Source organism: Cucurbita maxima, unplaced genomic scaffold, assembly GCF_002738345.1.
Source record: "Cucurbita maxima cultivar Rimu unplaced genomic scaffold, Cmax_1.0 Cma_Scf00094, whole genome shotgun sequence".
Taxonomy (NCBI): domain Eukaryota; kingdom Viridiplantae; phylum Streptophyta; class Magnoliopsida; order Cucurbitales; family Cucurbitaceae; genus Cucurbita; species Cucurbita maxima.
The window spans coordinates 67,517-128,069 of record NW_019272110.1 but is presented as its reverse complement, the minus strand read 5'-3'; the positions used below and the strand labels follow the sequence as shown (position 1 = coordinate 128,069).

The following is a 60,553-nucleotide window of genomic DNA, read 5'->3' as shown; positions in this document are numbered from 1 at the left end:
TGACATGTTGTAATGACATGATATGGATTGATGTATGATATGCCCACATATGCTTAGTAACATTAAAATAGAAATGGATGTCACATTATGCCTTATACTATGAAATGCCATGATATGCTGTAACATGTACGACCTGCGATGAAATGTTTTGAGACAAGAAGATTTATAACATACGACCCCAAAGACATGTTTTAAAGGTTATGCTATAAATGAAATGAAAGGAACAAAAAAGGGGTTGTCTTACATGATGCTACGACGGTCGCTATTTCTTCTAGTGTCCGACAATAGCACCAGATACGCTAGTCTAACTAGTACGAGGCTCAGGAGGTGTGCGACCGCCTTATGGGTCTATATTCACGCATATGAGTTGTGTGTAGGTTAGTAAATATACGTTCGATGACCCGGACTCAAAAGCCGCCTAAGAGAATATGATTTTAAATGATAGGTCCAATTCATGTTGCAAATGTTTGCATTCCCTAACCCCAATAGTGGGGTCACTCTAATTTTATATTTCAGGTAAAAGCAAGACACCCCTGTATAGTTGGCGGCGACATCGCAAAAAGATCATGGAACATACATAGGATAGTTGCATTTATTTTCTGTAGACTTTAGGTTAGTATAGGTCATTGCTCTTTCAACATTTTCATTTGTTGTATTTTAATTTACTTCAAATATTTTCTTTGTCTTACTTTAAGACTCTGTTTTAAACATATGAGTCCATGGTATCGTCTTATGAAATTATTGTAAATGAATGTTTTATGAAATTAGGGGTGTTACAAACTAATTTTATTTGTAAATAATATTCGTCATTATATGAAAAACTCAGATTATTAGTGTAACCTTGAATAGTATATGATTAACAGGTGCCTTTACTAATAATTTGATCCAAATTGTTCATGTGATGTGAGTGATAGTATCATATACAAGCAGTTTGTATAAATTTGTACCACAAAATATTTAATCTTTCTTTATAATTCATTAAGGTGAGAACATTAGTAATTCATAGGATGATTATATGCGGACTTGATCTTAATTCAAAATGAATAATGAGAGTTTGTACTTTGAATTAATTTTAATAGACTACAAGTTAGTATAAGTTATCATAGTACATGCTTAGGATAATTTCGTATTTCTAATTTTAATAGACCATTAGTAGCATATATGTTGGTGTAGGGCATTTCATATACCTTTTATTTTCATTTTATTTCAATTTGTATTAGTTTATTTCAATGCATTAATTGAAGCATGCAAGACTAAGGTTAAAGTTATTATAAAGTTTCAATAAAGTTAATTCTGCATTAAATGTTCATGATATGTGTACGGTAAAGACCTTAGGTTAAGTAGAAAATTTAGGGTCCGTTACATTAGTCCTCTCTTCCATGTTGTTATCTACACCATACAGCCCCATGAGTCTCGACGGGGTAGTTGTCAACATCGTGCTCGTTGTGAGGTAACTCAAGAGTCATTTCTTCTTCTTTCTCGTTTTTTTTTTTCTGTATCATACTATTTTTCTTTGCAGGTGGATTTTGTGCGGTGCGGCTAAAGGTCGTTGGCGTGTTCTTAGTGTCAGGGGAAATGTGTAGGGTGAGGGTGCGAGAATTCTGGCGAGTCATCGGAATTCTAGCCCCCTTTTTTTGCGACCCTTCTTTTTTTATTTTTTATTTTTGGATCCTTACATGGAATGTTCCATTAATTTTTTTTTTTCTTTTTATTTAACATTTATAGTGTTAGATATGTTGCAATTTAGATATTAAAATTAAAGTACTTCAAAATAAAATCTAGATTCAAGTAGGGTCAGACATGATTAAATAGAAAAACCTAGGATGTATACATACAATTTTGTTTCCAAAAACCAGGAAAACTATGATTTAGTGGTATTCTTGTCAATGAAGTTGTATAGATATGTTGTTTGACATATTTAAAAGTGAAATAAGGAACAATTTTATTGAAATATTTCAAATATAGGTAGTACATTCATATCTAGAAATAAACTAGTTTTCTTCGATCAATCGTAGCAACAACAATGTTTTTCCTTATTAGAAGAATCATTAGAAATCTTTGGAAAACAAAATCCGGAGGAATCGAGTTTGAGACAATCGTCGTTACAGGAAACATCATCGTAAGTTTCAGAACATGGCCGACCAGTACAAAACATGAAGAAGTCTCCTTTGGCTGCCATGTGACCCATGATTAACATCGTTAAGAATAAATTTTAAGCAAAATTGAAAAAAAAATTATGAAATTAGAAGGGTTTTGGTATAAGAGCATACTTGATAGAAAAAAACATGCGAATATCATTAGCAGAAGAGTTGACGCGGTAAAAAGCTTTTGAGTTCTCATGCCTCTTAAAGTTGAATGCTTATACTTGTATGCAATTACAAGATCAAAATGGTGAGTTTTTAGATATCAAAAGTGTGCTTATTAATACTGTGTCCTTGCAACAATATCGGTAACATAAAATGCCATAAAGACAAAAACAAACACATTATAGAAAGCATATTCAAAATAGAAAATCATGGTTTATAAAAACAAACATATGCTGTTTATGTCTACTATTAGAGCAAAACATTGATGATTATAAAGGGTGCAACACCAAATAACAATCTTTTCTCTTTGTATACAAAAGTTTAGTTTGTATATAAAATTTTAAAACAGATAATAAGAAAATTTAGACATTGTGTTGAAGCAAATATCTTGGCAAAGAAAAAAAAAACATGACAAACGAATGGAAGTAGGAAGGAAAAACAAAACTCACCAACTACTATCGTCACATAACAAAACATTTTAATTTATTTGTGATTGAAATATTTTTTATTTTTTATTTTTTTGTTTTTTTCCCACCAAAGTGAGCGTTGCAATGTGCCCTAAATTCACCTTAGACCTTTTAGTGAACGGTGCAATATGATCGCATGTTTTTATCCACAAAAGTAAGATGTCTTGATAAGATAAGAAATCACTACAAGGAGAGTAAGATTCAGATTACCTTGTTGATCGAATATCTCAAGGCAAGAGCATTGTTTGAGATCTGAATCACTCCACAAGCAAGATCGATCATGTCTAGCTTGAATGATTCTTGTTGATCAAATATCTCAAGGCAAGAACACTTGCTTGAGATTCGAATCACTCCACAAGCAAGATTGATCATGTCGAGCTTGAATGATTCTACATGCAACCTAAACTACATAGAATTGCAAATAAACTTAGTCATTGGCTAAAGAAGAGCACAAATGTTTATTTTACTATATTTTCAAGTCTGCTTACAAATACAATATACATGGCTCTATATAGCTTCAAAATGAAACTACTAAAGGCATTCCAAGAGTTTGTTACATTCATACTTAATGACCATAATTAACCATTATGTAATTGTAACCCAAAATAAATAAAAACTCTTAAATACATTAATGAAATACAATAGCTCTAAATTGTAATCCACCCCAAATTTATCACATGAAACTTCATTCTTCTTCAATGTGGCATGAATTGAAATATCTTTTGATAATTTCAACAATATTTTCTTCACATCTTCATTGAAGCATATTGTATGATTCATGTTCCTTGTTTCATATCATTCTCCACTTCTTCAAGAGGATTCGTCCTCGAATCTATTTGTGAAACTTTGCTGCAAGAAATAAGTAGTGGAAATACAAAGGACCTCACAACACTCTCTCACGAGTATATTCTCAAAGAGTTTTTAGGCCACTCTTTTTACACTCGTTTACACAAATGAAACTCTCATTCTCACCTCTCAAAATTTTAAATAAAGCAAATATTGAATTTTGAACTTTGGGTAGATTAAAAACTAAAAAGATAAAAATAAATAAAAATCAAATTGAGAAGAAATGCAAAGGAAACATATATCCGATCTTGAGCCTGAAGCTCTGATACCAAATGATAAGATAAGGAACCACTACAAGGGGAGTAAGATTCGGATTACCTTGTTGATCGAATATCTCAAGGCAAGAACATTGTTTAAAATTCGAATCACTCCACAAGCAAGATCGATCATGTCTAGCTTGAATGATTCTTGTTGATCAAATATCTCAAACACTTGTTTGAGATTCGAATCACTCCACAAGCAAGATTGATCATGTCGAGCTTGAATGATTCTACATGCAACCTAAACTACATAGAATTGCAAAGAAACTTAGCCATTGGCTAAAGAAGAGCACAAATGCTTCTTTTTACTATATTTTTCAAGTCTCTTACACATACAACATACATGGCTTTATATAGCCTCAAAATGAAACTACTAAAGTCATTCCAAGAGTTGTAACATTCATACTTAATGGCCATAATTAACCATTATGTAATTGTAACCTATAGTAAATAAAGTCTTAAAATACATAAATGAAATACAATAACTCTAAATTGTAACCCACCCAAAATTTATAACAATCAAACTTCATTCTTCTTCAATGTGGCATGAATGAAACATCTTTTGATAATTTTGACAACCTTTTCTTCACATCTTCATTGAAGTATATTGTATGATTGATGTCTTTTGGTTCATATCATTCTCCACTTCTTCAAGAGGATTCGTCCTCGAATCTATTTGTGAAACTTTGCTGCAAAAAATAAGCTATGGAAATACAAAGGACCTCACAACACTCTCTCACGTGTATACACTCAAGGAATTTTAGGCCACCCTGTTTGCACTCATTTACACAAATGAATCTCTCATTCTCACCTCTCAAAATTTGAAATAGAGCAAAGATTGAATTTTGAATTCTAGGTCGATTAAAAACTAAAAAGATAAAAATAAATAAAAATCAAATTGAGAAGAAATGCAAAGGAAACATATATCCGATCTTGAGCCTGAAGCTCTGATACCAAATGATAAGATAAGGAACCACTACAAGGGGAGTAAGATTCGGATTACCTTGTTGATCGAATATCTCAAGGCAAGAACATTGTTTAAAATTCGAATCACTCCACAAGCAAGATCGATCATGTCTAGCTTGAATGATTCTTGTTGATCAAATATCTCAAACACTTGTTTGAGATTCGAATCACTCCACAAGCAAGATTGATCATGTCGAGCTTGAATGATTCTACATGCAACCTAAACTACATAGAATTGCAAATAAACTTAGTCATTGGCTAAAGAAAACACAAATGCTTCTTTTACTATATATTTTCCAAGTCTCTTACAAATACAACATACATGGCTTTATATAGCCTCAAAATGAAACTATTAAAGCATTTCAATAGTTGTAACATTCATACTTTATGGTCATAATTAGCCATTATGTAAATGTAACCAAAATTAAATAAAAAGTCTTAAAATACAATAACACTAAATTACTCTAAATTGTAACTCACCCAAAATTTATAACAATCAAACTTCATTCTTCTTCAATGTGGCATGAATGAAACATCTTTTGATAATTTTGACAACCTTTTCTTCACATCTTCATTCATTGAAGTATATTGTATGATTGATGTCTTTTGGTTCATATCATTCAAAATGATAAGATAAGGAATTACTACAAGGGGAGTAAGATTTGGATTACCTTGTTGATCGAATATCTCAAGACAAGAACACTTGCTTGAGATTCGAATCACTCCACAAGCAAGATCGATCATGTCTAACTTGAATGATTCTTGTTGATCAAATATCTCAAGGCAAGAACACTTGTTTGAGATTCGAATCACTCCACAAGCAAGATTGATCATGTCGAGCTTGAATGATTCTACATGCAACCTAAACTACATAGAATTGCAAAGAAACTTAGTCATTGACTAAAGAAAAGCACAAATGCTTCTTTTACTATATTTTCAAGTCTGCTTACAAATACAATATACATGACTTTATATAGCTTCAAAATGAAACTACTAAAGGCATTCCAAGAGTTGTTACATTCATACTTAATGACCATAATTAACCATTATGTAATTGTAACCTAAAGTAAATAAAAAGTCCTAAAAACTCTAAATTGTAACCCACCCAAAATTTATAACAATCAAACTTCACTCTTCTTCAATGTGGCATGCATTGAAACATCTTTTGATAATTTTGACAACTTTTTCTTCACATCGTCATTGAAGTATATTGTATGATTGATGTTTTTTGGTTCATATCATTCTCCACTTCTTCAAGAGGATTCGTCCTCGAATCGATTTGTGAAACTTTGCTGCAAAAAATAAGTTACGGAAATACGATGGACCTCACAACACTCTCTCACGAGTATACACTGAAGGAATTTTGGGCCACTCTTTTTAAACTCAGCTACACAAATGAAGCTCTCATTCTCACCTCTCAAAATTTGAAATAGAGCAAAGATTGAATTTTGAATTTTGAGTCGATTAAAAACTAAAAAGATAAAAATAAATAAAAATCAAATTGAGAAAAAAAAAATGCAAAGGAAACAGATATCCGATCTTGAGCCTGAAGCTCTGATACCAAATGATAAGATATGGAACCACTACAAGGAGAGTAAGATTCGGATTACCTTGTTGATCGAATATCTCAAGCCAAGAACATTGTTTGAGATTCGAATCACTCCACAAGCAAGATCGATCATGTCTAACTTGAATGATTCTTGTTGATCAAATATCTCAAGGCAAGAACACTTGTTTGAGATTCGAATCACTCCACAAGCAAGATTGATCATGTCGAGCTTGAATGATTCTACATGCAACCTAAACTACATAGAATTGCAAAGAAACTTAGTCATTGACTAAAGAAAAGCACAAATGCTTCTTTTACTATATTTTCAAGTCTGCTTACAAATACAATATACATGACTTTATATAGCTTCAAAATGAAACTACTAAAGGCATTCCAAGAGTTGTTACATTCATACTTAATGACCATAATTAACCATTATGTAATTGTAACCTAAAGTAAATAAAAACTCTTAAAATACATTAATGAAATACATTAACTCTAAATTGTAATCCACCCAAAATTTATCACATGAAACTTCATTCTTCTTCAATGTGGCATGAATTGAAATATCTTTGATAATTTCAACAATATTTTCTTTCACATCTTCATTGAAGCATATTGTATGATTGATGTTCATTGGTTCATATCATGTCTTGATCATGTTTTATGTAACACCCCAAAGTGAAGAGTGAAGGATGTCATGTTTATGTTTTGCATTGATCATGTGCCCTTTTTTGTCTTTCATGAGGAGTAATCTAGAGCCACATGGGAATCATGAATCGAGAACCTCCTAAGACCTCCAACGGTACATCATGTTCTTGACTCAGACTACGCTGCTTGGAACGTATGAAGACTTGAGCATACGTATGTACCATTTGGAGCATGAAGTCTTGGACATAGGTATTTAGATGTATCACAGGGCAAGCCCTAAATGTAGAATCATACTACATCGCTTAGAATGTAAGAAACCTTAGATGTAGGTTTTCGAACTGTATCATAGGGCAAGCCCTAGATGCAGGTTCATACTATGTCGCTTGGAACGCATGAAACCTTGGACGTAGGTTTAGATTGTGTTACTTGGAATGTATGAAGCCTTGGACATAGATTTTCAGGTTCATGACTAGTATGGTATATCCTAGGGGGAGTGTCTTGGAGAACTAACTAAGATTAGAACAAAAACCAAGAAAGTAACCAATATTATCTTTGACTGAACAATTCGCCTCGTGAGGAAATCCTTGACGAAGAAAAATTGCCCAAAAAAATTGTTGAGAGAAGAAAACATAAAAGATGAAGAAACTAAAGGAAGAGTACGGATGCTTTGGGATTTGTTGCTGAAAAACACGGTGCAAATGTTTTTCATTTAATAGGGCTATTTAAAACAAATTATATTCTAAAATTGGTGAGTGGCCAACAATTTTGCCCCTAAATTGACCGAAGTGGCCAACTAAAAATACGCTCTTCCATCATACATGTAGCAATAATTTAGATAGCCTAAAAATAAAAATCAACTCACTAAGTTTAAGGAAGGTGTGAATAACCTAAAAATCAACTCACTAAGTTTAAGGAAGGTGTGAATAACCTAAATAAAGAAAAATCATAGCTTTTTATTTAACAAGCTATAATTTAGATAGGTAAAAGTAAAAATCAACTAACTAAGTTTAAGAAGGTGTGAATAACCTAAATAAAGAAAAACCATAGCTTTTTATTTAACAATCTACTGTAGGTGTGGTATATCAACCTTATTATTTGAACTCCAATCTATTAGCGTAGTTCTTCAAATTTTACCCACACCAAGGACTTGGTGAAAATGTATCCACGATGTTCCTCTGTTATAGCTTTTTATTTAACAATCTCCTCTAGGTGTAGTATATCAACCTTATTATTTGAACTCCAATCTATGAGCGTAGTTTCTCAAATTTTACCCACACCAGGGACTTGGTGAAAATGTCTCCAAGTTGTTCCTCTATTAGGATGAAGTCAATCCTGATAAGCTCTCGATCTGCACACTCTAGGATATAATGGAACCTGATCTCTATGTGCTTGCTCCAGTCGTGCAAAACTAAATTTTTTATCAGGGAGATCGTAGTTTTGTTGTCCATGTAAAGCATTGGTGGATTGCCTTCTCTTCTGATTAGTTCTTCCATCAGCCACCAAGCTAGACCCCCTGTGTTGTTGCCGTCAAAGCGGCAATGTACTCTGCTTCGCAAGAAGACAAAGCAACTACCTTTTATTTAGTTGATTGCTAGAAGATTGCGCCGCCTGAGAGGAAGTAAATCATCCTGCTGGTGCTCTTACGATCATCAACATCACCGGCCATGTCACTATCACTGTAGCCGACCAGCTCAAGCTTCTTCTTTCCTCTTCCTACACATTATTTTACACCCTAGCCTCTGGTTCCAACCACATAGCACAAGATGCGCTTGACAGCCACAAGATGCTCCTCCCTAGGTGCTTCCATAAACCTATTCACGTATTCAATGGAATAAGTGAGGTCAGGGCGTGTGTTTACCAGATACCGCAGGCTCCCGACATTGTTGTGGTAATTGGATACTTTTGTACTTTGTGTTCCAGACTCGTGGTGCTTCGTTGTCTAGGAAGCAAGGCGGTTGTCGAACGTAGACGGTCTCCTTCAGCTCTCCATTGAGGAAAGCGAACTTCACGTCCATGTGGTGGACCACCCAAGAATGATGTGTTGTGATCACCAGTAACAGGTGGGCAGATTCTAACCTTGCCACCGACGCAAACACATCTTCGAAGTCCACCCTTGCTTCTGGACGTAGCCTTTCGCCACCAGACGGGCCTTGTGCTTCACAACTTCTCCCTTTTTGATATGCTTCAGTTTAAATATCCATTTAAGCTCTATAGCTTAGTGTCCCAGCAGCATGTCCTCTAGACTCCACGTCTTGTTCTCAGAGATGGACGTCATCTCTTCCTGCATTGCCTTAAGTCAACACGGGTTCCTTTCTGCTTCAGCGAAGGAGTTCGGTTCATCTGTGTTGATGGCATGTAGTTTGGCCACCTCTTCTTTGAGCTCGCTGCCAGTCCCGGTGGTTCACCTCCTTCTAGTAGGCCTTTAATCCTCCGGTATCTAGCCGCCAGACCATCATCGTGATCAGCATCCAGTGTCGAGTTCGCAGTACGTGGTGTTACGAACTCCACTGGTTCAGGGGGCGTAACAGGAGTTGGGGTTGGTGTTGGCGTAGGCATGTGTGGTGCAGCTGCTAGCGACGCTGATAGTGCTCGATGTTGTGCTCCTTCTTCTCTTGGCTCGGTGACGAGGTACTCCACCATGAATTGATTTGGGTTTTGGTCTGCTTCGGTCACGTCGTTCCACCGCCAGAAGGTGTTCTCATCAAAGACGAAGTCGCGCGACACATGAGCTCGCCCCCCCTTCCTCATGATCATAGAGTCTGTACGTCTTACTCCCAAGTTGGTAGTCGATGAAGACGACCTTCAGCCCTCTGGGATCGAGCTTGGCGAGGTGGGGACGTGTGACCTTCATGTATGCGACGCAGCCGTACACTCGGAGATGATGTACCGCTGGCTTCTTGTTGTAACAGGCCTCGTTTGACATCTTTCCATCGAGGCTTCGCATTGGCAACCGATTTAGGAGGTAGATGGCGATCATGACCGCCTCTCCTTAGAACCTCCCAGGCATCTCGGGCGTCATCAACAGTGCCCTTTCTTTAACAACCAAGAACGAGATAACAATCAAGGACTAGAACATGGATCAATATCCAAGTTCTAAGAACAAGGACCTAGAACCTTAAAACTAATGCCCTTAGACTAGAAACAAGGTTTCAGAATCCAAGGACCAGGATCCTCAGGATAGATCATGGTAAGAACCCACGAGTCAAGAATAGAACTAAAGAGCCTAAGTAATTACAACAAGAACTAGAACAAGAAAAGAAAGAGTGATGTACCCTAAGGACACGATTAAGAGCCTACAAGTAGGCTACTTATTGAATCTTTGTACTCATTCCATGTTTCCATATTTTTCAGTAAACAAAGAGTTGGTTAAGGTCTGGAGGGGACTCTAGAGTAGGTGTCATAGACACACCTCACCCATCGCTCTCCACACCCTTTTGTTTTATTTATTTTGTGTCCGTTCCTTATTTTGTGTTTTAACTATTATGTTGTGTTTCAACTACTAATGTATAAACTTTGATGAAGAAATCAAGCATTCCTTTAGATCTAGAGGATTAAGATGGACAACTTTGATGAAAAAATCGAGAGATAAATCGTCCTAGATCAAAATACACAAGAGGATGATCCTCTGCGTTTTTGATCGAGTTGCAAACCGAGAGGAATTTTTCTAAATTAAGGCCACATGCTTAAAGACGTTCCTCTAAACCAATTACTTTACTAGAAAAAATCGATGAAAAAATCAAGTCTTGAAAACCTTTAGAATTGGCTGCCCATAAGATTTTTTTGGGTAAAGCTCCGACGATAAATCAGTTTTTTGACGAAGTTTGGAGGGGGAATAACTTAGGCTACATGAAATCCTTGTAACACCTTTAAGTTTCATGAATAAATGGGGAGAAACACCATGAACGAAGCTAACAAGTCATTTTTAGACGATGGTGCTAACAGACACGTGCGTCAACTTCCTTTTAGAGGAAGAAGACGATGATGTGGATGTTCAGTTGAACTGACCATGTTAACTTAAATCTCAATTCTCGTGTCAGTTTTTCTTAATTTGGACCCTTTTCCAAATCAAATCTCATGAAAAAATTTAAACTTCCACAAACTAAAGACTCTAAGGTTTATGTGAAAGAACTTAAATCTCAATTCTCTCTCAGTTTTTCTTAATTTTGACCCTCTTCCAAATTAGATTTCAGGAAAAAAATGTATGCTTCCAAAAACTAAACACTATAAAGATATATGTGAAAGAAAATTAGAAGTAATTCAGATATCATAAGCTTCAGAATAGGGGTCTTGAACGGAAGAGGTATAGTCATCTTGAACTTTTCTTAATTGTATTCATTGATTTCTTTCTAATGTGCCTTTTAAATATCTAGTACCCTTTTAGCAATCCGCATAGGTTCTTCTTTGAGATCAGCCATATAACTAGAAATCAAGCAAACCACAAACATTAAGTCGGGACAAGTTACTAATTATCTTGAAGGATAACTATGACTTTTATAAACCCTTACAAAACAGAATAACAAACGAACATAATAAAAAAAAAAAAAATCAACTCCTACAAATTAGCTATTTGAAAACAAATGGAAGACTACCGTTTATTAACTAGCTATAACGTTGCTGACCAAGTTAGAAACTCCAACAAATTCCTCCCTGTAAACTGAAGTATGCTTAAACAGCATCAGTTTACTCAAGTTGTCGAACTCCAAGCATGTCTCTGATTTGAATTTCACAAATTGATCTAGCTTAATATGTTTAGTCATTATGTCTGTCACTTGATTTTTAGTTCTGCAAAATACTAACCTCACAGTCTCGTTAGTTGACAAATTTCGCAAGTAATGATACCTGACATCAATATATTTTGTCCTTCGATGCATAACTGGGTTCTTAGACAATTTGGTTGCTGAACTACTGTCACACATGATATCGATGCACTCGCTGCTTAGAACACCTAGCTCCTTCAGAATTCCCTTAAGCCAAACACCATGACATGCAATTGTAGTGGCAACTACATATTCAGCTTCTATAGATGATAGTGTGACAATTCCTTGCTTCCTTAAACTCCAACATATTGCTGCTCCATGTAGAAAGAAAACAGCCTGAAGTGCTCTTCTTGTCGTCAATATCTCGCACATAATCACTGTCTGTGTATCCCAAAAGATTTGCATCCTTACTCCATTTGTAATAAACTCCAACGTCTAATGTGCCTTTTAAATATCTCAGTACCCTTTTAGCAATCAGAATATGTTCTTCTTTAGGATTAGCCATACAACGAAAAATCAAGCAAACCACAAACATTAAGTTGGGACGAGTTATCGTAAGGTACATTAAGCATCCTCCTAGTTGTTTGTACAATGTTGCATCGACACTTTTGCTGCATGACTTTGACAAGAAGGTGCCAGGGACTATCAGATTCTTTATTTTGGGGATGGTCGATGCTTAATGTACCATATATGGCTGATTAATTGCTAAAAGAGTACTGAGATATTTAAAAGGCACGTTAGAAAGAAATCAATGGAACACAATGACAATAATACTCCTAAAGTAACCCATCTTCGAGATTGATCCATGAATATTATATTACTTGTAAATATGTATCTAAACTCATGATAAGCTTAAAAAATTGTATTTAAACTTGATTGAAAGTTGTATATTTAAACTTAAAAGAAAACTTGTAAATATGTAATTTGAAAGTTGAAGATTGATGTATGAATGTTGAACTTGATTATTTTGAGATAATAGTAGATAGAAACAACGCTCGTAAGGAGTCCTATTGAAACCAAGAAATATAGGCCTGCCTGCCATCCACACCAGAATAAATGAAGTTTTCCGAAAAAACCTGCTAGTGGAGTAAAGCCATAACTGTTCGGTACACGGTACCATTCATCTTGAAATTCATAACAAAAAAGTTAGGGAATCACTGTGAATGAGGTGGCAACATTGATCATATAAGTACATCGAATTATATTTTTAGTATGAATGTTCAAATATTTTTGGCTTGCAACTCAATGTAGTAACAAAGAAAGAGAACTCAAGGCTCATATCAAAACAATCACGCGATCATTTCATTAAAAAAAATTCCCCTTAGGGTCTTCCAAATAGGAAGGCTTACATGAATATTCAAATTGTAGCAACTTATTGAGAAATTGATCGCGCATATAAATATCGTAGTCTGTCAATTAAAATGGGGGAAGGTGAATAAACAATTATCTCAAATGGTGTATGGCTTCGGCAATGGCATGTCCTTCACCAAACCGCAGAGTAATGTGTTGTCTGGAATGTTGTATTCATCTCTAAGGGAGTTAGCCGGTGAAAGAACACTGAAGTACAGTTGTTGTCCCAAGTAACGATTCTCTGTCAGTTCAGACCTCAAGTTCCACATTCCTGCATTGTCCAATGTAACAAGAACAGCTGCCCATGATTTAGGGAACACTTGAATTGTATGCCTATGCACCGCATCAAGAAGATTGTAGTTCTTTCGTTTCTCCGGAGCCCATCTCCCAGGCTCAATTGCAACAGCAAAGAACGAGTACCCATCCAAATGCCACGATTGCATACTCTTCTCATGATTCTCAAATATAATCTCAACGAAGTTACGGTATGTTGCATTAACAACATTAGGAGCAATAGTCACATCTCTTCCTTCTACCGATCCCTCGTCAGAAATCATATCATACTTGAAAACATTGTCAGCGACATTGAAATACTGTGCAAGCTTCAATGGAGTTTCAGGGTCGACATGAGAGACATCATTGATAGCATATCTCAACTTACCATCAACCAGAGTGGCAGAATTGAGCAGCTTGATGGTGCGGGTGATGTTGATGGAACCATAGTGGTATGAGCCTTGAGGATTGGGTCTAGCTGCACTGGCTGTAAGGTTCCAACGAAATGTACGGAATTGATTGAGTGACCACGCCCAACCAATTGGTGCCTCTGGAATTTCAGGGGAGGCAGGACTATTTCCATTAGTGTATCGAACAATGGCTTTACCGACAAGAATGTTCTTAATGAATCGAGTGGATGCCACCATGTAATAGTCCTTGGGTTCTTGGTCGGCTGTGACTAGAACTGAAAAGCATTGTCCCACATGAACATCGAGTGATTGGTAAACGTTTTGGACAGTGTGTGAGCCCTCCATCTCAACCAACTTCATGGTGTGGCCTTGGATCCTGAAATTAAGAGATGTCTTGAGTCCAACGTTGCAAATTCTATACTTGTAAGTCTTCCCGGGCTTCATGGTGAAGAGTGGCTCATCGGTTCCATCACCCTTTGCGGTCTTGCCATTAATGAGGACACCGTCGGGTCTAGCAATTGAGCGGCCGCTATCCAAGAGCTTCTTAAGAGTGGAGTGAGTCTTGGTGTACCAGTCACCAGCTAGGACAGTGTAATCATCTTCTGGGTCTGCGTAAGGGACGGGGATGAGTAAACGGCTATTGATACGAAGGCCACCGAAGGCTCCACCAGCTCTATGCATGGCAGTGGATGGATAGTAGAAGAAGCTGCCAATTTGGTCCTTGACTTGGAAATGGTAGGTGAAGTTAGAGCCTGGTGGGATTGGGCAATTTGTTCCGAGTAGACCATCTTGCCATGAGTTCTTTCTATGTTGAACACCGCTCCAGTGTAAAAGGAAGGGCTCATCGAGATTGTTGAAGACATTGACGACTATGTTATTGTTGGATGTGGAGTTGATATTAGGTCCGGGGAATTGACCATTGATGAGGATGCCTTGTTGGGGAACACCCAAAGGAGAGATGGTGCCGTAGGTGACGTTCCATGTGAAGAAGAAATAAGGATCCTCGCCTCGGACTGTGGACAGTGCTACAGCCAACAGGCAAATTCGGAGCATGGTGAACGTCAACCCAGCCATCGGCAACTCCCCTTTCCCTCACTCTCTTGATCTTTTTTGTTTTTCCTTTGAAATGTGATGAACCCTCAAACTTCCCCCAAGATGTGAGAAGATGAGTAGATGTTTGTTCCCCAATGACTAACCCTTCCATGTTCCATCGTTTATATACATGTTGAGGGCAGCTTCTGAACCATTCGAACTCCGAGTTTTCCTCTAACTTATTTGTTTATAGCCTTACGCATCTCCCTCCAACAGAGACCAAATATTTACTTAAATTAGAGGTTGGTTCTCGTAATACGTGGAGTACAAAACCGGTGCAAGATTATTATGTTATTATTTGAGGTGCTAAATGGTGTAGCTCATTATTTTGGTATAGTGTATACACATACATGAGAGCTTGAAATAGGGTTCATGGGTTGGGTAGTTTTTAGATCCAACCAAATAAATAGTTTCCTAATGAATCTAATTCAATAATTTTTATTTATTTATTAAATAATCAACTCAACCTCATTGGTTAGATTGTTTGGATGGTTTATTTAAAATTAAAATATTAGTTCATAAAATATATATTTATACTCCCGTAAGTAAAAAATGTATTTTTCAAAATTAATTAATAAGGTTTATGTTAGACAAACACGACTCTCCACGGTATGATATTATACACTTTGAACATAAGCTCTCATGACTTTGTTTTAAGTTTTCTAAAAGGTCTCGTACCAATGAAGATTGTATTCCTTGATTATAAACCTATGATTATTCCTTAAATCAGTCGATGTGTGACTTTTCTTTTCATCCAACACCTCCCCTCGAACAAAGTACTTCTCCCCTTCATTGAGGCTTAACTCCTCTTCTTTTGGAATCTTAGTCATTTCCTCGAACAAAGTACTTCTCCCCTTCATTGAGGCTTAACTCCTCTTCTTTTGGAATCTTAGTCATTTTTTAATTTTCTATTATGCCTTCAAGGAGCCTTCTTTTGGAGTCATTTGTTCGCCATTTGAGGATTCTATTGACATGGTCAAGTTTAGAGCATGACTCTGATACCATGTTAGATGAACACGACTCTTCAGATTCTATTGACATGGTCAAGTTTAGAGCATGACTCTGATACCATGTTAGATGAACACGACTCTTCACAATGGTACAAGGCTTTTTGGGGAAGCCCAAAGCAAAACCATGAGAGCTTATGCTCAAAGTTGACAATATCATACCATTGTGGAGAGTTGTGTTCAATGCCCCTAAACTTAATCATATCAATAGAATCCTCAAATATTGAACAAAAGTATTGTGAGGCTCGAAGACATAGTAAAAAAAATGACTAAAACTCCAAAAGAAAGAGTCGAGCCTCGATTAAGGAGAGGCGTACTTTGTTCGAGAGGAGGTGTTGGATGAAAGTTTCACATTAACTAATTTAGAGAATGATTATGAGTTTATAATCAAAGAATATTATCTCTATTGTATGAGGCCTTTTTGTGGAAGCTCAAAATAAAGTCATGAAAGCTTATGTTCAAAGTGGATAATATCATGGAAAGTCTGTATTTTCATTTATTTTAACCAAGTACGTGGTAACCAATACAGTATCAAATTTTTGTAAGCATAAAAAGGGTCTGTTAGGGTTTTGAGATAAAAAGTAAAAAAATGATAAAAAGAGTTTTGAAGAGAGTGAATGTGAAGTTACCAAAATTCTCAAATGATGGAATTTAAAAAAGTATTTTTATAATATGCTCTATCTTCTAAATATTCTCTTTTAATCTTTACGTATTATGTTTTGTGAACAAAAGTAAGCCAACGCTACTACTCATCAATTCAATAAATATTATTCCATTCTCTAAGTTAGAGGAGTTAAAGTAAATAACATATTAAATGGTTGCGTTTGGATGAAATGATGGGAAGGGAAATAGAAGGAGAGATGGAAGAAGATTTTTCAAAACAAAAGCTAGAACTCGACGATTACAATGATAACGGAGATTTCAAGTCATCCTGGTGGAAAAGAAAACTAACACTACTGAATCTCGATTCATCAACTAGAAATGGCGAGAGATCGAGAGATGCAGGGAAGAACAATAGCGCAAACTTCAGATCTCTAAGTCAAATTGTCATTCATCCTCATAACTGGTACTACTTTTTTTTTTTTTTTTTTGTTATCATACATATTTTTATTCGATAAAAATGGAAATTTTAATTGTGTTTAAATCTACTCCTTTCCTGTCCAAATATCACATTTTGAGATTCAAATCGTTGCTTTAAAGTTTTTTAATACTTGTTTTGAAAATATTACGAACTTTATGATAAATTTAAATATATTACTATTTGAGGGAGTAAATGTTTTTTTTTTTAACTTTAGTTTTTTCTTGATTTTCAAATTTAAAAAACATTTTAAAAATATTCTCTAAATAACATTTATCTTTTATGTTTTTTTTTTTTTAGATTTTTATTTTTATTTTTTCTCTCTTCAAAACGTCACTTTATTTCTCGTAATTACTTAAAAGAAAATAGAAATAAAAAACATTTATCAAAAGGTTTATTTATTTATTTAAATAGTAGAAAGAAACCGTTGGAGGATTTTTGATGACAAAAATTAAGGGCTGGTGGAATCCATGCACGATGATGCACTGAAGCAATCCGTCTGAGCGACGGGATTCAGAGCAGAAACGAAATCTGAAAAGAACTGAGAAGAAAATGGGGTTTACGTTTAATGCAGGCGATACGTTCTTTGGACGCATTTCATTTTGGTATGGGCTGTGTACTCTTCCTTCTTTACGCCACTGGAATTCGGATTCTTCAGGGGTCTCCCCAAGAATCTCTTCCTCCTCGACGTTGCCGGCCAGATCGCCTTTCTCATCGATATCGCTGTTCACTTTTGTGTTGCCTATCGCGATTCGCATTCTTACCGCTTTGTCTACGACCGTAATCTCATCGCTATCAGGTCTGTCAGTCAATCTCTGTTCTCACAACACAATGTTTAATCTGTTTGTGATAGAAATACAAATTTTACAACTGCAGATATTTGAAGTCTCGATTTGTGGTTGACTTAATGGGTTGTATGCCCTGGGACGCTATCTACAAGGTATGGCTTCAATGATAAAATTTTATTGCTCCAAGTATGATGCATCTAAGCAATATTCTCAGCCCTTTTCCACCTCCCAGGAGGGGTTAGTAATTTGATTGATTTCATGTATTCATCCCTCTACCTACCGGTACCGTGTGTAGGCTTCTGGTAAGAAGGAGCTTGTGAGATATTTACTATGGATTCGGCTAAGTCGAGCCTTAAGAGTTACTGAATTCTTTGAGAAATTGGAGAAGGATATACGAATAAATTACCTCGGTACAAGAATTGCGAAGCTTTTTGTTGTGGAGCTTTATTGTACTCATACAGCTGCCTGTATTTTCTACTATCTTGCTACTACTCTACCTCCGTCAAAAGAAGGGTACACCTGGATAGGAAGCCTAAAGTTGGGGGACTATAGCTATTCAAACTTTAGAGAAATTGATCTTTGGAAGCGTTACATCACATCATTATATTTTGCTGTTGTAACTATGGCAACTGTTGGTAAGAGTCTTCTCTTTCTCATTTTTATCTTTATATTTTTTGAATTAACTATCCCATTACGTGATATGCCTTGTTTCTTTGATGTATGTTAATTTCAATTACTTCTGTTGGCATGATGTATGTTAATATGGCTTCAGTTGAACAGAGGTCGGATGGGGATAGATTGTACTTCTGTTGGCATGATGTATGTTAATATGGCTTCAGTTGAACAGAGGTCGGATGGGGATAGATTGGGTTAAGGGATGTTTTGGAATAATGGACAAATTAAACTGGTTTGCAGATACTTGATTCCACCCAAAGGGGTCAATCAAACTGATCATAGGCCTCCAATTACAAAGGTGTATGCTAGGAAGAGAGGAAGAGTTGTCTAGAGGGGTTTTGAGATGTGTTGGTATACATACCTATTGATTACAAAAGACCTTGCTACTTTATGCAACCAACCATTTGGATTCGTTCCTTCGAAGATTGGCACCTCCAACTTCTATAAATGTGAATCAAATATTGGAGCTAAAGTGTTGGCAAGTTGATTGGAACTATGACTTGAAATTCCCTTACGCACCTGGCCTCACTGGAGCTAAAGTGTTGGCAAGTTGATTGGAACTATGACTTGAAATTCCCTTACGCACCTGGCCTCACCATCCGCTCCTACTGGACTCTATTGATATAATTACAAATTTGCAAAAAGTTAGGATACCAAAATTTACAACAAGGAGCTTTACAGAGTCCCACATACTAGTGGTAGAATTACTGATGTTGTTGATAATCAAGGTAATAAAAACCACCAACAGAGTCCCACATACTAGTGGTAGAATTACTGATGTTGTTGATAATCAAGGTAATAAAAACCACCAAAACTTTAACATAACATCATTACATAAGAAATATAATTCTAATATATTTTAATAACATTTAGTAAAGAAAATTTAAAAATAATTTTAAAAAATCTTTATTTAATGGGATAATCCAATAAGTCAGCTCAAGTCCGATCCAAGCTTGACCCAAATTTTGATAGATTGTGTCCAAGTTCAAATGTTGGGTCATAGGCTTGGCTATTAAAAGTTGGGTCAGCTTGATTTATGTCTGGACTGAACTTGGACATACACTTTTTGGATTGGACTGACCAAGGTTGAGGGTGACTCTAACCAACTCTTCCTCTCTTCCTAGGTTACACCTCGTAATTGGAGGCTTATCACAAATCAAATTAAATTTGGGCTGGATTCCCCTCCTCACATTACTTTTTTCTTTTTACAAAAGCAATATTCTAAAAGGCTATTTACCTTATTTTGCCCATCGAATTACAAGTAGTAGCAAATGAAAAATAATATCCAAAAACTTGAAATAATTGTTTTTTAGAGATCGTCGATAGTAAAGAAAAAACTGAAATCTGGTAATTGAAATAGCAAAGCCAAATGCATAAATAAACAATGTCTTTTTACTTAAAAATGAATTGGTTTAACTTGAACGATTGGGGAAAGAAAAAAGATATGGAATTACTGGGTATTGTGTTCCAAGCTTTGAAGACATTCCTTAGTGCATTGGTATTAGTCTTATGTTCATATGTTGGAACATTCCGTTAGTGCATGGTGGATCTTCTTAGAAGCTGGCCTGATTTTTTCCATGGGTAATGTCTTTATTTAGCCCTTTTCTGTTTGTTAAAATTAGTCAGTTGTATTAGTATAAGCTTTGTGTTCATTTGAAACAGCCATTATCTCTTCCTTTAAATGTATTGGTTAGTCACCTCCAACTTTCATGGTAGGTTCCGAGAGCAATAGCCACATCGCTCTGTTGTTATCAAATTCTCAGATCTGCAAATGAGAGCATTACACTTTATTATTCTTCACTTTCTTATGATGGTTTTTTGTTACTTGTACTAGATTTCAAGCTTCTTTTCCTCCTAATTTCTGCTTCATGTTCGCAGGTTATGGTGACATACATGCAGTCAATGTCAGGGAAATGATTTTTATCATGATTTTTGTCTCCTTTGATATGATTCTTGGTTCTTATTTGCTTGGTAACATGGCAGCATTGATAGTAAAAGGATCAAAAACAGAAAAGTTTAGAGATAAAATGAAGGATGTTATTAAATACGTGAATAAAAATAAGCTCAATAGGAAATTAAGTAAAGACATCAAAGATCATCTTCAATTACAGTACTGCCACTCCTCTGAGTTTGGTGTTCTTCAAGATATTCCAGCTTCAATTCGTGCCAAGGTATTATAATCCTGTGTTAGTCTAAGATATAGCTGAAAATCAATACTGGAAATTTAATCATGCTCTATGCTTTATTGCATTACTTGATTCATTTACTTCCGTATTAATTTATTGAGGAATAAGGACAGTCTTTGATATATATATATATATATTGTGTATTTATTTGTATTTCCTTATTTGTAATTATCTCCTAAGTGATTGCGAGATCTAGATATCTTTTTCCTTGTATGTTTTCTTTCATTCCTATTCCGTTTTCCTGGTAATTTGTATTTAGAATAACCTTGTATCATCTTTTCAAGCAAGAAGGAATATTTTTCTTATCACTGAGATGGTATCAAAGCCTTGATGCTTTTTTTGATTGGCCTTCATTGCCGATCAAACCTTTTTAACCAGCTTTCAGTATTGTTGTTTGAGTTTTTAATGTTTTGCTTGTTCAAAATTATTGGAGTTTCAATCCAATGCGTGAGTTTCTCGCATATGGTTAGGTATTTCCTTTTGACTTGGGTTTATCTTCTTGTGCGTGGGTGTTTTATTTCTAAAGCGATACAATATGTGGTGGTATCTTTCTTGGTGCTTGTGTTGTTAAGGACAGCTTAATCTCCCTTGTGATATGATATTTTTCACTTTGGACATAAGCTCTCTAGCAAATTTGTCAAACCATGCTTGAGGGAACTGCAACAAACCATATAAGGATTTCTATAGCTTGCACCCAATCCACTAGTAGACATTGATCTTATGCCGGGTGGAATATCCATGTAGATTTCTTCTAAGTCTCTGTTTAGAAATACATTATTCGCATCCAGTTGGTGCAGTGATCAATCTAAGAATAACAAAGCAGCATCCAAACTATATTTGGTACTTGAGTGCTGTCCAAATTTGATAAAAATGCCCTGCAGTCTTGAAGGAGTTTTCCATAGGCAAGAAACTTTTGAATCGAGTGGTTTGTGCATTGTCTAACCCTTTTCCTGTGAGCTATGGGTTGATCATGGTTATCAGTTGTGGGGTTATGAGGTGTGATAACGTTCTTACTATTCTAATCATCATCGGCATGAGAACTAGTTTAAGTGATTTGAAAATTTGAAAGGGAATGGTGGTGTTTTATCTTCTCTCTATAGGGTTTCTTCTACTGTAAACATGAAGTTCAGATTGTTTTTAAGGTTTAGACGTAGGACTGAACACTCGAGGCACTGAATTGGACACGGGAAGAGTCAAAACAGAGGGTTCTGGCTCTGGACTCAAAGAAACAGGAGGAACAGACACGAGCATTGGTTCTGGAAGAATAAGGTCTCAATTCTGCCATGCATTTACTTTCTCCCCCTGAATGGTAGTTTGGGTAAAAAAAAGGTTGATATTCAAAGAATATGACCTCCATTTTATTGTAAATTTTCTTGGTGACCCGAGAGTAACATTTGTATCCTTTTTGGTCTGAGGAATAACCAGTAAAAATACATTTCAAGGACTTATGACCTAGTTTGGAATGATGATCTGGAGAAATGTCAACAAAAAATGTACAACAAAAATTTTAAGTGGCAAGTCTGTTGAAAATTTCTGAATGTGAGGATAGTCTTGTAGTAATGCTTGTCGAGGTGTTTGTATTTCAATACTCTACTTGGCATACCGTTTCTGAGATATGTGGCAGTCAATAGGGCTTCCCCCTAAGGTATATTGGTACGTTTGAAAACATTAAGCCACAATTAACTTCAAGTAGGCGCCAATTTTTCCTCTCAGATATTGTTGTGGAGTACCTGCACATGAACTAGCATAGATAATACCTTGGGAAGTGAGATATGGACCAAGATTGGAGATAAAATAATCTTTGGCATTATCTATCTGAAGCATTTGGGCTTTCTGTTAGAATTGCTTTTGAACCATAGTATGAAAGAATTGAAAACTTGAGGATGTATTGGATTTTTCCTTCAGAAGAATTGTCAAGTAGTTTTGGTGTGATCATTAAAGAACGTTACAGACCAGCGAGCCCCATTAATATTTTTTATTCTTGCTAGCCCCCAAATATTTTTTATTCTCAACTTAACCATCTCTTGTGGCAAACGTTGCAAATGGTGCTTCACTCTGGTCTTGCTGCAACTTCTCTCTTCTTGTCTTTATATTCAGCTTGGTGCTCCATCATGAACAAATTTTGGTTTTGACAACTTCCTGTGAAGCCACCTCCTTAGACATGTGGAAATGGTTTAAGGATAGTTGCTTGCCTCTCTCATGCTCACTTCTCTTGGAGCACTCCATGGGCAAATAACCCGTTCTCTTGAGTTACTTCCTTCTCTTGTGCTCACTTCTCTTGGAACACTTACACGGGAACACAACTAATTTTCTTGATTACTTCCCTCTCTCGTGTTCATTTCTTTTAGAGCACTTCCACGGGCAAACAATCAATTTTCTCAAGTTACTTCTCTCTCTTAGTCTTGATTGTCCACTCTTAACACTGTTTCTTTTCTTAAATTGGCCCTTAACTTAGCCACATTATGCATCCACATGGACTTATCAATGCTCACTTGACACTTGATTGACAGATGTTACACTGATCCCTTGGCTTCTCTGCTAGCAGCCAATAGCATTATCCTGTGATGGTAATAACTCTTTGGAAGACACCTTATTTGGTACACCATTTGAATGTCTTTTTGTCTGCCTAAGTATTATCAAGCCTTTGGCAAATGAGCTTAGTTCTTGGTTTTTTTATGGATAAGCCTCCCCTTCACGATGTCAATACATGACACTTGAAACTCAAGGAGCCTCACTTCAATCAATAACACTATTTTTGATATTGACAACACATCTGTCTTGCCAAACTGGCACTCTTGACATACTTGTGGAGTCTTTGATTAATCCTCGGGTTCATTCTCTCTCTACAGTGAAGGCCGATGCTTCTACATTGAGTGGTTTGTCAAGCATAAGACTTCATTTGTTCTCTGCTACACGAATAAGGGAAATTGTTTCTTTTAGTGACAATGTTTCTTCCTTTTTGGTGATTTTTACTCAAACTTGGTCAAAGCTGCCTAAAAGTCATAGACAGCCTACTCCAATAAATTACGGTATCTGCAGTGCACTTCATCTCGAATAGTCGATAATAATCGAGATCTTGCCATACGTTTGCTAGACATACTTAAATCATTCTCGAAAACCTATACTTCCTTTGCCTCATCTATTTTGAGGGTGAGAATTATGAGTGAAAAATGTCTTAACTTTCCACAGGTTTATTCTCAGCCAACGTCAGTTTCTTCCAACTTTCTTCTCTTCCGACTTCTACCAAAGCTTCTCTCAAATTGGGAAAGGGCTTGATTGCCATCTTCCTTTCACTTCATGATCCTTGTTTAGACCAAGCACAGAGCATGGTCCTTTTTTGTTCTGTGATGTGCTTGAATGTTGCACCATCGTCAGAGCACTTCTACCGAGTAGATTTCATAAAGATCTAATTGGAGCCAAAACCATGTGAGAACCTTGAAATCTTACTTCTACCGAGTAGATTTCATAAAGATCTAATTGGAGCCAAAACCATGTGAGAACCTTGAAATCTTGAGTAACATTCATCTCCATTTGCTTTAAATCATACAATCTTGTTTCAACCTCAAATAATTCAAACACATTATCCGCCCTTGAGTAGGTTTCTTCTATAGCCTCCCAAATGTCCTCTGCAGTTTTGTGAAGCATAAAATTTTTGCCCGCCTCCAGAATTATAAAATTGATCAACCAAGTCATAACAAGGTGATTGTTCATTTTCCATGGTCTGAATTTTGAGTCTGTTGTTTCTGGAGCCACAATTTCACCAAAATGTTCATCTTTCCCTCGGCCACAGATGAACATGAACAGACTGAATCGACTAGAGGTTGATCGAACAGTTTGGGGATCGTGACTAAGGTTGGAACTGAGATCATAGTTGGACAGTATTGATCAATTGATTGAGAAAAAAGTAAATAATGAAAAAAGATATTGCGGAAGCAATAGTCAAATCGATGTCTCAATATTTGTTGAATAAAGAGAGAAAATGGAACATGAGAGGGTAAAATCAAATAGATGAATAAGTTTCTATTGAAGTAGAAAAAAATTGGTAACATAAACTCACGTGAAAGTTCATCCTTAGAACATAATTAATATCACAAAACTTACACACACACACACACACACAAAAAAAAAAAAAAAAAAAAAAAAAAAAANGAAATGTCATATCTAACTTTTAAAAAAGAAACACATCAAATTGAAAAAACTGAATGTAATTAAAAAAAATTAAAAAAACTCATAACTCAACAGTCTTGGTGGAAGTTATCTCCTTGTTCTTCATATTTAGACATAAAGAGATGGATCAAGGCAGAAAGAAGAAAATAGTCATTTTAGCACAGAACCTGCTTTTATACCATGAAGAATTTAGAGAGGGAAATTTATTGTTCTCCTTGAATTTACTTTTCAGAATTACAACCTAATAAATATGCATCACGGCTGGAAAACAGTCCACAAACTGAGATACTAAATCCTTTAATAATAGGGAGAATGTCGTGCTGTTAAATCTCTTAAATCATGGAGAATAAAATTTAATTTTAAGAAATGAAAATAAAATAACTAAGAAATATCTTTCTAAACTTTGGCATAAAACTAACATTTTATATTCAGGGAATAACCCACCCTTTTCCCACAAGATCCTTTGTCTCAATTTCTCTAGGGCACTGGTCTATAGGAATCAAAAGGAATTTGTGACTCTTCAAAGATAAGGGGTGACATTTTTGAAGTTTTTTTTTTTTTCTGAATCTCTCTCTTTTGGCTCTAACATGGTGTAAGTTGTCTCCATATTTTTGTAGCTATAGTCTATCATCTCTCGTAACCCATTGAAAATGTTGTGTGTAAATTCCAGAGTTTTACCACCCCAATTTTTTAATTTCATTTCATCAATAAAATGTTTTTTATAAAAAGAAACAAACAAAACTCTTGATTACTCGTAATTGGTACAATTGAATGGATGTCTTTGTAGTATTTGATGCGTGTGTTTATTATTATTTGTGTGTGTTGGTTGCAGATATCCCAGAATTTGTACGAGCCATACATTAAGGAAGTCTCTCTTTTCAAAGGTTGCTCTCAGGGATTCATAAAACGAATTGTAAGTTCATTAATAATCTTTATCTCATAATGATGAACAATTTTTTTTTCTTTTCTTGGGGCTATTTTTTAGTTGTACACGTTGTCTCTAACTTTTTCTCAAGGCTATTTTGTTGTCTCCTAATCAAATTAGGAATCCACATCCTTCAATGAATGCACTATGAGTGATGAATATCGGAAGCATTACTTACTTTCTTTAATCTTCTAGTTAGCACCTTGGCAATAATCTTATAAATGGAAGAAGTCATGCTAATTGGCTGAAAATCTTTGAGGAAAGTTATAGGCTCTTTCTTCTGTACTAAACAAATGAATTCTTGTTAAGGGTTGAATTCGAATGACCATGATGATGAATAGTAAGTTGTCTAAACTCGATGCCTTGTTATTACCATGACCTTTTAAGTGCTGCCCAAATTTCAACAGTTGTCAGCTTCTATTTCTCTATAGGATAATTACCATGACCTTTTAAGTGCTGCCCAAATTTCAACAGTTGTCAGCTTCTATTTCTCTATAGGATAATAAAGACACACCCTCGGATGGGCATAATTCCAAAATCAAAATCTCTCTTCCTTGCTACCAAATATCTATGAAAAAATCTGGTATTTTCATCTTCTTTTAACCACTTCAATTTACATTTTTGTATCGTATTCCTTTCGTCCTTCAGATGAAGTTCAAAAAGTTCTCCCTTGGCATAAGAACCAGCAACAATATCTTGAGCTGAAAGAGGACCCGATTGTGGTTTATTGTCAAACAATGATATTATCGAGATCAAGGATGAATCAAATAAAACTAGTTTTGGTACTTCAGTAGGATATTGGTAGAAAAATAATGTTAGTCAGGTAATTCCGAGTTGATTTTAATGCAATCAAGTTAATTTTAGGGTTTTAATTGATACAATTATTAATTTAGGATTTTTATTGATACAACATGCGAAGTTTAAAGGTATAAGTTGATTTTTTTCTCCTGAAAAAAGATAGATTCTTCACATAATTAACAGGAAATCTCGTTCACTTTTTACCGTACAAAAATGTTTTCCAACTCATTCGGGAAGATTCTTCCTATTCTTGATAGCTTGGAGGCCATTAATGGTCAACACACCCATATACTATACGGTGTAAACTGAACAAAGCTTGACGTGTGTATGAACTTTAGGGTTTTTTGTTTTCCCTTCCCCCACTAGTCCTGGTGAAGGCTTTCTTAAAAGACAAGAGTCATTTCCTATCATCGATTTCCATAGCTCTAAATTTCTAGTATGTTGGCAACCTTGATATTTTACTCGAATTTCAATCTACCCAAGTATGCAATTAATCTGACATCTTAGCCGTTTAAACAAAAAAAGAACGACCAATAGAACCTTTCTATGAATTAAAAAGTTGTAATCATTCCTAAGGAAAGAAAGCTCATGCTTATTTCATGGTTAATTTATTATTTTCATTCTTCTCCTGTACCAGGCAACCAAAGTTCGTGAAGAGGCTTTTTTCCCTGGACAAATGATTATTGAACGTGAAAACTTAGTTGACCAACTCTATGTTGTATGTCATGGTGAATTGGTACGAATTCCAGTCTTTCAGTTTCAATCTCTTTGTGCATTTTTTAATTAGTGCCTAATCTTCCAAGAGCTTTCACAGTTATTTATTTAAACAAAAATAGCTTTTTATATTGCTTTATAACTTCTAGGTGGTAATTTGTTGGTCACTAGTCACTTGAGCTCTGATTTAGTGGCGTTTATTTATGTCAGGAGAATATTTCAGCGAAGTATTTATCCTTTGTTAAATAGCCTACAATTTCTATCAACTTAAAATTTATAAATATATCTTTTATCATGCTCTTGTTGCTGAAAACACATGCTTGTTAACTTCGGTTGTTAGATCTATGCCAACAATGCAATCATAAAGTACCATTGTATAGGAAAAAAATGCTCAAATAGATGTGAGATAAAAAATCCTTGTATTGCCTAATATTTGTTGCATGCAAAAGTAGAGATTTCATTAGTTGAATATTAGTATATTTGCTTGTCATGATTGCTTCTTTTGTGAAACAACCTATCTTTCGTACAAATTAATTGGAATCAATCTAGGAAAGGCTCTATTTCCAAAGACTGTCTGATTTATGTTTGTTCTCGTATATCTATTTATTGTTTTAGACTTATTCACAGGAGGAAGTTGAAAACTGGGATACTGAAGATGAAGAGTTAATTAGGGGTCTTGGAACATATAGCTCATTTGGTGAAATTTCTTTCCTTTGCAATTCTCCTCATCCCTACCATGTTCGGGTTCGTGAGTTTTCCAAGATCTTGCAACTCGATAAACTGTCATTTAAAGAAACCTTGGAATTACACTTTTTAGATGGACAGATCATCTTAGACAATGCCCTTGAGGTTGGTAAACTTGCCTTTTTGGTATTTGTCACTCTTCTACTCAATTTATATCCACTATTTTGGTTACAAAAGCTGAAACACAATTTTATTATGTATGAAAAATGTGGTTGCAATTGAAGTTAGATTTCCTCTTAAAAGAAAAGAAACTAGTATATTTTTTACAGTGAAAGTAGATGTGACATATAATTTAGATCCATATTTACAATTACGTTTATCAAGAATTTATTTATTAAAATTTTGGCAGGTCATATACAACATGTTTTACAATATCTAATATAACCAATACTTTTGTAGGTATCAAAATTTTTTTCGACAATGTAATATATTAATTATCTATTTAGCTTAATGGTTAATAATTAAGTAACGTATTTTTTAAATGATACAAATTTTAAAAAAATAGAAATGAAATAAAATTAAATAATTTCTCAATCCAACTCACATCTTACTAAGCCAACAATGAAGCTTCCTACTAAAAGAAATTAGGAAAATAATAATAATAAAAGAGGAATTGAAAGCCTAGCTCACATCCTCAACCCACTTGAATCATTTTTTCCCTTAATCACCCAACTCTCGTTCCTATCTTCAAGATGCCTTTTTTTCCCCTTTTTTGGCAATGGTGCTAACCTTTCCCCTTTTGTGTCCACACTGCAGTGTTTCTCCCTCCCTCTTTAACTCCTATTACCTAAATGCCTCACTCCTGTTGAGGTCACTTTCTTCGTTTGTCTCTTGTTGTGTGGCCAAGGTTCTTCTTGGATGCTATTCATTAGAGTTATGTCCTTGTTGCCTACACTTAAAACATTTCCCAAGAGATGACTGGTTATAAGGGTTAGAAATTTTCCTAGAATTTGTACCTTACAAATCTTTGTTTGAGGTGTTTTCTTGCTTGCGTGCTCATCCATTTTGCCCTGTTGGTTGAATGTGGAAGAGCTTACTTGATGGAATGTTTTGTGGGCTTGATTGTACTTCTCCATGAGCTTGTTGTTGCTTATCCCAATTAGTCCTCCTTTGATATGTTCTGATGGGCTTCACTTTATCTTGTTCCTCAATTTTAGTGGCCAATGCAATCGAATCTGCAAGTTAGGAAAGGGGATGTAGGCATACAACTTCTTTGATGTCATCTTGCAGACCATTAAAAATCTTGAGATTTTTTGTTCTTTTGTTTCCAATAAGGTATAATCAATTATAGAACGTCCTTATTGCTTGCATTGTGGTTATTTGTTGTTCTAGGATTTGTCGATAATTGATAGGGAGAAACCACTTCTTCATCAAACAGAGCATCTTAGGCCATTGCTTGATTGTTGTTTTTATAGCACCATCTATTGTTTTGCAATTGATCCCACCATGTCGAGGCCCCACCTTGAGATTGAAGCCTACCAATTTAACATTCTTGTTGTTGAATGTGTTGGCATATTTGAAGAAACCCTCCATGTTTTTTACCCAATTTAGGAACATCGTTTTGTTTCCTTCTTGGTAATCTTTCCTTACGATCTTGGTATTCAAAGTTGTAGTTTCTGTCCTCCCCTGATTATTCAAATTCTTCAATGTTAAAACTTCAAAGTGGGGAGGCTTCCACTTCGATAGAGGCCATATTGTACTCGAGCAGATCCAAGAAATGGCTCTTGGCATTCGCTCTAATACCACTTGATGTATTAAGTTCAGCAATTTTATTAAGAATGGAATAAGTTGTCTCAAAGTACAAGCATAGACAAATATATACATTAGAGGAAGTCCAACAAACTAACAAATCTCCAAACAAACTGAGGTCGTAAAGACAACTTCAAGAACTAATTAAATAGCCTGGTTCGTTTAAAATAAATAAAACATAGAGAAAGGGAGGTATATCCCTACATCATGATTACTCTCTTGTTACCCAAGGATTTGGTTCATCCTTTATCGCTTTACTCGTCTGTTGTCAGCCCAATGTTCAAGGATTTCAACAACTCACAAATATTTTTAATGCGTGATTTAGTCTAAAAGACTTTAGTGATATTAAGTATTTCCTCAATCTTGAACTTGCAAGGCCTTCTCGGGATCTTTGTATTTGACAACGGCATTACACTTTGGAACATTTAGAAAAATCTAGTCTCCTTGGATATAAGCCAATCCCTGCTCCTCTTGATCAAACTTTTAAGTTACATGCTTCAGGATCTAACTGCTAAGTGATCTTATGGTCTATTGAAGGTTAGTTACGTTGGTCGTCCTTTATATCTCAGCCTCTCATGACATGATAGTACCTGTGTTGTCAACAAATTGAATCAATTCGTGGAAAACCCTTGCCAATCTCGTCTTGAAGCTGCACATTAATTGCTACAGTACTTTAAATGTGCACCTAGACAAGACCTCTACTTTCTAGCTTCTTTAAAATTTCAATTAAATTTTTTACAATAACGATTGGGCTTCTTTCTTAGATATTCAGAAATATTCTACAGTTTTCTACTTTTTTTGGGAGATGCTCTGGTCATGGAAATCCAGGAAGCAATCCACCGATTTACAAGTTAGTTTTGTTCCTCCTCTTTTGTTTGGTGATAACCAGGCTGCAGTATACAGAAACAATTTCAACTGTTAGTTTTGTTCCTCCTCTTTTGTTTGGTGATAACCAGGCTGCAGTATACAGAAACAATTTCAACTTTCCATGAGAGAACCAAACACATAGAATTGGATAGCCACTTCATCCGTGACAAAGTAGTTTCTCGTTTTATAAAGTCAGCCCATTCGATCAGCCTAGCAGACATCTTCACAAAAGCTCTTCTAACCCCCAATATATTTTCTATACTTTTCGAGATAGAAATTCTTGATTTTTAAGCCAGCTTGAGGGGGTAGTATTGGGTTTTAACTAACTTGGTTATTTCTTTCGATAGAGGAATAAGACAATGAAGCATGCTATCTTCCTTAAACTTCTATATTCCCATTCTCTTTATCATCCTTATTTGATCATTACTCTTTCAATGATGTTGGTTTTAATTGGAATGCTTAAGCAGTTTTATTTAGCCTAATTCAAATCTTTCCATTGGAGTTCTTTATTATCCTTTTTTGATCATTACGTTTCCTGTGATGTTTGGTTTAATCTCAAGTGAAATCTTTGCATTAGAGTTCTTTATCATCCGTACTTGATCACTGTTCTTTCAATGATCTTTGTTTTGATTGGGATGCTTTTATATCCCCTCGTTAGATTCAGCATTTTAATTTTTGCTTTTCTTTCCTTCCCTTTTGGGAGATCGTAACTTGGTACATTTTCTGTTTCTTTTCCTTACTTCTTTTAAAGGTTCCATACCTTGTTCTAAAAATTTAATTATTATTAAAATAATATTTATTCAAAGGAGGTTACTAATGTTCATGCTTGGTTGAATCAAAGTCCAGCTTGGTCAGTAATTTTTCCCATCTATTTTTGGAATTTAAAAGTTAGTTGTTTAAGCTATTAAACTTTTAATTCTATGCCACAATTATAATCTCTTCTTTGACGTGAACTTGAGTTAGCCATTAAGGTCAACTGTGCTGCTCATGATGGGGATCTAAATCAACTCAAACGGTTGATTAAAGCAGGAGCAGATCCCAATAAAACAGATTATGATGGAAGATCGCCTCTGGTATGGTTTCTTCTAGCCGAGTTATCTCTATCTTCTTTTATTACGTTCTAATTAATATGGTTGAGAATAAAATTTTTTAGAGTAGAATTTATGTAGTATTACCATTATATATATTTTCCTTATTTGAATCTCTGCATGATTATATATCTTGCTTGACAATAATTTTTTGCGAACTAGCCATAGGCATTTTTGTTTGTTTGCTTTTGCTAGATTTTTCTTATCAGCAACTAATCAGGGATATATAATTACTTTTAACTCATCTCCATCATGGTATCATTGAGATCATCCTTGGAATCCCAGCTTGTTTTGTCTGCTCATGTGAAAGCACACGACATATTTAGAACTTCCAGATCTTACCAGAAGAGTGTACTCTTCTGAGTTGTCTCTACAAAATATGCTGCAATATCTTATCAGAAGTCATCAAGTTTTAGCATATACGAATGGAAAAACTCCATAGTCAAGATTGTTAGCGACTTGTTTCATTTTAGTTGTAAGCAAATTTGAAAAAGAAAAGTTCTTAAAAACACTTGGACAACCTTGAAAAGGTTCGAGGCCCATTTGTCGATGGAAGAATGAGAATGGTGTCGTCCACCAAAAAGGGATGGTGAATGTTTAATAAGCCACTTGCCAATTTAAAACCATCGATGAAATTTTTGCTTGTGGTCAGTTTTAGAGGCTGCCAAATAAACTGATTTGACTGACTTGTAGTCGATGAAATTTTTGCTTGTGGTCAGTTTTAGAGGGCCGCCAAATAAACTCATTTGACTGACTTGTAGGAATAGTGGAGCCAAATTGATATCTCAAATTGAATTGAATTATGTAACGCTCCTAATTTTCTTAATTTTCTTAACCTAATTAGTGACGTCATCTATGCATGTACACGTTATAATGTGAAAATTCATATTAAATAACCTTGAAATAAAGTCAGGGTCTTACAAATACGAAATTTAACATAACAGAAAAACATTTAACAACTAAGACCAGAAATTTAAATGCAAACGTTCATTTCTAAAATAAAACTCAAACAAACATCTACTACCCTATTATGCCCACATTTCATCTTCCATGGTCTTTACATCATCCACCGTCATCCGTGCATGGGAGCCTTGCCTTTACCTGAAAAATTATGGTAGCACGTGGCTTGAGTATTTTTTAAAATACTCAGTAATTCACCCCATTATTGGGGTTAGATATGCAATACACATGCAAACATGAGTGGGACCTATCTTTCTTAAACTTTACATAGCCTTAGACTCTTTTCAAATCCAGGCAGGGTTGGATGTATGGTACTTCCCCATACATGGACCACGTATGCGCACATGGGCCCACTAGCAAGCTCGTATACGTACCCCTGGGCCTGGCTTGGTCGGGCACAACGTATTACATGTCACTGGACACCACATAAAAGAAAAGGCTCGCATGATATCATGGCAAACATAAATATCGAATGTTCGAGCCCATACTATCATAACATAAAGGGGAAGTATCTCGATGCGTATGACGTACAAACATGCATGAGGTCCCATGAATTACGTTACATGACAAAATACTTAATACCTTTCATTTCCTTTATACATTTAATATCATAACTCATTTATGCAACATATATGCATGGCTACATTTCGCAATCCATTGCATGTAAGACTTACATATCATTCATAGCATTTCAATTCATTTCATGGTAGCAGTATAATGGATTACATGCATATGTGGTAAACATTTCATAACAATTCAAGAATACATAAACATTGCATAACATAGAGGTTTCACATACAATATGGTGCATGCAAGGGCCACAGGGCATGCACCATCATACATCATACATTAAGTTAACACCAACCATAAGGTCACTTGCCTGGTTGGCCTTGACCGAAGTTACTCACGATAAGATAATCGCCTCAATACTACAACTCCAACGTCTAACTATTTGTTATAAGATTCCACATAACATGCTTAGGGTCTATTCACAACTATTCAAGCTAAACATCATGTTTAATTACCAAAGTAAGCCCCTAAACTATTCTGATTTGATAAATAAGAGTCATACTGACCTCAAATGGCTTATACAATGTCAAAAATGGCTTTAGAATAGTTGAAAACATTAGGATCGGTATATTATACATATACCAAGCCGCCAAGCCAAGACTCCAAGCCAACAAGCCAAGCCGAGCCGCGGAAAAGACGGAGCCGAGCCGACGAAGCTGAGGATGCTGAACCGATGTTACGTACGCGTGCGGGTCGAGTCACATTTGCGCGCGCACATGCGAGTTGAAGGCGCCCGTTTCTTTTGGGCGCGGATCGTGTACCCGCTGGACTTGGGCCGAAACAGAAGTCGTGAGTTGGACAGTGGGTTGTTTTACGCTGAGCTATTCGGTTGGTCTGAGACAGATTGGATTTGGGCCGTGAGCTTTTTGGGCAAATTGGTGAGGGTCGAGACGAATCTGGGTTGATGTGGACCTAGATTTGAATGTATCTTCTTCCTCACCCAAAAGCAGCGCAACCCTAGTTTGTTTACCCCTTTCTGATTTCAACGAGACACGCAACGATTTCGATGTCGATTCTTTTCGCTTCTGTTGCAATTCTTCCTCTAGAGACTTCTGCAGCAACTCCATACAATATTACGACTCGAAACCCCCAAATATCAACACTGATTTCATGGATCTTTGCAAAGCAAACTCACTCGATTTCCCTTTCAAAATACTCTCGGGTTTTCTCTCTCAGACGCAGTTGTTACATTCAGAGGAAAATCAATTGTATAGATGCGGAAGAGTTTGAGAAAAAAGAGGTTTAAAGGGTCTATCAAGCGTTCCAAACATGGTAATAATTGTCTCGCTGGAAATTGCGCATTTTCTGGCTTGATTAAATGCTGCATTTAATTATTATTATTTTATTTTTGGAATCTGAATCGTTTCCGAATGGAAATGGGAGAATATTACCATGGATTTCATAGTAGGACTACCAAGAATGTTGAAGGGTTACACGGTCATATGTGTGATGGACAGATTGACTAAGTCAGTGCATTTCCTTCCCGGTAAAGCCACTTACACAATGGACAATTGGGCACAATTGTACATGAAGAAAATTATCAGATTGCATGGAGTTTCTGTGTCAATTGTATCAAAATGAGACCCATGTTTACTTCAGCGTTTTGGCGCGGACTCCAGAAAGCATTGAGTACTCGCCTGGATTTCATTACAATATTTCACCCATAGACGGACGAACAGATAGAACTTTTGAACGAAATTCTAGAAGATATGTTATGTGTTTGTGTATTTGACTTCGCTGGAAGTTGGGATTTGAAATTGATCTCATAGAATTTGCCTATAATAATAGCTATCAGGCAATAATTGACCTAACACTGTATGAGGCGTTATATGAAAAACGGTGCAGGACACCATTGTGTTAGGATGAGGTAGGGGAATGTGAATTGGTGGGTCCCGAATTCGTCCAAGTCACAAATGAGGCAGTGCAAAAGATCAGAGAAAGAATGCGTACTGCTCAGAGCAGACATAAAGTTATGCAGACTCAAGATGAAGGAATCTAGAGTTTGAAGTGGGCGACATGGTGTTCTTGAAGGTGACCCCAATGAAAGGTGTCAGAGAAAGAATGTGTACTGCTCAGAGTAGACAGAAAAGTTATGCAGAGTCAAGACGAATGAATCTAGAGTTTGAAGTGGGCGACATGATGTTCTTGAAGGTGGCCTGAATGAAAGGTGTCCTAAGGTTTGGACACAAAGGTAAACTGAGTCCACGCTTTATAGGACCTTTTGAAATTTTGGAGCGGATTGGACCCGTTGCGTATAGATTAGCCTTACCACTAACTCTCTCAGCCAACAAAACGTGTTTTATGTATCTGTACTTTGTAAGTATATGGCTAATCCCACACATGTGATGGATTATGAGGCTTTTGATGTAGCAGAGGACTTAAGCTATGAGGAAAAACCGTTGAGGATCTTGGCTCACAAAATTAAAACTCTACGTGGGAACGAGAGGATGAGATGAGAGAGAAGTATCTAGAGTTGCTTCTGGGTACAAACACTTTCAAGGACGACCATCTTTTTTAAGGGTAAAGGGGGATAATGTAACGATTCATATTCTAAAAATAAAATAATAATAATTAAGTACAACATTTAATCTCGCTGGAAAATGCACGATTTTTTATGAGACAATTATTACCATGTTTGAAACACCCCATAGACCCTTTAAACCTCACTTTTCTCGAACTCTTCAGCATCTACCCAATTGATTTTCCTCTAAATGTAACAACTGCATCTAAGAGAGAAAAACTGAGAGTATTTTGAAAGGGAAATCGAGTGAGTTTGCTTCACGAAGATTCGTGAAATCGGTGTTGATATATGGGGGTTTCGAGTTGTAAGATTGTATGGAGTTGCCGCACAAGTCTTCGGAGGAAGAACTGCGGCAGAAGCAAAGAGAATCGACATCGGAATTGTTCCATGTCTTGTTGGAATCAGAAAGGGGTAAACGAACTAGGGTTGCATTGCTTTCGGGTGAGGAAAAAGATACATTCAGGTCTGGGTCCACATTCACGTGAACCCGGATGTGTCTTGGTCCTCACCAATTTGCCCAGAATGCTCACGACCCAAATCTAATCTGTCTCGGACCAACCCAGCAGCTTAGCGTAAAATGGCTCACTGTCTAGCTCACGACTTTTGTTTTGTCCCAAGTCCAGTGGATACACGCTTAGCGTAAAATGGCTCACTGTCTAGCTCACGACTTTTGTTTTGTCCCAAGTCCAGTGGATACACGATTCGCGCCCAGAAGAAACGCATGCCTTTGGCTCGCACATGCGCGCAGACGCGACTCGGCTCGCTCACGTACGTAACGTCGACTCGGCATTCTCGGCTTCATCGGCTCGACTCCATCCTTTCCTGGCTCGCTCACGTACGTAACGTCGACTCGGCATTCTCGGCTTCATCGGCTCGACTCCATCCTTTCCTCGGCTTGACGGCTCAATATATATATAATATACCAATTCCTAGGTTTTCAACCCCTTTGACACCAATTTTTTTACCTTTTTTAAGCCATTTGAGGTCAGTATGACTCTTATTAAACAAATCAGATTAGTTTAGGGGCCTACTTTGGTAATTAAACATGATGTTTAGCTTGAATAAACCCTAAGCATGTTATGTGGAATCTTATAAGGAATAGTTAGGTGTTGGAGTTGTAGTATCGAGGCGATTATCTTATCGTGAGTAACTTTGATCAAGGCCAACCAGGTAAGTGACCTTACTGTTGGTGTTAGCTTAATGAATGATGGTGCATTCCCTGTGGCCCTTACATGCACCATATTGTATGTGAAATCTCTATGTTATGCAATGTTTATGTATTCTTGAATTGTTATGAAATGTTTACCACGTATGCATGTAATCCATTACACTGTTACGCATGCCCTGTGGCCCTTACATGCACCATATTGTATGTGAAATCTCTATGTTATGCAACGTTTATTTATTCTTGAATTATTATGAAATGTTTACCACGTCTGCATGTAATCCATTACACTGTTACGCATGCCCTGTGGCCCTTACATGCACCATATTGTATGTGAAATCTCTATGTTATGCAACGTTTATGTATTCTTGAATTGTTATGAAATGTTTACCACGTATGCATGTAATCCATTAGACTGTTACGCATGCCCTGTGACCCTTACATGCACCATATTTATGTGAAATCTCTATGTTATTCAACGTTTATTTATTCTTGAATTGTTATGAAATGTTTACCACGTATGCATGTAATCCATTACACTGTTATGCATGCCCTGTGGCCCTTACATGCACCATATTGTATGTGAAATCTCTATGTTATGCAACGTTTATTTATTCTTGAATTGTTATGAAATGTTTACCACGTATGCATGTAATCCATTACACTGTTACGCATGTCCTGTGGCCCTTACATATTGTATGTGAAATCTCTATGTTATGTAACGTTTATGTATCTTGAATTGTTATGAAATGTTTACCACGTATGCTTGTAATCTATTACACTGTTAAACGTTTATGTATCTTGAATTGTTATGAAATGTTTACCACGTATGCTTGTAATCTATTACACTGTTACGCATGCCCTGTGGCCCTTACATGCACCATATTGTATGTGAAATCTCTATGTTATGCAACATTTATGTATTCTTGAATTGGCCCTTACATGCACCATATTGTATGTGAAATCTCTATGTTATGCAACATTTATGTATTCTTGAATTGTTATGAAATGTTTACCACGTCGGCATGTAATCCATTACACTGTTACGCATGCCCTGTGGCCCTTACATGCACCATATTGTATGTGAAATCTCTAGGTTATGCAACATTTATGTATTCTTGAATTGTTAGGAAATGTTTACCACGTATGCATGTAATCCATTATACTGTTACCATGAAATGCTATGGATGATATGTACTCTTACATGTAATGGATTGAGAAATATTGCCATGTATAAATGAGTTATAGTATGAAATGTATAAAGGAAATGAACGGTATTAAATATTATGTCATGTAACGTAATTCATACAACCTCATGCATGTTTGTATGTTATTTGCATCGGGATACTTCCCCTTTATATTTTTCAGAGTTATGTTAAATTTCGTATTTTGAACTATTTCTGTAAGACCATGACTTTATTTCAAGGTTATTTAATATAAATATCAGCATTATGACTTATGCATGCATGGGTGACGTCACTAATTAGGTTAAGAAAGTTAGGAATGGATTAATTCCCGAGAGAAAATTTGTTTTGTAAATTAAGATGAATTAAAACAAAAGGAAATAAAAGCAAGAAAAAAAAATTCAATCCTACCGAAGTTTCCGATTCATGGTATAGTCTCATCCAATTGTAGTTTTGATCTTGGATTTACAAAAATAACCCAGTTCAATTGAAAAAAAAAAGTAACCAAACACTTTATCTACTTATTCGAAAAAAAAAGTCTTGACAAGTTTAATTCCCCTAATTCAATTGATTCTAACAAGCATCACAATCCCTTCTTAATCTTATTAACCCAGCACAATATCTTTCATTATTAACTCAATAACAACACTAACCAGGGAGGATACACAAACAAATTTGAATATGTGAGATGCTTACCCCTAATTAATTTTGTTTCTTTTATTCTAGAGTCTATCATGCAAGTAATATCGTTTTGAAAAAACCATAAAGCATACACAAGCCAACTATTATTGGTAGTGCATTGAGACGCTATTAATGAAATTTTTTTTGCGCGCATGTTTTAAGCGTTGAGAGTGGTTTACTGCAACGCTGAGCATGGTGTATGAAATTTTTTTTGCGCGCATGTTTTAAGCGTTGAGAGTGGTTTACTGCAACGCTGAGCATGGTGTAAGTAACATGATGAGCTTGTCCATCACCATGGCCTTTAGACTGAATGTCATTGCCACACCCCTTGTAGATTTATGCACCATCTGAAAAGAAAAAGAAAAGTAACATGGGTGAATAAAAATATATTTAGGAAGTAACCCCACTTAAAGGCTGAAACTATGCCCATAGTACTGAATACACATGCAAAGTCCTGACAATAAATATACACCAATGTGTCTGTATATAATGGCCTTAATTGAAAAATACGAAAACATTGTGTCTAAAGGACACTTTACCTATTCCTAAATGGTACAAACTGTGGTGCATGTGTGGGACGGGACAACCTGGTAAGAAGAAACAAACTAGAGGTTAGTTGGCAACAGTCTAGGTGCATGTGTGGGACGGGACAACCTGGTAAGAAGAAACAAACTAGAGGTTAGTTGGCAACAGTCTAGTCGTGTTGGGCCTATTCCAACCCAGAACTTCATAAAATCATTCTTGATCACCAACTATTATATTTATGGAGCCATTCATGTAAGACCATGCACCACTAAAGGTTAGTTGGCAACCGTCTTGCAGATTCTTCTAGCAACTGTACCTTATAAAAACATATATGGAAACATATATAACATGTAACGAAAGGTAATGTCTTACAAACTAGGATTTAGATACATTTATCTAAGGCTTTTAAACATGCTAGAACCCCTACTATCCGCTATTCGTTCATTGTGTAATCAGACCCCTCTCCACATCATATGCTTGGCAGCACCACTAACTATCCGCTATTCGTTCATTGTGTAATCAGACCCCTCTCCACATCATATGCTTGGCAGCACCACTAAGCAAACCACATATTTAAAAAAACATACTATACCTTAAACAGATCATCACGCTAAATTACATACAATCAACCATGCATGCATTATAAAAATCCAAATGTTCTTAAACAGATCATCACGCTAAATTACATACAATCAACCATGCATGCATTATAAAAATCCAAATGTTCTTACCCAAAGGTCCAAGTAACAGATCCAATCAAGCTACCCAAAATCACTCAAAAGGTTCCTCATCTTGAAAGAGTTTGAATCCTTGCTGGTTTCTCTTCAACTCACCACCAATGTTGTTCAAGTGTCCAAATGTTGTGCAGTTCCTATAATGAGACCCAAAAATTCGCAAGTTATGCTTAAAATACCAACAAACTCACATGAATCTAACAAAAACAAGAAAACTCACCTAAACTGGAACTTCCAACCAATCAACAGTGAAAAACTGTCAGAACGAGTAAGAAGCAAAAACTCACCTAAACTGGAACTTCCAACCAATCAACAGTGAAAAACTGTCAGAACGAGTAAGAAGCAAAAATGAGAGGACAATGGTGCAGGCGAAAATGCATCTGAGAGTGGATGATCCTTCGCTTGGCCTAAACCAGCCAAACACGAAAGAGATCGGGCAAGCAAGAGAGAGTTGAGCCAGGGAGTTGTGCTGCCAAGTTGGGAATGAAACTGAACCGACTCCTAGGATTATGTACGACTTAAATAAGCTTTTGTTTTCTTTTTTCGTTTTCTTTTCCATGAACACTATATTGGTCCCTCCTTATGAAGTTTCGTCTTTGAAAGTTCTCAATCCTTAAAAAAGCTCTCAATATTTGCCTCTCATTTTGTCCTCTCACTCCCAACTCGTTTCTTCGAACTGGTGGCTCTACCAAATGACTTTGACTAGGGCTATCAATCGGTTAAGTAGAACCTTCTGATCTCTTGCAAGAATCTGTATGGACCTCTTTGACTAGGGCTATCAATCGGTTAAGTAGAACCTTCTGATCTCTTGCAAGAATCTGTATGGACCTTTTCACATGACTCAAACTCTCATCCGAGCAATGTGCTTCTTAATCAATTACATGCGATGAGTTTGCCATATACTTATGCAATATGGAAACATGGAATACATCATGGACTATAGCAAGAGGTAATGACATTTGCCATATACTTATGCAATATGGAAACATGGAATACATCATGGACTATAGCAAGAGGTAATGACAAAGCTAAATGATAACCCACAAGGCCGATCCATTCCAAGATATCAAGCAACCTAACAAATCATGAGCTTAGCTTCCACTTCTTTCCAAACCTCAACGCTCCTTTCATTGGAGCTACCTTTAGGAACACATGCCCACCAACTGCAAGATTCAAATCCCTTTGCCTTTTGTCTGTGTAACTCTTTTGCCTACCTGTGCAATTCACATCCTAGCTCTAATCCTTTGGATTGATTCATTCTTGAGGTCAAACTTAAGTTCCAACAACTTGGGTTCTCGTCCTAATAAATAGAGGACTTTCACCTTCTTCCATAAGGAGCTTCTAAAGGTGTCATACCCCAATCGTTGCTTGATAACTATTGTAGTAGTAAAACTCCATCATGTGCATACAAATATCCCAACTACCTACAAATTCAATGCACAAGCTCGTAACATGTCTTTGCAAGTCCAATTCAATCGCTCTCTCTAGCCATTGGTTTAGGGATGAAAGGTGGTGATAAAGTTCACCTGTGTACCCATCCCCTTCTATAGACTCCTCCAAGAATTGAACGTAAAGCGAGTATTTCTATTTAACACATTTGAAATTGGCACCCCATGTCGCCTAACCATCTCTTCCATATACAACTATGCCCACTTTGTACAGAGTAAGTAGGTCTTCTAGGAAGAAAATATGCTTACTTGGTGATTCGGTCAATAATGACCCAAATTCCTGGGAAGCCTTTTAACATTCCTAGGCAACTTTGTAATGAAGTTCATAGATATCTCTTCTCATCTACTGCAACACTAAGCTTGTTGATTTTTGTCTCGAAGTTTTTACTTGTTGACAAACCTGTCATTTATTGGCATGGTTTTCTATGTCCCTCCCTATTGACATGGTTTTCTAAGTCCATATGTAACAAACTTGCTCGGTAATTAGGATTAATGAGTGAGTTGTCTTCCTGCTCAAGCCATCTGCTACCACATTTGCCTTGACTTACATGATACAATATGGTGTTGAGTAAGGATCATAATCCGTAGTCAATTCCAATCATTTGTGCTGCCTCATGTTTAGCTCGGCCTGAAAAGTCTTTCAGGCTCTTGTGGTTCATCAAGATTTGAACATTTTCCTTTATAAACCGTGTCTCCAAATCTTCAAAGCAAATACTACATTTGCTAACTTCAAGTCATGAGTAATTGTGCTCATAATCCTTTATCTAGCGGGAAGCTTGGGTGATGACTAAATCAACTAAATCAATGTCTACCGTTTTTTTTTTTTTTTCCACTCCCTTCATTTATAACAAATTACTGTGACAACTGCTTAACTAGTTACTCGTATACACTTAAAATCCTACTAATATTCCTAACTCTACTAGTACAATTCCTATCATGTTCCTTAATTGTTATTTATCCAATTATAGTGCTCATAATACACGAGTTCTTTTTTCAGCATTTTGCTGCATCGAAAGGATATGAAGCTATTGTTTGTTTTCTTATTGAACAAGGAGCAAAAGTTAATGTTCCAGGTGAGCTTTTGAACTACTATACTAACCGTTTCTTTTTTGTCTCCCTTATGTGTCCATTTGTTGTTTCATCTGTGTGTTACCTGCATTTTTTTTTTATAGCAATTGTCATATATAACCCCCCCCCCTTTTATATGAAGTATGTTCCAAATTTTTGTAATTTGAAAGAAGTAACGAATCTAACCCTTTTTAGCCGCACATCCATTTTAACTTCAAAATAAATACAAGGTTTTTTGTAAGGTAAAAGAAAATATTAAGGGCTGGTCCGTTCATTAAGCCCGATCTCCTTTCTTTGTTCATGACTATATATTTCACTGGTAGCCCCATGTCATTTTGTGTGGTGCATGCAGATAAGTTTAGGAACATGCCTTTACTTGAAGCCATTCAGAATGGACATGAGCAAGTAGCTTCTTTACTTGCCAAAGCTGGAGCAACCATTGTTGCTAATGATGCTGGTGGACTTCTTTGTTCTACTGTCGCAAGAAGGGGTTTGGGTTTTCTGAAAGGACTTCTGGCTAATGGCATTGATCCAAATGCTAGAAACTATGATCAACGGACTCCACTTCACATAGCTGTCTCAGAAGGTTTGTATCCTTTTGCAGAGGTACTTTTAAATGCTGGAGCCAGTGTTTTTGCAACGGACAGGTATGATATGATCTATTTACGTTGATTCTAAGCTATGACTGTGATTTAGCTACTACTATTCAGAGATGCCCTGACAAAGTTATTAGACAAGTATTTCTTTCATTGATGTCCACCTTCATAATCTTTGACAATGACACTTTCTCTTTGAGATCTTCTGGGAGTTAACTCACCTAAGAATTCTTATTTCGATGATCACTTGGATTAAAATGGCATTATTCATCAAAGCTCACATATAATGCATTTGTTCATTTGCATTTTCATTTTTTATTTTGATTTTTCATCATCTTAGACTATATGGGATAATGTGTAGATGGGGAAATACTCCGCTTGATGAAGCTCGTACCAGAGGAAATAAGAATTTGATCAGGCTACTTGAAGTTGCAAGAATTTTTCAGTTATCTGAAAACAACTCTGATATATCCGAAGAGATTCAAGGTACTAATTGATCATTTGTAAGTATAAAATGTATGCGTTAAAATCACTTAAATCTTTACTTATCCCAAGACAAATATTTTGGTGATAATGTTTTACCTTTTTTTTGTTTGGTTGTTCATGCTCCTTTTATTTTATTATATTTTCACTTTGTACGACAATTGATCATTTTATCTTTCTCGTGGAAAACAAGAGCATACTTTGGTCAATTTGTTCTTGTTAAGAGAGACACTTTTCTTTTCCTTTAGCGTCATCCTAACATATTCTCTTAGGCGGAAATAAACCTTAAAAAACTTTATCATAAAATATTATCATGGACTTACATGTGAGAAAACATCTTTAAAATAAAACGTAACAAAATGCTAAATAAAACCAATAAAAACATTAAAATAAAAATATCATATACTAACCTAAGGTCTAAAAAACAAAATACCACTATCCTATGTGATAAGTGTCAATTATGCTGGATTTTGTAAAGCTAGATGTATTTCTAGTATTCTTGCACGCTTTCACAAATGAAAGCTAACTTTATTAATGATTCCAACCAAAAGCGGGTTAAAATGATGAATAACTCTTAGATCGAACTGGGAATATACGATAGTCACTCTTAGATCCCAAGATGACTCACTCCAGAATTAGCTTGATCATGACTAATCCAATGAATCGATTTTAACACAAGGTTTTTGTATTCCACGATGATTTCAAACACAAGGTTTTTGTATTCTAAGTAGGCCAAAAAGATAATCTAAACATAATATAAGTTCAACTATCAATTACAAACTACAAATAAAAGCTATTAAATACGAATCGAAGAAAATAAGACATAACATAAATAATCTTAAATGTCTATCAAAGACAAAAAAGTTATAAAATCCTTTTCCAATGTCAAGTGATATTTTATTGTTATTCAATTCTTTTCTTGATTTAATACTTGAATCTTTATTGCATTGCTTCTTGTAATTGCTTCTTTGAATACATGCAATTGATGAGTGGTTGGATTCATATCACTATGCATAAGGCACTATCTTTACTTGTGATGTCGTCATCAACGATATAGAGGGGTCTTGCCTTTACTACCTAAAATAGAAGTAGACTTAGTATTTTAAGAAATACTCATTAGTGACTCCACTATTGGGGTTTAAGAAATACTCAGTAACTTGGGGTCCGGAAAATGCAAACACATACAACTCATGATTAGGGGTCTATCATTAAAACCATCATTGGTGACCCCACTTATAATTGGGGTTAGAGAAATGCAAACACACGTAACTCATGATTAGGGACCTATCATTAAAACTATCATAAAGGTGGCCTTCAATTCGAACAAAATTGGATGTGTAGTATTTTTCTACACACGACCCATACATGCGAGCGTGGGTCTCCAAGTGGTTCGCACCCACCTGGACCCATCATAGTCGAGCTAGTTGTTCGTAGCAATGTTCGGAGGTCAGCAGACCCCGAGTGTCATGCAAGGCATGATGATGATCATCATCATCATCATAGTATACACATTCATACTCATAATTATAAATGAAGTATCCTGATGTATATGAACACACAAAATGCATAAGGTCCCTATAGTTTTCATCTTTAAATTATCTTTATGTCACAACCCTATGCATCGGTCACACGTTACTCTAAGTAACATGCACGCATTTGTCATCATACATTCAGCCTCATTAACATTAACTAGGGTTCTATCTTTGAAAATTTTTGCATCATAATGCATTGTGACATTTAATATATGCACATCATCTTAATATAGAACATCATCATATTAAGTCATTTCATCATCATACGTCTCACATCTTCTTGTTATCATGCATCATCATCATGTAAACATCATGTACACATCATCACTTGATGTCATCACGTTATATATAACATCATCACATCATCATATTAAACATCATGTACACATCATCACTTGATGTCATCACGTTATATATAACATCATCACATCATCATATAACATAAAACATAAATGACACGTGTAAGGACCATTGAGCACTTGTCGTTATACATAAGACAAGTTATCCAACCGAGTCAATAGTAAAATCATTTGGTTGGCCTTAGCCAAAGTTCTATCTAGCTCCAAATTTGCTTGCTTTCATCTTTCAAATTCGTTTACTCTATTTTTCACCTATTTTGAATATAAACTTGATTGTCTCAGTAAAAAATCGAATTTCATGTTCTCATTGTTTTTAAATTGTGTTTGATAGTAAAAATAAAATTAAAAAAATACGTCAATATTCTTTCAATATAAATATTGTTTGTTATAATATTATTGTCATACAAACCATTTAAAATAAGCTTTAACACTTCTTTCTTTTTTTACCAATTTTAATAGATTCTTATTATTTTTATTTCTTGGTATTTAATTTTGTAACTAAACTTTAAATGATTGCAACGAAATTAAGAACAAAACAAGATAAAAGAAAAAGAGGATCTAACTAACCTATTGCGACAAACTCTTCCATGTGAATTTGGAGGCCATTTTTGTTTCTATTTGTTTTTACGGAAGGAAGGAATTACTGGTTGGAGTGAAGGGTATTTTAAGAAAGAAGTTGTGAGAGTTCAAAGGAATCTTCCAATAGTCTCTTCCACCTCTCAAAATAATGAGCAAATCAAAATTAGGGTTCTAACTCTCCAAATCTTCCCTCCAAAACAATACAAGTCTGTTAATTTATGTAGATACACTTAATTTGTGTATATGTGGTTTTATAGACAAAACATTGTTCTCTCCTCGCAAACTCTAGTAATGGAACAACTCCCGGATTGGGTTGGGTTATATTTTTTTTTTATTTATGTTCGGTTAAATTTTTTAAAAATTAAAAATTCGGGTCAGTTCGTGGGTTATGAGGTTAAAAATTAGGTTATGAGACATTTGTAAATGAGGTTAATGATGCAGGTTATGAGGTTTGATATTTGAACTTTATGAGATTTTTTTTATAACATTTGAATAAGATATCTAAAATATTCAAATATGTTACTCATCTCCCACCTTCTGTTATAGAGAATTCTTTTGCAACTCTCTTTCTTCGGTTCATTCGAGATTTTTAATAAAGGCTCCCACAAGCTTTAGTCTTGTATTCAACTCATAACAAGAAAGATGTTGTGGCATTTGGAAGAACGCTAGCGTTGTTGGAATAGAGGTTTGCAAGCTGTGGTTTCTACCAAGTTAGAGTTATTACTCTTATATTTATTGTTTTATTTTATTTTTTTAATAAAATCAAAACAGTTTTCAATGCACGTGCGTGGACTGTGGGTAAAAAAGTACTACTCATTCAAAAATGCTTTGACTCCGACTAAAAAGTGGAATCCAAAAATTCTTTTTAAGAAAAGATAGTCCTGCCGCAATTGTATGTGATAACAATTTTTGACACCATCGTGGTGTATTAACAAAGTTTTTTGATACCAACAGTGGAGTATTAACAAAGTTTTTTGACACCAGGTTGGCTATTTATTTTTCCAAGTCATGGGTAAGACACTCATAAAAGATGATATCATTGTTGTGGATACCATGAAAATGAAGATAGGGAAGAGACATATTTTGCATTTTAGTTGTAGTCGTTAGAGATCATGGTGATTCCATTCTTCTAAAATTCTTGTTGTTTTATTGTTTCATAATTCTCGTAGTTTCAACCTCGTTATTTCACCCACATTTGTCACGACTCAATTTTCAAGGTTTTGAATCTATTCAAGCTAGTGTTATTTAAATTTATTAAAAATGAAAAATGGGTTCGAATTACCATTACAAATAAAATACAAAAAAATCAAAATGTAAAGATGGGACGACACCCTAGGATGATCCCCATTGTGACGACATAGCTTTTCAACAATCCGTCACCTCGACGGGCAACCTACGAACTCCTAAAAAAAGGAGTAAGGTGTGAGTGTAAAAAGTACTCAAAAGTACTCAGGCCTATTTCTAGGCTCTTATTGTACTCTTATCTTAGTAAGGTACCATAAACTTTTCTCTAGTCTCGAAGAAGTTCGGATATAGTTCTATAGATATCTAAGTTTCTCAAAAGGTCTTAAAGTTCCAAATGGTTCTCTTCATCAGATCCTAGTGTTGCATATCTCTTGGATGGAGAATCTCATCTTAGGTGAACTTGCTTTTTGTTCTCCTACTTAGTAAGTTTGCATAGCCACAACAAGGAACATCTGGTATCCTAGGTTGAGGTCTCATAGGAAAGTATGACATCGGTCTCAACACATTTGTGTAAAGTTAATTGGTGACTCTTTCACATGAAAAATCATACAGTCACACCTAGGGGAGCCATCTTGTGTGTCTCCCAGTTATTGAGTCTACTCGTATGGTTCATCGCCCCTCTCAATGATGGTTTACAGTATAGTGAGCTTGTTGAGAGGATCGCTAACTGTTTTTGCACATAATAGTGGCAACTACCATGAGCTCAATTATTTGTATAGTTCCTCGTCTCCTCTAAAGGGTAGTTTATGACTCTCTACCCGCTTCTAGACACAGTCGTGAGTATTCAAGTTGATACCATTTCACACTGCTAGAGGTCTCGTTAGTTCTCTTAAATTTATTTGGGTATCGTGGAGGTTCACTAGATTCTTAGGGGCATCTAAGCAATTTAAATCTCATATTCGCAATTTCTAGGATTCTTAGAACTAGCTTATCGAGCTAATCCATCCTCTAGGTGTACTTAGGTTTGGACCTCTCACAATCCTAAATGCTTGGTCTACGGGTAAAGTATTGACCTAGATCAAAGTGAAAACAGGTCAAAGTGAAAACCACTTTAGTTCTCCCACTCTAATCTCAACATGGTTTTCTCTTGCCTACTTTATTAGGGAGATATTCCTATGGATCATTTAAAGCACGGAAAACATAGCCTAACATTATGGCAACATCCTATCCTTCTTTCTTAAATAGTAGAAAACATTAAAATAGGCATGCAACTTAATTTCTTATCCTAGGAGCATTTCAGTAATTTTTTTTTCTTTGGTAACATACATGGCATCGTCATCCAACTTACTCTACTGAGGTCCTAATCATGCATATTCTAACCACTTAAAGCAAGATATGCTCGCATGTCTCTAGCGATTCCTATACGTATTACTTGAGAAAAGTCTGAATGTCTACTTACATGGATGACACATGTCTTCTCCAGCTAGCATGGATGACACATGTCTTCTCCAGCTAGATTTTCTACAGGGGCTCCAAATTTTTTAAATTTATCTAGTAGGTTATAATTCAAGCCATAATAAGGTTAATATCAAAATAGAAGCAAAAATAGTCCAGCATGAGTCAAAATGGGTTGGGAGACATCTTTTACACACTTAGACGCGCACTAGAAGAGTAGGCCATGCAAAGGTACACGTGCGAGTACGGACATTATGTGTGTCCTCGACTCCACGATTGTTTTAGTGCCTTTGAGTCCCTGATCTCGAGTTCGATCCGCACACTATGTTTTCTTCAATAATTTCTCTTTATTCCGTCTGCCATGTGTTTGTCGCCTTCACTTCACATGTGTCCCCGTCGTCATCTAACGTGTGTCCCTTCTCCTTCCTAACACATGTTTTGAGCATAATTCGTGATCAACCAATTTACTTCTCGATTTTTGTGTCTTTTTCTACCTAACTAGAAACAATTTGGTTCCTTCATCAAAGTTGTAAAATTTTAATCTAGCTTTATGCAAAAATTATTTTCGTTCAAATTCTTAATTGTAGAGAGAAATAAACATGTTCAAATTAGGCTCAAAACACTTAAACTTACCATTCTTGACCATCGTCGGGACTCTGATCCAATTCAACTCTAGTTTTGTTCACAAAGATGTGCAAAATACTCCTTAGAATAACATACATGACCTTATTTCAAGAAAAATCTCTTTGAATCAAATTAAAAACTTGAAACCCTTACCTCTCAATCTTTCCGGTTTCGAGACGATTCAAATATTTAGATGGAATAGTTTCAAACTTTTTGAGAAACTTTCCTGAAAGAGCCGTGGCCAGAAAATGACTCATTGTGGCATGATCGAACTACCTCAATGGTTAAGTTTCTTTCCTCCCACCATTTTTCTCTCTATTTTGTTTTTTAATCTTTTCTTCTCCCTGATGGACTTTAGCTTTTTTTTTTTTTTTCTCCATGAAAGTGTTTTTAATAAATCTTTTTAAATGATTTTTGTTTTGCACATTTGGGCATGCCATATCTGTGATAACCACTTTATGAATATATTACATTAGCAACCTCATATTAGATGCACCGTGACAATATCAAATTTAAAATAAAATAATCAAAATTATTATTAAAAATGAAGAGGGATTAAAAGACATAAATACCAAAAGAAGAAAAAGAGGCTAAAAGTGGTTGGATCTGGCGGTGGAGGGAGGGGAGTAGCTAGTGGAGAGTAGGTCGCACAGAAGAGTGTGGTGATGATGTTGTCGATTGAAGGCTGAGAGTTAAGTACACGTGATAAAGTTTAAGTAATTTCATGAATTTGGAGATTTGAATTCAAGAACATAAATTCTGGGTTGTGTAGAATAAATCTGAGTAAGTAAATAAAATAAAATAATAAAGCCAAAAGTGTGACTGAATATATATACACAAATACATACATTGAACTAGTGGACAGAGTAAATATGCCCCCCACCCCACCCCACCCCACCCCACCAGAGATATAATAAGCACGTAATCCAATATACGCCTCGAACTGTCATTTCTATGAGGGTACATCAACAGTAATCCAAACATTCTCATCCTCAAATGGGTTTTAAAGCGCTGATAAAAGGGCATCAACATCATGAACAGTTAAGGATTTGGAGTTTTTTGGTACCAAAAGTGATGGAACCAATAGTAACTACAAAAAAGAGGTAAGAGGTAAGAGGGAAAGAAGAGAAGGGGCCTGTGATGATGTATATCATTTTTTGTACTAACAATGAAACCCATTATTCGAGAAACCCCTTCGAAGTGTTACTTTCACGATGTGTAAAAAGGCATCAAGGAAGAGAATAGGGAACAGAAAGCCCACACTCACTGCCATCCATTTACTCCTCCTCTGACTCCCACTGTTCATTCTAAAATATATGCATTTTTGCATGGGTCACTTATTTTGGGCATCTCCCAAATAAATATGCAACTCCCTTCTAATGCTTTAATCACCTTTCTTTCTACTTTCGGCTACTTTACGAACCTCAAATGGACTCTGGGAACCATTCTACAGACCAACCACTCCAACTAAAACAGGAGGAAGAAGACGATGGCGTGGACGGAGGAGAAATGCTGCGTAGGAGAATTTCTAGCCACCCCTTATATGGCCTCTTACTTCAGACTCATCTCAACTGTTTGAAGGTGAGTTTAGCTATTTGTATTCATGATAAAACTTAGTAGTCATTTGTTATACGTTGTGCGTTCAGGTTGGAGGAATTGGTGAATTGGACCGAGGTTATTTAGCTATGGATTTGATGGAACACCGAGAAAACGAGATCAGATGCTTGAATACGCTTAACCAATCGGAGCTAGATCGCTTCATGGTATGCTATTAACTCCATATCATTCGGAATTCGAACTTTATAATAAGCATCACGTTTGAATCATTGGATGTTACAAGTCATATGCGTGGTTGACACATGACTTAATCTTTGCATAATTTATTAGTCGTCAAACCTTTTTAGGGAAAGTTACTAATCGTGGAGCATTTTTAAGAGAAGAATTGTTAAGTCATGGGTCCTAAGTTTTATTTCAAAAGTCGAGGATTGTTGTTGCGAGGGATTTAGAGAATGATCATGGGTTTATAAGTAAGTAATACGTTTCCGTTGGTACGAAGTATTTTGGAAAAACTCAAAACAGAGTCATGAGAGCTTAGGCTAAAAGTAGATAATATCACGAGAGTAGGGTTTGGTTTTAGTTTGATTGTGATGTGGAGTTTAGGAATGGGAAGGAAATTATAGGGTGCGTTGAAACTGAAGGAGTCATGTGTACAGGAAAGCTATTGCTATGCATTGAGCAAGCTGAAAGAAGCAATGGAGGAATCTCAGTTAAAATCGATGGCATTCATAAACAGCATGAACTCGCAATTAAGGGAGCTAACGGCGACGGGTGCAGCAGCCAAGAAACCCACCGCCGCCTCATCTTCTGCTGCTACTAGCGACACAAAGTGAAGGCAATTAGGAAGTAGAGTACATAACGGACATGAGTTGTTCCCTAACCCACCCTACCTACTTGTGGAGTATGGACCGAGGTCTCTAACAGGGATATGTAAGAATGGCTGTAATATGATCAGCAGCATCTGTTTTTGACATTAAGTAGGGTAATTTGGCTGCGTATCTAGACCATATTAATGCTTGGGGATAATAATATTGATCTATATAACTATAATTCATGCAAAATTATTCACGTCTATTATGGTAGTTTAACCGAGTGTTTATATCTAATTCAAGCCATAACGGTTGAGTTGGTAGTTTTTTGTCCGACCTTTGGCCAACTATAAAATAGATTTACAACTTAACTATATTTTAAGAATATTATATCTGTTTTTATTTTTAAATACGTCAAAAAGAGCGCCTATCGATGCAATTCTTAAATAAACGGTCGGACCGAGTAAAACTCTATTTAAATTATTTAGGTTATTATTGTGAATTAAGTGATTTTAGTGAGAAGTACATTTTGGGTCTAGATATTTCTTCAAATTGTGGTTCTAGTTATTCTCGTTGTTGGGTAAGCTATTGTATCCACCCCTTCTTTGAGCTTTCTTGAAAGAGCTTCAATGAAAATTCTTGATTTTGTTATTTTCTGAAATTAAGTTTATTAATAAATTCTTCTCCTTATTTTAACATTTTTTTCCCCTTTTACAATACCTTCAAATTCTTATATAATTTAATAAAAATATTACAATTTGGTTAAAAAAAATAAAATTACAGTTTTACCCTTCATTATGTTACCGACTTTTCTCATTCTCAAATTCTCTCTCCCTACGAACTTTCTATTGAGATGGTTGGGAGTAAGCCTCACATTGGCTAATTTAGAGAATGATCCGAGTTTAAGTAAAGGAATACATCTTCATTGGTATGAAGCCTTTTGAGAAGCCTAAAGAGTCGTGATTCCTAACATGGTTATGAGAGTAGATTCTTAATATGCTCTATGGCTACAACTCTGATCTTCCACGTCATTATCCACGGATTGCGACTAGAATTATCTTCCACATCTAGCTCTCATGGCAATAATGAGTTGGATCATTGATTTAGGATGTTCAATAGCTCTCATGGCAATAATGAGCTGGATCATTGATTCAGGATGTTCAAACCACATAATTGACGATCAAAGTAGTGCAATGGAAGCAGGGTGGGGTGGCCCTTAGAGAATGAAGTGACGCAATCACCTGAACACAGGTTGGAAATCAAACTTGGGAACTAGTGTCAAGATCCAAACACTATGATGAAATATTTAGTCTAGTAGCGAGATGTAGGCAGCTTGGAACTAGTGTCAAGATCCAAACACTATGATGAAATATTTAGTCTAGTAGCGAGATGTAGGCAGCTTTCGAGGCTGCATTCTTGGTCAGATAATTCCTCTATAGGACCTTGACAAGGCAATGACTTTGTTACTTAGTTCTCAACCTCCTCCCGTGAGAGTATTGTTATGGGCTTTTTTCCATAGGTCAAATCTTCTCTCATGTGAATGATCCAAATTGTACTTGTTTAGAATTGAAACATGAAATACATTATGCATGACACGCATGACAGCAAGGTTAGGTGGCAATGTCATATGCATACTACAAGCCCAATTAGCTCGAAGATATCAAATGGGTACATAAATTTTGGGCTCAACTTGGTTGTTCTTCTTGTCGTACCTAGGCACCCAAAAACCTTGAAAATTTGAAAGATAACTAAAAAATTCCAAGTCTCAAGCAAATATGCCCTCATTGGATATTTCTCTCAATTTGAGAGGATCAAATCATCCATGTCACTCCAAATTTAGATATGGCCTATTAGGCACCGCTACACCTTCATCCAACATTTGAAATTGAAGGAGATGGGCTACCGACCTTTAATTTTCAGGCCATGCTTCGTCCTTGAAGCTTTCAATGGCGATGGAGCATTGGGCCATAAAATGGGATGTGAGGGCTACCTTTTGGTACCAACCATTTGAGTTGAGATCCTCTGAAAACCAAGAGCCTAAGTCATTAGTTTTTGGTCAAATTAGAGAGTTATACTCGACCCCTTTGGCTCAAATGAGTCCCTACACACTCAGACAACAATTAGAACCAAACTTGCCCAATAAAGGCCTATACCGTTGGGTTCAAGGGAGGAAGAGGAAGAGTTTTGGTGAAGACATTGAAGAGAAACACGTGTTAAGCAGCAACGGCACGTGGGATCAGACTAAGCTCCCATGTAAACGTAAGAAATTTACACAACAATCCAACACAACCCAGAGGCTCCAAAACCCAAAACATGTAAACAAAGCAACACAGCCACCTTCAACAATCCAACACAACCCAGAGGCTCCAAAACCCAAAACATGTAAACAAAGCAACACAGCCACCTTACACTTTATCATGCACAAATATTTCAAATTAATTTTACATTTATCCATATAATTTCCTGGATTCTGTCCCCAAATCTTTCCCCTGTTCCACTTTCTCCCATTGTCTCACAAAAGAATCGATCCTTATTGTCACAATTAAAGCATTGATTCTTATTCCTACACTTAACTTTTCTCACAAAAGAATCGATCCTTATTGTCACAATTAAAGCATTGATTCTTATTCCTACACTTAACTTTCCCTCTTTCCCCTTTCTATTTATCTTTAAACTTCTTTGCATCTTAATCCAAGCATGGCAGAAAGAGATGAAGCGCAAGAACACGTCCAAAATCCGAAGGATTTTGCATCTTAATCCAAGCATGGCAGAAAGAGATGAAGCGCAAGAACACGTCCAAAATCCGAAGGATTTGAAAGAAGAAAAGAAGGGAGCAAGACCATGCTACCCAAAAACCACTCGGCGCTCTGTTTTCGCATGCATATCCATCTTCCTCCTCATAATTGGCGTGGTGGCTCTCACTCTCTGGCTTGTGTACCGCCGCATGCATATCCATCTTCCTCCTCATAATTGGCGTGGTGGCTCTCACTCTCTGGCTTGTGTACCGCCCCACTCACCCTCAATTCAGGGTGGTTGGAGCCGCAATATACGAGCTCAACATCTCATCTCTGCCACTGCTGTCCACAAGGATGCAATTTACAATCCTTACAAGGAACCCCAACAGGCGAGTTGGGATCTATTATGACAGACTCACTGCTGCAATTTACAATCCTTACAAGGAACCCCAACAGGCGAGTTGGGATCTATTATGACAGACTCACTGCGTTCGTGTCGTATAGGAACCAGCAGATAACGCCGCAGGTGATGCTGCCTCCCCTGTTCCACGAAAAGCGGAGCACAGTGGCGATGTCCCCTGTACTAGGAGGTGGGGCGGTGGCAGTGCCGTTGGAGGGAAAAGCGGAGCACAGTGGCGATGTCCCCTGTACTAGGAGGTGGGGCGGTGGCAGTGCCGTTGGAGGTGGGAAATGGGTTGGTCACGGATGAAGCGATTGGAGTTGTGGGGTTGAGAGTTGTGTTGTTGGGGAGACTAAGATGGAAAGCTGGGCCAGTCAAGACTGGGCGTTATGCGGTAATTGTGAAATGTGACGTGTTGGTGGGTCTCAAAAGTGGGGTGGTGGGTCAAGTTCCGTTGCTTGGTTTCCCCGCTTGCCAGGTTGATATTGGGTCTCAAAAGTGGGGTGGTGGGTCAAGTTCCGTTGCTTGGTTTCCCCGCTTGCCAGGTTGATATTTAGGCCATGTGGTTATTACTCATAATGGATGTTTCTAAATGTTGTTTTATTACTTGGTTCGATTTAATAACATATATAGATGTGAGGAGCAGAATAAATTTGTGGCTCTTTCATTGTTGAATGTTAGGAAATGGGGCTTTCAACATGGGCTTCGTATGGAGAAATATAAAGGCCAATATACATATATACAATTGTATGTAGTATGAAGAAGATTTGGTTAATAGATGGTGTTGAGGTGTAATGGAAGGGGCATGGGTTGGTGGTGCAAGAATTGAGGTGGTTGTGGGTTACCATTTTGGTGTGAAGCATCCTTACATTTGCGTGTTGGATGTAGGAGGGAGAGACAAGGAGGAGGCGAGAGGGTGAGGTGAGCAAGATGTTGGACAATCCCAACCACCGCAGATATGCTCCCACGCAGTCTAAGAGTACTTGAGTTGGGGTCTACCAATGTGTGCTTTGGACTCTTCTCTTTGCTTCCACTCTCCGCTGTTTCTAACCATCTCTCTCCCGACATATAATATACTCAAATATGGAAATCCCCAAACGCCATTAGTTTAGGCTCCAAATCACGATTCTCTAAGGGGATTCTGTGACTTAGAGGAATGGTAGCTGTGGGAGAACGACGGGAGCACAATTCTTTTCTTTTATCTTTTGGAAGGCAGATGTCTTCACCTCTTAAATTGATTTGAAATCTCTACGCTTTTTTTAACATCCTCTCACACCCTACTTGTATCAAATATTAAATACTTATTCTACTACCAATTGAATCTAATCCCACTCTAAGATACATTTGGCCTTCTTTTTTATTTTTTTAATATGTCCATGTATCAATTGAACTCGTTTAAGTTGCATCTCACTTGAACCGTTCTCGTTCGAATACAGTCCTGGAAATTTAAGGCCAGCTTGGGTCTGATACCCTCGACTCTTTCCTTCTAGTTTCAACTCTCAAAAGTGTTTAAGATTAGTATGACTTGTTTTTAACCTATTTTAAATTAGTTTTTAATGTTTAAGATTAGTATGAATGAAGACTCATTATTTATGCATGTAGCTTAGTTTAAATTATTTTATGCAAAATTAAGTGAGAATTCTTAGTTCTAATTTATGATTGTTGCACTTATCCGGATAATTAAATTTCAGAGCAACCTTAAGTTAGCATCAAGGAGTCAATGTAGGTTCAACCTAGCCCAACCAAGTATCAACATGGTTAGAAATTGATGTTGTATGATAACATGTGCTCCGTGGTTCTGAATGTGCCATCTGCTTGATATGTGTCAAATGGTTATGAAATGATATAACTATGATATGTTATGTAAATGTTATGACACGTGTTATGATGTGATGCGTTTGACGATATATTTGAGATATGATATGTGAATGATATGATATATGTTATGAAACAATGTGTTTGACGATATATTTGAGATATCATACGTGAATGATATGATATATGTTATGATATGATACGTTTGTTGATACGATACATGCATATTGTGATATGCTTTATGATATGATACGTGCATGGTATGACATGATATGTTGGAAGACACAATATACTTGTGATATGACACATTGACATGATAAGATGTATGATATGAATGACAAGCAATAAGATGTTTCGACATGATGCACAACCCCGATTTATGTATGGAAAGCTATGATAAAAATGACATGATATGAAGGAAAAATGGAAGGGCTGTCTTACATGATAATGAATAAAAATGTTGGGACCACATACATCATTGTGTGTTCATGCATCAGGGAATGCCCTTCTTTTATGTTGGTACAAACGCGTACACTACAAGGTAGAAAAAATATCATTATGTTAATCGTAATATTGCGACGGTCACTATACCTAACGGATGTCCGACATCAAAAGCTCCAGAGAATACTCGCTCGACCATAAAAGGGGCCTAGAAGGTGTGCGAACTAACTGGTGGGTCCATACTCAAATGTGTGAAAACAATAAATATATATCTAATTAACTTTTAGGATAGCTGCCTAAGAAAATATAAACGGATGTAATAAGTCCCACTCATAATTCTATATCCTTGCATCTTAGCTTTGCACGTAGAGAGCATCACGAACAATTGTTTCTTCAAAAGCCTCATAAACACCATGTTCCCCAAAAAGAACACAATTCTTGATGTACTCTTTCGATCATCCACATTGCCACGCCAATCATTTTCGAGATATCCTTCTAGCACTAAATATTCAGTTTTAGTGTGGAATAACTCAAAAGATTCCGTCTCTCCAATATATTGCAAGATTCTCTTCACCACTTTTAAGTGCATATATATCGACCACTCACAACTCCAACATTGTAAGAAATATAAGGTCGTGTACATGTGAGACAATAGAGACTCTCCTCTAGATTTCATTATTTATTAGATATCGAGTTACAACCTGTCATTTTATTCCTCTTCAAAATTTCCATTTCAAAATTCCCTATTGCATATACTTCTTGTGACACGAAAATCTCAATCATTTTTTTTGTCTTACCTCTAGTTCAAAGAAGTAATTCATTAGCACAAATATGTCATTTCTGTTGGCTTATTGGCCCTTGATCTCACATTAATTAATTTCAATGAATTAATTATTGATGTTTTGATGATAACAAACCTACTTTTAATTATTAACTATTTTCAGTTTTTTGAACTGTCCACAGTATAAGGTCGGGAATAACGATTACAACAACTTTTCAATTACTCAAATCAGAGCTAAAACGAAGAAATTAGAGTCGAGACAACATACCCGACGTGATGATGTGGCAACAAAATCAAAATGATGGACAAATCAAAATATATCAAAGTATGACATTTATAATATTGGAAGAGTAACACATGGTGGAGTTTTTCTTATTATTACATTTCTAAATAAAATTATTTTTACAAATATAAATTTGAATATAACCGTTACTCACATCGAATTTTATTATTACTATATTATATTATTATATTATTATATTTTAAAATTTTGGTAGTTACTCACATCATTTTTATTATTATTATATTATTATATTTTGAATTACATTTTACCGTTACTCACATAACTTTTTATTATTATTATATTATATTACTATTATATTAAAATTTTGAAATAAATGAATTTAGAAAATTTTCTTACTTAATTACTTTTAATCTCCACCTTCCATTATTCCTAACACAATCCAATGGTCAATATTCAATCCTACATTTTGCCACTTTTCTCCTCTATATAAACTCATTTTCCCCACATTTTTAATACACACAACTTACATACATTCTTCAATCCTCATTTGTTCAAAGTCTCCATTGTTTATTGCTCTCTTCAAGCTTACAAGTTTATTTCTTTTCATCTTATTCTTGAGAGGGATTATTATTATATTGTGAGGAAATAGTTGTCAGTATCCCAAATTGTAAATCTACTCTTTGAGAGAGTTGTGGTGTGTTATTATCAAACTCAAATACTTGTATCGGTTTGATCCTGCGTCGTTGAAAGGATTGAGTTTGCTCTTGAACTCGTAAAAAGAGCGGTGTACCGGTTTGGCTCTGATCCGTGGAAAGAGTCGGAAAAGTTCTTTATTCAAATTCCCAAGAGGCGCTTGGGGAGTGGAGTAGGTCGAGTTTGACCGAACCACTATAAAACTACGGTGTCATTTTCTCTAACTCTTTCCTAGTTAATTTCAAGATTATTATTATGTTTGTTGCATGTTCTACTTGATTATTGTTTTGACTTGAATTATTTTGTTTTAGTAATTATCATCTTCTACTTATTTGTAAAAAGTTTCATCATTAGAAAAATTAATCAAGTTTAAACACTTTTATCGTTAAAACCCTATTCACCCCCCCTCTAGGGTTGCCATACCGATCCAACAATTTCGAATTCTCGAGTCATCACTCTTTTGAATTTTTTTATCATCTCATTATTATTCTTCATAAAAATCAATGATGTCCAGCAAGATCGATGATGTCTAGCTTAAATGATTATACATGCAATCTAAACTACATGTAATTGCGAACAAACTTAGTCATTGGGTAAAAGAAAACCAAATGCTAATTTTACTGTATTTTTAAAGTCTATTTTACAAAGATAATATACCTGACTTTATATAGCATCAAAATGAAATTCCTCCACAGTAGTCATTCCAAGAGTTGTAACTTGTATATCTTTAATTAGCCACTTGTATACTTTATGACCATAATTAGCCACAATGTAAATAAACCTTAAAAAAACCATTAAAAAAATATTATAACTCTAAATTATCATCCACAAAATATTTGTAGCCATCCAAGAATAAATGGAGTTTAATTCTTCTTTAATGCGGCATGAATTGTGACATCTTATGATAATTTGAACAACATTTTTTTCACATCTTCCTTAAAGTTTATCTGGTGAGATTGATGCCTTGGTTCATATCACATCATGAGAACATCATTTTATTTTCTCCTCTTTCACAACATCCAAGAAACGGGTCATATTTTTTTAACAATTATAGTGTTCAATATTTTATTTGCACTCTTTTGTATAGTGTCATGCTTGTCGCAATTGTAGCACTCGATACTTGAATGACTTGACCGATCGCCTTTTCTACAATCATGTTCTCTTCCTCGATAATTATGTTGGCTTAAGTGTGCTTTCTTCTCATAGATTTTACCTCAATTGTGACTTCAAGCACCACGATAATTGTTTCGACCTTCATGGTCGTGCCCACTGCCACGAGAGTTTTGCATGTTTTTGTCTTTGATGGACAACTTGGCTTGTAGCACTTCCACCAACAATTCCTTCTTCTTCTTCTTGTGCTGCTTGTGTGTCTCTAATGATACTGCAAGGTCATTGATAGTTAGATCTTCCAGAACCTTCAACTTCTTAATGGCACACACGACATTCTCAAAATTATTGGTTAGTGCTCAAAATTTTCCCACAACCTGCGACTCCCAAGAGTTTTTTCATTGTTCTTGAGTTGATTCACCACGATTTGTACATGTGTGATGTAGTTGGATACGCCTTCTGACTCCTTCATCTTCATCGTCTCCAATTCCTCGATAGTGTTTGGAGTTGTACTTGATTTACTCAATCGGCCCCCTTGATAACTTTTGCCAACGTGTCCCTTCTCAAAATTTGGCTCATCAACCGCTTG

General features: G+C 36.0%; 4 protein-coding genes across 4 annotated transcripts; 3 read left to right on the top strand and 1 right to left on the bottom strand.

Moving 5' to 3' along the window:
* Positions 1–13,082: 13,082 nt before the first annotated feature.
* LOC111472953 (L-ascorbate oxidase homolog) lies at positions 13,083–14,998 on the bottom strand. Its single transcript, XM_023118546.1, has one exon. The coding sequence runs from the start codon at positions 14,907–14,909 to the stop codon at positions 13,251–13,253; it is 1,659 nt and encodes a 552-aa protein (XP_022974314.1). The 5' UTR covers positions 14,910–14,998; the 3' UTR covers positions 13,083–13,250.
* A 1,727-nt stretch (positions 14,999–16,725) lies between these two features.
* LOC111472947 (potassium channel SKOR-like) lies at positions 16,726–43,780 on the top strand. Its single transcript, XM_023118539.1, has 13 exons — positions 16,726–17,000; positions 17,587–17,811; positions 17,889–17,952; positions 18,096–18,435; positions 20,354–20,646; positions 25,661–25,741; positions 27,189–27,287; positions 27,893–28,114; positions 29,167–29,205; positions 31,573–31,698; positions 42,499–42,574; positions 42,922–43,216; positions 43,527–43,780. The coding sequence occupies exons 1-13, from the start codon at positions 16,768–16,770 to the stop codon at positions 43,660–43,662; spliced, it is 2,229 nt and encodes a 742-aa protein (XP_022974307.1). The 5' UTR covers positions 16,726–16,767; the 3' UTR covers positions 43,663–43,780.
* Positions 43,781–50,803: 7,023 nt separating this feature from the next.
* LOC111472956 (homeobox protein KNOX3-like) lies at positions 50,804–51,960 on the top strand. Its single transcript, XM_023118550.1, has 3 exons — positions 50,804–50,963; positions 51,029–51,145; positions 51,596–51,960. Exons 1-3 carry the CDS (start codon positions 50,811–50,813, stop codon positions 51,770–51,772), a joined length of 447 nt encoding a protein of 148 aa, XP_022974318.1. The 5' UTR covers positions 50,804–50,810; the 3' UTR covers positions 51,773–51,960.
* A 2,739-nt stretch (positions 51,961–54,699) lies between these two features.
* LOC111472958 (NDR1/HIN1-like protein 1) lies at positions 54,700–55,577 on the top strand. The gene is made up of 4 exons (XM_023118551.1): positions 54,700–54,860; positions 54,928–55,070; positions 55,138–55,361; positions 55,429–55,577. Exons 1-4 carry the CDS (start codon positions 54,838–54,840, stop codon positions 55,438–55,440), a joined length of 402 nt encoding a protein of 133 aa, XP_022974319.1. The 5' UTR covers positions 54,700–54,837; the 3' UTR covers positions 55,441–55,577.
* The last annotated feature ends 4,976 nt before the right edge of the window (positions 55,578–60,553 follow it).

Excerpts from the sequence above, each read along its gene's own strand:
- LOC111472958 (XM_023118551.1), top strand. The coding sequence starts at position 54,838 with ATGCAATTTACAATCCTTACAAG. Across the intron at positions 54,861-54,927 it reads CAATTTACAATCCTTACAAG|GAACCCCAACAGGCGAGTTG; the intron begins GAACCCCAACAG and ends AATCCTTACAAG. Across the intron at positions 55,071-55,137 it reads GGCGATGTCCCCTGTACTAG|GAGGTGGGGCGGTGGCAGTG; the intron begins GAGGTGGGGCGG and ends CCCCTGTACTAG.
- LOC111472947 (XM_023118539.1), top strand. The coding sequence starts at position 16,768 with ATGATGGGAAGGGAAATAGAAGGAGAGATGGAAGAAGATTTTTCAAAA. Across the intron at positions 17,812-17,888 it reads CGTAATCTCATCGCTATCAG|ATATTTGAAGTCTCGATTTG; the intron begins GTCTGTCAGTCA and ends TTACAACTGCAG. Across the intron at positions 31,699-42,498 it reads ATGATGGAAGATCGCCTCTG|CATTTTGCTGCATCGAAAGG; the intron begins GTATGGTTTCTT and ends TTCTTTTTTCAG.
- LOC111472956 (XM_023118550.1), top strand. The coding sequence starts at position 50,811 with ATGGACTCTGGGAACCATTCTACAGACCAACCACTCCAACTAAAACAG. Across the intron at positions 50,964-51,028 it reads CTCATCTCAACTGTTTGAAG|GTTGGAGGAATTGGTGAATT; the intron begins GTGAGTTTAGCT and ends TTGTGCGTTCAG. Across the intron at positions 51,146-51,595 it reads CGGAGCTAGATCGCTTCATG|GAAAGCTATTGCTATGCATT; the intron begins GTATGCTATTAA and ends TCATGTGTACAG.
- LOC111472953 (XM_023118546.1), bottom strand. The coding sequence starts at position 14,909 with ATGGCTGGGTTGACGTTCACCATGCTCCGAATTTGCCTGTTGGCTGTA.